Genomic DNA, 72,089 nt, shown 5'->3' with positions numbered 1-72,089 from the left:
CAAGAGTGAAAGAGGCTTGGCAACTTTCACCTAGATTTCAGAGGATGTATGGGAAAGGCTAGGTGCCCAGGCAGAAGCCTGCTACAGGGGTGAAGCCCCCACAGGGAACTTCTACTAGGTCAGTGCCAAGGGAAATGTGAGGTTGGAGCCTGCACATGGAGTCCCCGCTGGGGCACTGCCTGGTGGATCTGTGGGAACAGAGCTGCCACCCTCCAGACCTGAGATTGGTAGAGCCACCAGCAGCTTGTATCTTGAGCCTGGAAAAGCTGCAGGGACTCAGCTCCAACCCATGAGAGCAGCCATGCATGTTGGACCTTGCAAAGCCACAGGGTTGGAGCTCCCCAAGACCTTGGGAGTTCACCCATTGCACCAAATGTGCCCTGGCTGTGGAATATGAAGTCAAAGGAGATTATTTTGGAGCTTTAAGATTTAATGACTACCTTGCTGGGTTTAGGACTTGTGTGGGGTCTGTTGTCCTTTTCTTTTGGCCTGTTTCTTCAATTTGGAATGGGAATATTTACTCAATGCCTATACCATCATTGTATCTTGGAAATAAATAACTTGTATTTGACTTCACAGGCTCATAGGTGGAAGGAACTCATCTCTAGATGAGAATTTGGACTTGCGATTTTTGATTGAGTTGATGCTGGAATAAGTTAAACTTTGGGGGAACTATTGAGAAAGGATGATTATGTTTTGCAGTGTGAGAAGGACATGAGATTTGGGGGCTCAGGGGTACAATGACAGTTTGGATGTTTGTCCTCTCCAAATCTCATGCTGAAATGTAATCCCCAATGTTGGAGGTGGTGCCTAATGAGGTGTTTGGATCGTGGGGGCGGATCCCTCATGAATGGTTTAGTACCATCCCCTTGGTGATGAGTGAGTTCTTGCTCTGGCAGTTCATAAGAGATCTGGTTGTTTAAAAAAGGGTGGCACCTCCCCCACACCCACTCTCTCTCTTGCTATGTGACATTGCCTGCTCTCCCTTCATTTTCTGCTATGATTGGGAGCTTCCTGAGGCCCTCACCAGAAGCAGATGCTGGAGCAATGCTTGTATAGTCTGCAGAACCATGAGCCAATTAAACCTCTTTTTAAACATAAATTATGTCACCTCAGGTATTTCTTTATAGTGATGCAAAAATGGACTGATGCAATTAATCCTTATTAACTTACCTCTCATGAATATTTCTCAGATTTAGAACCACATATTAGCTTTTTCTTTTTAAAATCATTTTTTTAATTTAAAAATATTTAATTGACAAAGATTATATATATTCAAGGTGTACCACATGATGATTTAATTTTATGTATACATTGTGTAATGATTATCACAATAACATTAATTAACACATCCATCACCACCCATGCTATACATTAGATCCCCAGAACTTGTTCATTTTATAACTGAATGTTTGTACCCTTTGATCAACATCTCCTCATTTTCCCTACCCCCACCAGACCCTGGCAACTATTGTTCTACTCTCCATCTCTATGAGTTTAACTTTTTTAGATTCTACCTATAAATGAGATCATATAGTATTTGATACTAAACTATCATTTCTTCTCTCTGATGCCAAATATCCTGGCCCTCAACAGGATTGATATAACTACTTGTTTGCTTCATCCAAACCACACACACATGCACACACACACCAGAATGTATAGCACCAATATTATTGCTGTACTGTTATTACTGAAAACAGCTTAATACTTTATAATTGTTTTTAGTTATCTTTGTCCTTATAGTTCACAGGGATGTGTAGTCCAATTACTTTGTCTTCAAGTCACTTGAAGTTATTTCTTCCTGTTTGCTGCTAATTTGATGCAAAATTAAGTTTACTTGTTTAATTTACTTTCAATTTTTAGGTATTGCTTTTTTATTTCTGTTTTATATTTTCATAATTCATTTGTCTGGTTTCAAAGTTAAATTTATTAAATAAGGTATTTTTACCTTCGTTCCCTGTCTTCTCCTCTCTGTTTCTTCTTTCTTTTCCTTAAAATATTTTTACACTATATCCCTCAATTAAAAAAATGTGCATATATGTGTATATGTGTGCATATAAATATGTATATATCTACGTCTCTCTCTCTATATTTGCTTCTTTCTGTTACATAAATGGCAGTGTGCTGTCTATACTTTTCTCCATCTTTGTTTCTTACTTTACAATATATCTTGGATATCATCCCCTCGCAGAAGATATAGTCATAATTTCTCAATAAAGTTGCATACTCTCCCATATAGACCCCAAATTGATGGACATCTGTGTGGTTTTAAAATTTTTTATAATTACAAGTAGTGCTATAATGAGTACTTTTGTTTATTAGGTTGGCACAAAAGTAATTGTGGTTTTTGCCATTACTTTCAATGTGCCAACCTTTTGTGCCAACCTAATACGTCTTTTGTATTTTTACCAATTGTATCGGTCAGGGTTCCTCCCAAGAAGAAGCAGCAGCAGGCTATTTATTGTAAGAAATGGGCTTGTGTGATTGTTAGGGATGGCTAGACAGGTCTGAAACATGTAGGGCAGGCTATGGGAAAGGGTAGGCTAGAGCTCCCAGGCACAAGCCAAAGCTGTAGTCTACAGGTAGAATTTCTTCTTCAGGGAAATCTCAGTTCTGCTCTTAGGGCCTTTGAACTGAATAAATGAGATCCACTCAGATTATCTAGGATTATCTTTCTTACTAAAAGTAAGCTGATGATAGACATCACACTACAAAATACCTTCAAAGCAACACCAAGATTGGCATTTGATTGAATAACTGGGAACTAGAGCCTAGCCAATTTGATACCTAAAACTGACTATCACACTGATGCATCTTTTGGATAGATATTTAGATATGGAATTGCTGGGTTAAAGGATAAATGCACATATAACTTTTCATGGGATTACTAAATTCCCTTCCAGAGGATTGTATCAGTTTGCATTCCAACTATCAGTGTATGAGAATGGCTGTTTCCCGACAGCCTCAAAAAGAAAATATATTTAGAATTTTTTTCAATTGGATGAGTAAGATGTTACTTCAATGTGGTCTTATTTTGCATATCTTTAATTATGTGTAAAGCTGGATTTTGTTGCAGGTTGGATTATTTTCAATCTATCACTACTTCTTTCTGCCATATGACTGTGCAGTGCCCTAGAGTGGGTATAGCATATTTTCCTGCCCCAGTGTCTTCCTTTGCACAATGGAATGTTAGTGGATGAAGGCATTTAAAGTACAAGTCATATGCTTGCATGATATGACTTGGCCTCTTTTGCTTCTGTGGTCTGCCATGAGAAGAGCATGCAATGAGTAGTCTCTGATCCAAGGTGAACATGGAGCTACATGAACTAGAGCTGAACCTAGCCTTTAGTGTGTAGTCTGGGGCTTAGAGCCCAAAGCCCAGAGTCAGGGAACTCTGAGGTGTTGAACTTAATTTGGTCATGGGGTGGCCAAACATAGTACAGTTTATTTGTAGCCAACCTGCAGACCTACAAGTATGAAGCATATGGTTATTATTTTAAAGAACTGGGGCTATTTGTTACACAGAACTATTGCAGCCATGACTGATTAGTATAAGCCTGCTTTTATTTAAGTCTGCTTTTGAGTCTCTAAGGAGTTTATTACTTTATAAAATTTATAGTATTGTATACAATATTTAAAGGATTCTCTTACATATTTGTTTTTATAGCCTTAACATTTTAAAAAACGTTTGTTCATTCATTCTTTCATTTAAAAAATATTTATAGAGTACTCATGTGTGCCAGACAATTTTCTTGGTGCTAGGAATACATTGGCAAACAAAGCAAAATCTCTGCACTGATAGAGCTTAAATTTTGGTGATGTTTTCATTCACTGGACTTGTTTGATGTTTGGGTGTTTCGTTGGTCTTTTCTAAATAAATAGTTCTTGGATTTATTTACTAAGATTCATTCTGTCTTCCATATTTCATTACTTCCCTTTTTTAGCTCTATGCTTTGCTTACTTCTATTTGATTTTAGTTTATTTTATTGTCTTTTTTCTAGTTTCTTGAGTTTCTAATTTCTTTTTTTTTTTTCTTTTTTTTTTTCTTTTTTTTTTTGAGACGGAGTCTGGCTCTGTCTCCCAGGCTGGAGTGCAGTGGCCGGATCTCAGCTCACTGCAAGCTCCGCCTCCCGGGTTTACGCCATTCTCCTGCCTCAGCCTCCGGAGTAGCTGGGACTACAGGCGCCCGCCACCTCGCCCGGCTAGTTTTTTGTATTTTTAGTAGAGACGGGGTTTCACCGTGTTAGCCAGGATGGTCTCGATCTCCTGACCTCGTGATCCGCCCGTCTCAGCCACCCAAAGTGCTGGGATTACAGGCTTGAGCCACCGCCCCCCGCCCGAGTTTCTAATTTCTTGCTCTATTTCTTATAAATAAACTTAAAGCTGAAATACTTCTTTGAGTACTATTTTGTCTCAATTTCATTAGTTTGTATGTGTGTTGTCCTGGTTTTATTAATTTCTAATTAGCTCATAATTAAAGCTTACATTTCTTCTTATTTAAGCACTTAAAAATAACTTTTAATACTTCTAGGTGGCTGACTTTTGTGCATGGTTTGTTTTACAATAGTCTGTTCTTACATTTTTAGTTATAATTTTTTTCTCAAATCTCTCTGGGGTAAAGAACTTCCAGTTATGGAGCTGTGAAGAGTTTGGGCACTGGAAATCAACTAAAGGCAAATAACAAATTGAGAAACACTTATTCTTAAAAAACTGCTAGAACTTCAAAAGAGAGCATTAGGGGTATGGTTTTTTAAAACTTTTATTATTATTATTATTTTTTGAGTGGTACTGTGCCTACTCCCTCATCCCCAAGTTAGTTGGCAAGAATAAGAGTTTTACCAGCATTAAAATGATGTTGAAAACCAACAGCTTGCTGCCAGAGGGAGTGAATTTAATTTGGTCATAAGGTGAAAGTGACACAAGATTTTCTGGCTGGTGACACCTCTGCCCAGGCCTTTCTTGGGCCTGGACTTGCCTCAGGAGATACCCCGTCTACTCAGCCCCACTGGGCCACACCTGGATTGCACTCTGGTGCAGATCCCATGGCTGCTGTGACTGTGCCCTCAGCCCCTAGTGGAAGGGTGTGTGTGAGTGAGTGAGTGAGTGTGGGATCCGGCTGGCCATTCCAAGTACCAGCACAGGAGCAGACTCCATGTGGGGCTTGCGGCTGGACCAGGCATATCACAAGTGACTCCCATGGTGGACTCTGGTGTCCAGATGGGGGGAATGCAGTGGCACCCAGGCAGGGGTGCTTATGACCCCAAAGCCCCAGAGGGGTTGTTACAGCATGCTAACTAGCTGTTTTAGTCCTGCTGTCCGTAGCCTGATGGATAGCTGCAGCATGTTAACAGCTTTGTCAGTCTGTCACCCTGCTCTGGCCCAGGGTTCCAGGGCTGGCTTGGCCCCACCACTGCTTCCCATTGTGCCCCACCACTGCTTGTGGAGGGCAGAGGGCCACAGCATTACTGCCTTCTTTGTACCTGTGTTTGAGGGGTCCCAAGTTATTCTCCTGCATCCAATAAGAATGAGGTTATGCTGACAATCAAAGGGTGAAGAGGGCAGAGAATAATTTTGTTGAGTGATGAAACAGCCCTCAGTGGAGAGGGAATGTGAGGGTGCTCCCCCAGCCAAAGGAGGGTGGTCTCTCTCTGTATGGTTGGGTCTAGGGCTTTTATGGACTCAGAATTGGGAGTGCATGCTGAGTGGTTTGTGAGTATGCAAAAAAAGTTAAAGGTATCACTCAAAGGTAGGCAAGACAGTGTAAAAAACCAATTAGGGAAGGGTAGTTATATGCAAACAGGTGAAGGGTAGGGATCAATCAGAGGAAAGCATGCCGAACAGGAAGACAAGTTCTCAATCCAGTCCATGGATTTATCCAGGACTTGTAGCTAGAATTTAAACTGTCTTTGGTTTGAAGGCTGGGTTTCACTGGGAACCTGCCCCTGTCTGCCTAAGGATTTATCTGCCTCCTGCCTCCATCAAAAATGCTTTGCTTTGTTTAAAAGGGGTAGACATGGTTTGTACCAAATGGGGAAAAGCTATATCTTTGTAAGCCTGACAGTGATGGTGGCGAGTGGTGAATGGTGGACCAGTCAGAAAAGTTAATGGGGAGATCCTGGAAGTGAGAAATCCATAGAAAAGCTGAGATAATCTCTTCATACAGTCTCAGCTGACTAGAAATCTATACATACTTGGAAGAGGCCTGAGAGAGCCTGGTGAAATGTGAAAGCCAAGAGAGACTTGAGAATATTGAATGCATTTTGCAACAACATAAAAATCAATGGACAGAGGTGACAGCCTTATAGACATGAGGTATTTGAGTTCAACCTGTGCCCACAGCATTGACTTACCACTAAGTTATGTACATAAGGGAAGAAACCTTTAGGAAAATAGCCTAAAAGCAAAAATAATTAAAAAACAGCAGAGATATTAGTGATTTCACAGTTTAAGTTTAGGTAGGTTATTATTAAAAAGAGTTTTTAAAAATACAATCCTAAGAAAATAAAACGGAATCCAGAGTTGCTACAATATAGTATTTAAAAATTTGAAAAACAAAATTTTCAAGATATGCAGAGAAATAGGAAAATATGTTCTATACTCAGTTAATTAAAATGCAAGCAGTCAAAAATAGAAACTGCTCTGAGTGAACCCAGATGATTTGGGTTATAGATGAAGACTCCCAAGCAAGTTATGTACAAAACTTCCGAGTTTTATATATATGTCCAAAGACTTAAAAGGAAATTATGTTCAAATAATGAAAGGAAAATATGATGATGATGAATTAACATATAGGAAATATAGAAAGGGAACCAGAAAGTATAAAAAAAGTAAATTCCAGAGTTGAAAAATAAAATAACTGAAATAAAAATTTACTCGACAGCTTCAACAGCCAATTTAAGATGGCAGAGGAAAAATTAAGAGAACTTGAAGAAAGATCAGCAGAAATAATTCAATCTGAAAAATGTGGAGAAAAAAACATTAAGGAAAAAGGAAACCTTAGGGCAACGTAAAATGTACCGATAATGGGAGTTCCAGAAGGAAAGGGGAGAGAAAGAACAGGAAAAAAAATTTTTAAAAAATGACCCTAAAATGTCCCAAATTTGATGAAAAGCATTTTCTAAGACTCTAAGAATCTCAATAAATCCTAAGTAGTATAAACATAAAGAGCATCACAGATAGCTGGGCATGGTGACTCACACTTGTAATCCCAGCACTTTGGGAAGCTGAGGCAGGCAGATCACTTGAGGCCAGGAGTTTGAGACCAGCCTGACCAACATGTTGAAACCCCATCTCTACTAAAAATATAATAAAAAATTATCTGGGCATGGTGGCGCCTGCCTGTAATCCCAGCTACTCAGGAGACTGTGGTAGCACAATTGCTTGAACCTGGGAGGCGGAGGTTGCAGTGAGCGGAGATTGTGCAACTGTACTCCAGCTTGGGTGACAGAGTGAGACTACATCTCAAAAAAAAAAAAAAAAAAAAAAAAAAAAAAAAAAAAAAAAAAGAACCCACCACAGATAAATGTATCATAACCATAAAAAAGAAAGAAATCTTGAAAGCAGTGAGGGAAAAGCATCTCATCACATACAGAGGATTAGCCATATATAGTAGACAGCTGATTTCTCATCAGAAGCAATGGAGGCTGAAATACGGTGAAATGTGGTGGATGAGGCAGGGAGCTTACCTGCCCACTAAATTCTACAGCCAACCAAACTACTCCTCAAAAGTGAAGGTGAAATAGAGACATTCCCAGATAAACAAAAGCTGAGCAAATTCATTGCTAACTGTCTTTCACTACAAGAAATGTTAAAGGAAGGCCTTCAGAAAGAAAGAAAATGACATCAGGTGGTAACTCAGATTCACAGGAAAGATGAAGACCATGGGAAATGTTAACTATATAGGTACATATAAAAGACTGTGTATGTATTTTTTCCTCTTTTCTTAATTTACTTAAAAAACAGTCATTTAAAACACATTAAATTTTTTCCAGGTCATTTCAATCATATTTATGAATAACATGTTTATGTCACTGTCATGTTTTCAGATTTAGACCTTTTAGCTCACTCGCACCCCACACTTCCTCTTTTCTCTCTGCTCAGTATGGTTCTATCATCTCTTTTGATTTCTGTATTGGTTACCATTGTATCTCTTTATGACTTTTGACCTTGAAGTCATACCCACTTTGTAAGTTGAATATATTACAAGGACAAAAAGAACTTTCCTTTAGGTCTCCTCCCCTATTCACCTTTTGATATCTTTTATCTGCATGGGTTTACTTTTACACTATAATGATTGATCACATTTGCTTTCTGTTTTTCAACTATATTAAATCTTTCATGTTTGCTTATAGGATGAGTTGAAACTCAGTAAGTATTTACATTATTACTTATTGATAACGTGCACATTATTAGGGATAATAGAGTTCTGTACATTATTAGGGATAGTAGAGTTCTGTCTTTGAACAGTGTTGCCTTTACCATAGCCGTGTTTCTTCCTTGCCCTGAGCTCTTCATCACAATGTCTATTCTGTCAAGTTTTATGTTTAATGGAAACCTCTCCTCTGTCTTTCCAATCTGCTATGGACCAGTTGCCCCTGTTTGGTTGCCACCCCATCACTTTTCCCACTTTTTAAGGTTAGAGCCATTGTTTGGTGGATTACATGTCCTTTCCTTTCCAGTTTTATGCTTTCACTTTGTGCATTCTATTCTCTAATAACTTTCTAAGAGTACATGATAGGTTAATTTTTCAGTTCTTAAAAACTTGTAAATATATCTTACCGTCATGGTTGTAGGATGATTTGAAAGGTTGGGAATAATTTTCCTTCAGGGCAGGGATCAGGAGACTTCTATAGAGAACCAGATAGTAAATGTTACAGGCTTTGCCTGTCTTATGATCTCTGCCACAGCTACTCAACTGTGTAGCCTTTGTAGCATAAAAGAAGCTACAAACAATAGGTAAATGAATGAATGTGGCTGTATTCTAGTAAATCTTCATTTTCCAAAGAGGCCACAGGCTGGATTTGGTCCATGGGTTATAATTTGCCAATTCCTGCTTTAGAACTTTGAAGACATGATTTATTGTAGTCTAGTGTCTAGTGTTGCCAATGAAAAGTCTGATGCTAGACTGATCCTTGTTCCATTGCATGTGACCTTATATTTTTTTTTCTAACTGAGAATATTTAGAATTTTCTTTTTAACTATTTTGTTCTAAAATCATGCAATACAGTTGTGGGTCTTTACTCATCAATCTGTTTGGCTCATAGAGGGATATTTTAGTCTGAAAATTTGAGTCCTTCTGCTCAGGGAAAACCTCCTCTTTTAATTTGTAATTATTTCCATTTAATTTGTAATTATTTCCACTCTGTTGTCTCTAACCCTTTTCTCCTGGAAACTTGATTGGTCTGACAGTGGCTACTGGAATTAATTCTGTTTGTATCTAATCTTTTCTCTCATTTTCAGGGGACAGATATCTTTGTCTTTTAATTTTGAGACGTTTCCCGAATTTTGTCTTTTGAAACTTTTATTGATAGATGGTTTTTGGCAGTTACATATTTAAAGACCTCATTCGTGCTTTCTAAATACCCTCTTCCTTTTTTTGACTTACTAGATTTACCATGAGGCAAGTGGCCTACACTCTAGTAACAAAAGCTGCTGGAAATTGTAGAACTTCTTTTTTTTTTTTTTTTAATTTTTTTTTTTATTATACTTTAAGTTCTAGGGTACATGTGCATAACGTGCAGGTTTGTTACATATGTATACTTGTGCCATGTTGGTGTGCTGCACCCATCAACTCGTCAACACCCATCAATTCATCATTTATATCAGGTATAACTCCCAATGCAATCCCTCCTCCCTCCCCCCTACCCATGATAGGCCCCGGTGTGTGATGTTCCCCTTCCCGAGTCCAAGTGATCTCATTGTTCAGTTCCCACCTATGAGTGAGAACATGTGGTGTTTGGTTTTCTGTTCTTGTAATAGTTTGCTAAGAATGATGGTTTCCAGCTGCATCCATGTCCCTACAAAGGACGCAAACTCATCCTTTTTTATGGCTGCATAGTATTCCATGGTGTATATGTGCCACATTTTCTTAATCCAGTCTGTCACAGATGGACATTTGGGTTGATTCCAAGTCTTTGCTATTGTGAATAGGGCCGCAATAAACATACATGTGCATGTGTCTTTATAGCAGCATGATTTATAATCCTTTGGGTATATACCCAGTAGTGGGATGGCTGGGTCATATGGTACATCTAGTTCTAGATCCTTGAGGAATTGCCATACTGTTTTCCATAATGGTTGAACTAGTTTACAATCCCACCAACAGTGTAAAAGTGTTCCTATTTCTCCACATCCTCTCCAACACCTGTTGTTTCCTGACTTTTTAATGATTGCCATTCTAACTGGTGTGAGATGGTATCTCATTGTGGTTTTGATTTGCATTTCTCTGATGGCCAGTGATGATGAGCATTTCTTCATGTGTCTGTTGGCTGTATGAATGTCTTCTTTTGAGAAATGTCTGTTCATATCCTTTGCCCCCTTTTTGATGGGGTTGTTTGTTTTTTTCTTGTATATTTGTTTGAGTTCTTTGTAGATTCTGGATATTAGCCCTTTGTCAGATGAGTAGATTGCAAAAATTTTCTCCCATTCTGTAGGTTGCCTGTTCACTCTGATGGTAGTTTCTTTTGCTGTGCAGAAGCTCCTTAGTTTAATTAGATCCCATTTGTCAATTTTGGCTTTTGCTGCCATTGCTTTTGGTGTTTTAGACATGAAGTACTTGCCCATGCCCATGTCCTGAATGGTATTACCTAGGTTTTCTTCTAGGGTTTTTATGGTATTAGGTCTAACATTTAAGTCTCTAATCCATCTTGAATTAATCTTCGTATAAGGAGTAAGGAAAGGATCCAGTTTCAGCTTTCTACTTATGGCTAACCAATTTTCCCAGCACCATTTATTAAATAGGGAATCCTTTCCCCATTTCTTGTTTCTCTCAGGTTTGTCAAAGATCAATGGCTGTAGATGTGTGGTATTATTTCTGAGGACTCTGTTCTGTTTCATTGGTCTATGTCTTTGTTTTGGTACCAGTACCATGCTGTTTTGGTTACTGTAGCCTTGTAGTATAGTTTGAAGTCAGGTAGCGTGACGCCTCCAGCTTTGTCCTTTTGACTTAGGATTGTCTTGGCAATGCGGGCTCTTTTTTGGTTCCATATGAACTTTAAAGCCGTTTTTTCCAATTCTGTGAAGAAACTCATTGGTAGCTTGATGGGGATGGCATTGAATCTATAAATAACCTTGGACTGTATGGCCATTTTCACAATATTGATTCTTCCTATCCATGAGCGTGGTATGTTCTTCCATTTGTTTGTGTCCTCTTTGATTTCACTGAGCAGTGGTTTGTAGTTCTCCTTGAAGAGGTCCTTTACATCCCTTGTAAGTTGGATTCCTAGGTATTTTATTCTCTTTGAAGCAATTGTGAATGGAAGTTCATTCATGATTTGGCTCTCTGTGTATAAGAATGCTTGTGATTTTTGCACATTAATTTTGTATCCTGAGACTTTGCTGAAGTTGCTTATCAGCTTAAGGAGATTTTGGGCTGAGACAATGGGGTTTTCTAAATATACAATCATGTCATCTGCAAACAGGGACAATTTGACTTCTTCTTTTCCTAACTGAATACCCTTGATTTCTTTCTCTTGCCTGATTGCCCTAGCCAGAACTTCCAACACTGTGTTGAATAGGAGCGGTGAGAGAGGGCAACCCTGTATTGTGCCAGTTTTCAAAGGGAATTTTTCCAGTTTTTGCCCATTCAGTATGATATTGGCTGTGGGTTTGTCATAAATAGCTCTTATTATTTTGAGATACGTTCCATCAATACCGAATTTATCGAGCGTTTTTAGCATGAAGGGCTGTTGAATTTTGTCAAAAGCCTTTTCTGCATCTATTGAGATAATCATGTGGTTCTTGTCTTTGGTTCTGTTTATATGCTGGATTACGTTTATTGATTTGCGAATGTTGAACCAGCCTTGCATCCCAGGGATGAAGCCCACTTGATCATGGTGGATAAGCTTTTTGATGTGCTGCTGAATCTGGTTTGCCAGTATTTTATTGAGGATTTTTGCATCGATGTTCATCAGGGATATTGGTCTAAAATCCTCTTTTTTTGTTGTGTCTCTGCCAGGCTTTGGTATCAGGATGATGTTGGCCTCATAAAATGAGTTAGGGAGGATTCCCTCTTTTTCTATTGATTGGAATAGTTTCAGAAGGAATGGTACCAGCTCCTCCTTATACCTCTGGTAGAATTCAGCTGTGAATCCATCTGGTCCTGGACTTTTTTTGGTTGGTAGGCTATTAATTATTGCCTCAATTTCAGAGCCTGCTATTGGTCTATTCAGGGATTCAACTTCTTCCTGGTTTAGTCTTGGAAGAGTGTAAGTGTCCAGGAAATTATTCATTTCTTCTAGATTTTCTAGTTGATTTGCGTAGAGGTGTTTATAGTATTCTCTGATGGTAGTTTGTATTTCTGTGGGGTCGGTGGTGATATCCCCTTTATCATTTTTTATTGCGTCTATTTGATTCCTCTCTCTTTTCTTCTTTATTAGTCTTGCTAGTGGTCTGTCAATTTTGTTGATCTTTTCAAAAAACCAACTCCTGGATTCATTGATTTTTTGGAGGGTTTTTTGTGACTCTGTCTCCTTCAGTTCTGCTCTGATCTTAGTTATTTCTTACCTTCTGCTAGCTTTTGAATGTGTTTGCTCTTGCCTCTCTAGTTCTGTTAATTGTGATGTTAGAGTGTCAATTTTAGATCTTTCCTGCTTTCTCTTGTGGGTATTTAGTGCTATAAATTTCCCTCTACACACTGCTTTAAATGTGTCCCAGAGATTCTGGTATGTTGTATCTTTGTTCTCATTGGTTTCAAAGAACATCTTTATTTCTGCCTTCATTTCGTTATGTACCCAGTAGTCATTCAGGAGCAGGTTGTTCAGTTTCCATGTAGTTGAGTGGTTTTGATTGAGTTTCTTAGTCCTGAGTTCTAGTTTGATTGCACTGTGGTCTGAGAGACAGTTTGTTATAATTTCTGTTCTTGTACATTTGCTGAGGAGTGCTTTACTTCCAATTATGTGGTCAATTTTGGAATAAGTGCAATGTGGTGCTGAGAAGAATGTATATTCTGTTGATTTGGGGTGGAGAGTTCTATAGATGTCTATTAGGTCCGCTTGGTGCAGAGATGAGTTCAATTCCTGGATATCCTTGTTAACTTTCTGTCTCATTGATCTGTCTAATGTTGACAGTGGAGTGTTGAAGTCTCCCATTATTATTGTATGGGAGTCTAAGTCTCTTTGTAAGTCTCTAAGGACTTGCTTTATGAATCTGTGTGCTCCTGTATTGGGTGCATATATATTTAGGATAGTTAGCTCTTCCTGTTGAATTGCTCCCTTTACCATTATGTAATGGCCTTCTTTGTCTCTTTTGATCTTTGATGGTTTAAAGTCTGTTTTATCAGAGACTAGTACTGCAACCCCTGCTTTTTTTTGTTCTCCATTTGCTTGGTAGATCTTCCTCCATCCCTTTATTTTGAGCCTATGTATATCTCTGCATGTGAGATGGGTCTCCTGAATACAGCACACTGATGGGTCTTGACTTTTTATCCAGTTTGCCAGTCTGTGTCTTTCAATTGGAGCATTTAGTCCATTGACATTTAAGGTTAATATTGTTATGTGTGAACTTGATCCTGCCATTATGATATTAACTGGTTATTTTGCTCGTTAGTTGATGCAGTTTCTTCCTAGCCTCAATGGTCTTTACATTTTGGCATGTTTTTGCAATGGCTGGTACTGGTTGTTCCTTTCCATGTTTAGGGCTTCCTTCAGGGTCTCTTGTAAGGCAGGCCTGTTAGTGACAAAATCTCTAAGCATTTGCTTATCTGTAAAGGATTTTATTTCTCCTTCACTGATGAAACTTAGTTTGGCTGGATATGAAATTCTGGGTTTAAAATTCTTTTCTTTAAGAATGTTGAATATTGGCCCCCACTCTCTTCTGGCTTGTAGAGTTTCTGCCGAGAGATCTGCTGTTAGTCTGATGGGCTTCCCTTTGTGGGTAACCCGACCTTTCTCTCTGGCTGCCCTTAAGATTCTTTCCTTCATTTCAACTTTGGTGAATCTGGCAATTATGTGTCTTGGAGTTGCTCTTCTCGAGGAGTATCTTTGTGGCGTTCTCTGTATTTCCTGAATTTGAATGTTGGCCTGCCCTACTATGTTGGGGAAGTTCTCCTGGATGATATCCTGAAGAGTGTTTTCCAACTTGGTTCCATTTTCCCCCTCACTTTTAGGCACCCCAATCAGATGTAGATTTGGTCTTTTTACATAATCCCATACTTCTTGCAGGCTTTGCTCATTTCTTTTTCTTCTTTTTTCTTTTGGTTTCTCTTCTCGCTTCATTTCATTCATTTGATCCTCAATTGCTGATACTCGTTCTTCCAGTTGATCGAGTCGGTTACTGAAGTTTGTGCATTTGTCACATATTTCTCGTGTCATGGTTTTCATGTCTGTCATTTCGTTTATGACCTTCTCTTCATTAATTATTCTAGGTATCAATTCTTCCACTCTTTTCTCAAGATTTTTAGTTTCTTTGCGCTGGGTATGTAATTCCTCCTTTAGCTCTGAGAAGTTTGATGGACTGAAGCCTTCTTCTCTCATCTCGTCAAAGTCATTCTCTGACCAGCTTTGATCTGTTGCTGGCGATGGGCTGTGCTTCTTTGCAGGGGGAGATGCGCTCTTATTTTTTGAATTTCCAGCTTTTCTGCCCTGCTTTTTCCCCATCTTTGTGGTTTTATCTGCCTCTGGTCTTTGATGATGGTGACGTACTGATGGGGTTTTGGTACAGGTGTCCTTCCTGTTTGATAGTTTTCCTTCTAACAGTCAGGACCCTTAGCTGTAGGTCTGTTGGAGATTGCTTGAGGTCCACTCCAGACCCTGTTTGCCTGGGTATCAGCAGCAGAGGTTGCAGAAGATAGAATATTGCTGAGCAGCGAGTGTACCTGTCTGATTCTTACTTTGGAAGCTTCCTCTCAGGGGTGTACTCCACCCTGTGAGGTGTGGGGTGTCAGACTGCCCCTAGTGGGGGATGTCTCCCAGTTAGGCTACTCAGGGGTCAGGGACCCACTTGAGCAGGCAGTCTGTCCCTTCTCAGATCTCAACCTCGGTGTTGGGAGATCCACTGCTCTCTTCAAAGCTGTCAGACAGAGTCGTTTGCGTCTGCAGAGGTTTCTGCTGCTTTTGTTGTTGTTGTTGTTAACTGTGCCCTGTCCCCAGAGGTGGAGTCTACAGAGACAGGCAGGTTTCCTTGAGCTGCTGTGAGCTCCACCCAGTTCGAGCTTCCCAGTGGCTTTGTTTACCTACTTAAGCCTCAGCAATGGCGGGCGCCCCTCCCCCAGCCTGGCTGCTGCCTTGCGGTTAGATTGCAGACTGCTGTGTTAGCAATGAGGGAGGCTCCGTGGGCGTGGGACCCTCCCGGCCAGGTGTGGGATATATTCTCCTGGTGTGCCTGTTTGCTTAAAGCGCAGTATTGGGGTGGGAGTTACCCGATTTTCCAGGTGTTGTGTGTCTCAGTTCCCCTGGCTAGGAAAAGGGATTCCCTTCCCCCTTGCGCTTCCCAGGTGAGGCGATGCCTCGCCCTGCTTCAGCTCTCGCTGGTCGGGCTGCAGCAGCTGACCAGCACCGATTGTCCGGCACTCCCTAGTGAGATGACCCCAGTACCTCAGTTGAAAATGCAGAAATCACCAGTCTTCTGTGTCGCTCGCGCTGGGAGTTGGAGACTGGAGCTGTTCCTATTCGGCCATCTTGCTCCGCCCTGGAAATTGTAGAACTTCTAAGTAGGAAGGTAAATAATAGCTTAAAATCAAGAAGCATTTCTATGAAAGCTTTTCTGGCTAAATAAATCTCAGAAAAAAGGGACTGGAGTCCCTAAGATTCCAGTAAATTAAATTGTGACTTTTTAATATATTATTTTTGCACCTAATTTTGTGTTTTTCAAAGGGCCCCAGTACTGACTAAGCCTTGAACCATACAAAATGTAAATTGTCATTTTATTTTCTGTGACAGGACTAATTAGCATTTTTCTAAGTTTTTTTTTGTTTTTTTGAGTTTTATCTGTTTCCTTGAGGTTTTTTGTTTCAGATTAGCATATCATTTTCCCCCCACAAATATCTGGTGATCCTTGGTATTCCCTTCATATTTAAAAGTGAGAAAATAGAAAAGCTGGCTATCAGGTCTGTGAACATGGGTGGTGTATTAGTCAAAGTTTCTCAAAAAACCAGAACCAATAGGATTGTATATATGTGTATATATATAGAATTATATATATATACACATATATGATTATATATGATCATATATAGGATTCTATATATATATAGAATCCTATATACATATATAATTCTATATACATATATAATCCTATATATGTGTATAGAATCCTATATAGGATTCTATATAGGATTCTATGTACATATAGAATCCTATATATGTGTATATATATTCATTCACTCATTCATTCATTCATATATTAGAAGAATTGGCTCAGGTGATTATAAAGCCAAAGAAATCCCACTGTCTGCTTTCTGTCAGTACTGTAATTCAGTTTGGGTCTGAAGGCCTGAGAAACTGGGGGGCTCCTGGTGAAAGTCCCAGAGTCTGAAAACCTGAGACCCTGGAGCTCCAATGTCTGAGGGCAGGAGAAAATGAATGTCTCAGCTCTAGAAGAGAAAGAGCAAATTTGCCTTTTCTCTGGCATTTTTGTTCCATCTGCACTCTTAATGGTTTGGGTAATGCCTACTCACATTGGTGAGGGTGGATCTTCTTTACAGTAGTCTACCAATTCAAACACTAATCTCTTCTGGAAACATCCCCAAAGGAACACCCAGAAATAGTATTTTGCTGGTTATCTGGTCATCCCTTAGCCCAGTCACCTTGATGCACAAAAGGACCATCAAAGTGGGACTTGTCAACAGACATGCTTTGATTTAGAGGATCTGGAGAGGGAGTCTATAAGGTGCTGCTTCATTTCTCAAAAACTGACAGTTCACTCAATTGTTTTTCATTCACCACTGATCGGAATCACTCACTTTTTTTTTTAAGAGAAGAACTCCCTCATTCTTTCTTCTTTAGGAAGAAAATCTGGCTGTTGGAAGAAGTTTGACTGTTTCTTCTTTAATGTCTTGTTTTTTGGCCCTGTATTTCACTTCTGCCATCTGTCATACCAAGTCTAATATTTCTAAATTTTACCAGCTGGCAGGAGGCTTTTTCCATTGGAACAGCCCCTCTGTGTGTATTTTAGTCTGCTCCTTCCTCTGTTTTGCATCACCAATATCTATTTCTCCTTGTGCTTTGTGTCTTCCAGAAATTCACTGAAGTCCCATATTTACTGATAGCTATCTCCTATTCTCTCAGTTGTGGGTTTACTGGGCTATAACAAAGCCTCAAAAAAATAGAAGAGATAAAAGTGTACTCAACTGCATCTTAAACTCAGAGCCCTGTGGTGCTTTAACTTCCTCACCAACCAATTCATAGTCTAATAGATGGCTCCGATTTTGATGCCTATGCTTTTAGGGGTTGTCCAGGATTTCTTCTGGAAAATCTCACTTTTTTTGCTTATACGTTCGTTATGTTGAGGACATTCAGTTCTCAAGTTCAGCATCCATCTTACCCCCTTTATATCTTCAAAAAATTCTTCAATGTTTCTCTCCAAGCCTTCCTGGTTTTCCTGCATTGCCACATTCATGTTTTTATATTCTGTCATTTCTTTTTTTTTTTTTTTTTAATTATACTTTAAGTTCTAGGGTACATGTGCATAACGTGCAGGTTTGTTACATATGTATACTTATGCCATGTTGGTGTGCTGCACCCATCAACTCGTTAGCACCCATCAATTCATCATTTATATCATGTATAACTCCCCAATGCAATCCCTCCCTCCTCCCCGCTACCCATGATAGGCCCCAGTGTGTGATGTTCCCCTTCCCGAGTCCAAGTGATCTCATTGTTCAGTTCCCACCTATGAGTGAGAACATGCGGTGTTTGGTTTTCTCTTCTTGTGATAGTTTGCTAAGAATGATGGTTTCCAGCTGCATCCATGTCCCTACAAAGGACACAAACTCATCCTTTTTTATGGCTGCATAGTATTCCATGGTGTATATGTGCTACATTTTCTTAATCCAGTCTGTCACAGATGGACATTTGGGTTGATTCCAAGTCTTTGCTATTGTGAATAGTGCCGCAATAAACATACGTGTGCATGTGTCTTTGTAGTAGAATAATTTATAATCCTTTGGGTATATACCCAGTATTCTGTCATTTCAAAGGGAGTTTTGGTGGGGAGAAAAGGAAATGCATATGCTTAGTCAGTCAATCATCTTCAACCAGAAGCCAGAATTTTCAAATTCCTTTTTTTTTTTTGAGATAGAGTTTTGCTCTTGCTGCCCAGTTGGAGTGCGGTGGCGCAATGTCGGCTCACTGCAACCTCCACTGCTCAGGTTCAAGCGATTCTCCTGCCTCAGCCTCCTGAGTAGCTAGGATGGCAGGCATGTGCCACATCACCCAGCTAATTTTTGTATTTTTAGTAAAGACAGGGTTTCTCCGTATTGGTCAGGCTGGTCTCGAACTCCTGACCTCAGGTGATCCACCCACCTCGGCCTCCCAAAGTGCTGGGATTACAGGTGTGAGCCACCACGCCCAGCCTCAAATTCTTTCTTTTTTTTTTTTTTTTTTTTTTTATACTTTAAGTTCTAGGGTACATGTGCATAACGTGCAGGTTTGTTACATATGTATACTTATGCCATGTTGGTGTGCTGCACCCATCAACTCGTCAGCACCCATCAATTCATCATTTATGTCATGTATAACTCCCCAATGCAATCCCTCCCTCCTCCCCCCTCCCCCCTCCCCATGATAGGCCCCAGTGCGTGATGTTCCCCTTCCCGAGTCCAAGTGATCTCATTGTTCAGTTCCCACCTATGAGTGAGAACATGCGGTGTTTGGTTTTCTCTTCTTGTGATAGTTTGCTAAGAATGATGGTTTCCAGCTGCATCCATGTCCCTACAAAGGACGCAAACTCATCCTTTTTTATGGCTGCATAGTATTCCATGGTGTATATGTGCCACATTTTCTTAATCCAGTCTGTCACAGATGGACATTTGGGTTGATTCCAAGTCTTTGCTATTGTGAATAGTGCCGCAATAAACATACGTGTGCATGTGTCTTTGTAGTAGAATAATTTATAATCCTTTGGGTATATACCCAGTAGTGGGATGGCTGGGTCATATGGTACATCTAGTTCTAGATCCTTGAGGAATTGCCATACTGTTTTCCATAATGGTTGAACTAGTTTACAATCCCACCAACAGTGTAAAAGTGTTCCTATTTCTCCACATCCTCTCCAACACCTGTTGTTTCCTGACTTCTTAATGATTGCCATTCTAACTGGTGTGAGATGGTATCTCATTGTGGTTTTGATTTGCATTTCTCTGATGGCGAGTGACGATGAGCATTTTTTCATGTGTCTGTTGGCTGTATGAATATCTTCTTTTGAGAAATGTCTGTTCATATCCTTTCCCCACTTTTTGATGGGGTTGTTTGTTTTTTTCTCGTATATTTGTTTGAGTTCTTTGTAGATTCTGGATATTAGCCCTTTGTCAGATGAGTAGGTTGCAAAAATTTTCTCCCATTCTGTAGGTTGCCTATTCACTCTGATGGTAGTTTCTTTTGCTGTGCAAAAGCTCTTTAGTTTAATTAGATCCCATTTGTCAATTTTTGCTTTTGCTGCCGTTGCTTTTGGTGTTTTAGACATGAAGTCCTTGCCCATGCCTATGTCCTGAATGGTACTACCTAGATTTTCTTCTAGGGTTTTTATGGTATTAGGTCTAACATTTAAGTCTCTAATCCATCTTGAATTAATCTTCGTATAAGGGGTAAGGAAAGGATCCAGTTTCAGCTTTCTACTTATGGCTAGCCAATTTTCCCAGCACCATTTATTAAATAGGGAATCCTTTCCCCATTTCTTGTTTCTCTCAGGTTTGTCAAAGATCAGATGGCTGTAGATGTGCGGTATTATTTCTGAGGACTCTGTTCTGTTCCATTGGTCTATAGCTCTGTTTTGGTACCAGTACCATGCTGTTTTGGTTACTGTAGCCCTGTAGTATAGTTTGAAGTCAGGTAGTGTGACGCCTCCAGCTTTGTCCTTTTGACTTAGGATTGTCTTGGCAATGCGGGCTCTTTTTTGGTTCCATATGAACTTTAAAGCAGTTTTTTCCAATTCTGTGAAGAAACTCATTGGTAGCTTGATGGGGATGGCATTGAATCTATAAATAACCTTGGGGAGTATGGCCATTTTCACGATATTGATTCTTCCTATCCATGAGCATGGTATGTTCTTCCATTTGTTTGTGTCCTCTTTGATTTCACTGAGCAGTGGTTTGTAGTTCTCCTTGAAGAGGTCCTTTACATCCCTTGTAAGCTGGATTCCTAGGTATTGTATTCTCTTTGAAGCAATTGTGAATGGAAGTTCATTCCTGATTTGGCTCTCTGCTTGTCTGTTACTGGTGTATAAGAATGCTTGTGATTTTTGCACATTAATTTTGTATCCTGAGACTTTGCTGAAGTTGCTTATCAGCTTAAGGAGATTTTGGGCTGAGACGATGGGGTTTTCTAAATATACAATCATGTCATCTGCAAACAGGGACAATTTGACTTCTTCTTTTCCTAACTGGATACCCTTGATTTCTTTCTCTTGCCTGATTGCCCTAGCCAGAACTTCCAACACTATGTTGAATAGGAGTGGTGAGAGAGGGCATCCCTGTCTTGTGCCAGTTTTCAAAGGGAATTTTTCCAGTTTTTGCCCATTCAGTATGATATTAGCTGTGGGTTTGTCATAAATGGCTCTTATTATTTTGAGATACGTTCCATCAATACCGAATTTATTGAGCGTTTTTAGCATGAAGGGCTGTTGAATTTCGTCAAAAGCCTTTTCTGCATCTATTGAGACAATCATGTGGTTCTTGTCTTTGGTTCTGTTTATATGCTGGATTACGTTTATTGATTTGCGAATGTTGAACCAGCCTTGCATCCCAGGGATGAAGCCCACTTGATCATGGTGGATAAGCTTTTTGATGTGCTGCTGAATCCGGTTTGCCAGTATTTTATTGAGAATTTTTGCATCAATGTTCATCAGGGATATTGGTCTAAAATTCTCTTTTTTTGTTGTGTCTCTGCCAGGCTTTGGTATCAGGATGATGTTGGCCTCATAAAATGAGTTAGGGAGGATTCCCTCTTTTTCTATTGATTGGAATAGTTTCAGAAGGAATGGTACCAGCTCCTCCTTGTACCTCTGGTAGAATTCAGCTGTGAATCCATCTGGTCCTGGACTTTTTTTGGTGGGTAGGCTATTAATTGTTGCCTCAATTTCAGAGCCTGCTATTGGTCTATTCAGGGATTCAACTTCTTCCTGGTTTAGCCTTGGGAGAGTGTAAGTGTCCAGGAAATTATCCATTTCTTCTAGATTTTCTAGTTGATTTGCGTAGAGGCGTTTATAGTATTCTCTGATGGTAGTTTGTATTTCTGTGGGGTCAGTGGTGATATCCCCTTTATCATTTTTTATTGCATCTATTTGATTCCTCTCTCTTTTCTTCTTTATTATTCTTGCTAGCGGTCTGTCAATTTTGTTGATCTTTTCAAAAAACCAACTCCTGGATTCATTGATTTTTTGGAGGGTTTTTTGTGTCTCTATCTCTTTCAGTTCTGCTCTGATCTTAGTTATTTCTTGCCTTCTGCTAGCTTTTGAATGTGTTTGCTCTTGCCTCTCTAGTTCTTTTAATTGTGATGTTAGAGTGTCAATTTTAGATCTTTCCTGCTTTCTCTTGTGGGCATTTAGTGCTATAAATTTCCCTCTACACACTGCTTTAAATGTGTCCCAGAGATTCTGGTATGTTGTATCTTTGTTCTCATTGGTTTCAAAGAACATCTTTTTTTCCGCTTTCATTTCGTCATGTACCCAGTAGTCATTCAGGAGCAGGTTGTTCAGTTTCCATGTAGTTGAGCGGTTTTGATTGATTTTCTTAGTCCTGAGTTCTAGTTTGATTGCACTGTGGTCTGAGAGACAGTTTGTTATAATTTCTGTTCTTTTACATTTGCTGAGGAGTGCTTTACTTCCAATTATGTGGTCAATTTTGGAATAAGTGCGATGTGGTGCTGAGAAGAATGTATATTCTGTTGATTTGGGGTGGAGAGTTCTATAGATGTCTATTAGGTCCGCTTGGTGCAGAGATGAGTTCAATTCCTGGATATCCTTGTTAACTTTCTGTCTCGTTGATCTGTCTAATGTTGACAGCGGAGTGTTGAAGTCTCCCATTATTATTGTATGGGAGTCTAAGTCTCTTTGTAAGTCTCTAAGGACTTGCTTTATGAATCTGGGTGCTCCTGTATTTGGTGCATATATATTTAGGAGAGTTAGCTCTTCCTGTTGAATTGATCCCTTTACCATTATGTAATGGCCTTCTTTGTCTCTTTTGATCTTTGATGGTTTAAAGTCTGTTTTATCAGAGACTAGTACTGCAACCCCTGCTTTTTTTTGTTCTCCATTTGCTTGGTAGATCTTCCTCCATCCCTTTATTTTGAGCCTATGTATGTCTCTGCATGTGAGATGGGTCTCCTGAATACAGCAGACTGATGGGTCTTGACTCTTTATCCAGTTTGCCAGTCTGTGTCTTTTAATTGGAGCATTTAGTCCATTAACATTTAAGGTTAATATTGTTATGTGTGAACTTGATCCTGCCATTATGATATTAACTGGTTATTTTGCTCGTTAGTTGATGCAGTTTCTTCCTAGCCTCGATGGTCTTTACATTTTGGCATGTTTTTGCAATGGCTGGTACTGGTTGTTCCTTTCCATGTTTAGGGCTTCCTTCAGGGTCTCTTGTAAGGCAGGCCTGGTGGTGACAAAATCTCTAAGCATTTGCTTATCTGTAAAGGATTTTATTTCTCCTTCACTGATGAAACTTAGTTTGGCTGGATATGAAATTCTGGGTTTAAAATTCTTTTCTTTAAGAACGTTGAATATTGGCCCCCACTCTCTTCTGGCTTGTAGAGTTTCTGCCGAGAGATCTGCTGTTAGTCTGATGGGCTTCCCTTTGTGGGTAACCCGACCTTTCTCTCTGGCTGCCCTTAAGATTCTTTCCTTCATTTCAACTTTGGTGAATCTGGCAATTATGTGTCTTGGAGTTGCTCTTCTCGAGGAGTATCTTTGTGGCGTTCTCTGTATTTCCTGAATTTGAATGTTGGCCTGCCCTACTAGGTTGGGGAAGTTCTCCTGGATGATATCCTGAAGAGTGTTTTCCAACTTGGTTCCATTTTCCCCCTCACTTTCAGGTACCCCAATCAGGCGTAGATTTGGTCTTTTTACGTAATCCCATACTTCTTGCAGGCTTTGCTCATTTCTTTTTCTTCTTTTTTCTTTTGGTTTCTCTTCTCGCTTCATTTCATTCATCTGATCCTCAATCACTGATACTCTTTCTTCCAGTTGATCGAGTCGGTTACTGAAGCTTGTGCATTTGTCACGTATTTCTCGTGTCATGGTTTTCATCTCTGTCATTTCGTTTATGATCTTCTCTGCATTAATTAGTCTAGCTGTCAATTCTTCCACTCTTTTTTCAAGATTTTTAGTTTCTTTGCGCTGGGTACGTAATTCCTCCTTTAGCTCTGATAAGTTTGATGGACTGAAGCCTTCTTCTCTCCTCTCGTCCAAGTCATTCTCTGACCAGCTTTGATCCGTTGCTGGCGATGGGCTGCGCTCCTTTGCAGGGGGAGATGCGCTCTTATTTTTTGAATTTCCAGCTTTTCTGCCCTGCTTCTTCCCCATCTTTGTGGTTTTATCTGTCTCTGGTCTTTGATGGTGGTGACGTACTGATGGGGTTTTGGTATAGGTGTCCTTCCTGTTTGATAGTTTTCCTTCTGACAGTCAGAAGGACTGTCTGTTGGTCTGTTGGAGATTGCTTGAGGTCCACTCCAGACCCTGTTTGCCTGGGTATCAGCAGCAGAGGTTGCCGAAGATAGAATATTGCTGAACAGCGAGTGTACCTGTCTGATTCTTCCTTTGGAAGTTTCCTCTCAGGGGTGTACTCCACCCTGTGAGGTGTGGGGTGTCAGACTGCCCCTATTGGGGGATTTCTCCCAGCTAGGCTACTCAGGGGTCAGGGACACACCTGAGCAGGCAGTCTGTCCGTTCTCAGATCTCAACCTCCGCGTTGGGAGATCCACGGCTCTCCCCAAAGCTGTCAGACAGAGTCGTTCGCGTCTGCACCGGCTCCCGCTACTTCCCCTGTTGGTCTTCAGCTGTGCGCTGTCCCCAGAGGTGGAGACTACAGAGACAGGCAGGCTTCCTTGAGCTGCTGTGAGCTCCACCCAGTTCGAGCTTCCCAGAGGCTTTGTTTACCTACTTAAGCCTCAGGAATGGCGGGCGCCCCTCCCCCAGCCTCGCTGCTGCCTTGCGGATAGATCGCGGCAGACTGCTGTGTTAGCAGTGAGGGAGGCTTCGTGGGCGTGGGACCCTCCCGGCCAGGTGTGGGATATATTCTCCTGGTGTGCCTGTATGCTTACAGCGCAGTATTGGGGTGGGAGTTACCCGATTTTCCAGGTGTTGTGTGTCTCAGTTCCCCTGGCTAGGAAAACGGATCCCCTTCCCCCTTGCGCTTCCAGGTGAGGCGATGCCTCGCCCTGCTTCAGCTCTCGCTGGTCAGGCTGCAGCAGCTGACCAGCACCGATTGTCCGGCACTCCCTAGTGAGATGACCCCAGTACCTCAGTTGAAAATGCAGAAATCACCGGTCTTCTGTGTCGCTCGCGCTGGGAGTTGGAGACTGGAGCTGTTCCTATTCGGCCATCTTGCTCCGCCCCCCTCAAATTCTTTAATGATATAATTCAATGGCTTTTTCTCTTTTAATAAAAACATCATAGCCTGTAAATCAGAAAACTTTCAGAAGAAAGAAGCCTACAAATAAAATTATGCACACACATTTATAGAAGCTTTAAATTAACTTATGTTTTGATATATTTGATCCTGAAGGCATAATCTAAAACTTATCAATTACATCCCAGTTTTGACATTTTCTTTTCAGAAGACATTCAGCACTTTGGGAGGCCGAGATGGGCGGATCAAGAGGTCAGGAGCTCAAAGCAGCCTGACCAACATAGTGAAACCCCGTCTCCATTAAAAATACAAAAATTAGCCGGGTGTGGTGGCGGGTGCCTATAGTCTCAGCTACTAGGGAGGCTGAGGCAAGAGAATGGTGTGAACCTGGGAGGCGGAAGCTGCAGTGAGCCAAGTTGCACCACTGCACTCCACTCCAGCCTGGTAGCCTGGGCGACAGAACGAGACTCCATCTCAAAAAAAAAAAAAAAAAAAAAAAAAGAAGACATTCTTATCTATCCTTTTATCTTTTTCATTGGATGTTTAACTCCTTGATATCTACATGATTGAGAACTTTACCCTGTTTCTTTGACATTTTACTGTACTTTGAATTTGTTTTCATGTAAGACTCTTCTGCCAAAGACTGCTGATATCTTAGGTGAACCAGGATCCATTGGAAATAAGAAATAGTATGTTTACTCTGTTATTTAAATTGGAAGGAAAATATAGTGTTTTGTTGAGTACACCTCCATGAACTAATCCAACAAGAGATTTTCTGAGTACATCCCATGTATTCAGAAAACATAGTTTTAGGCAGTATGGATACACTAGTTACCAAGACAGACAAAAGTTTCCTGTCCTTTTCAGGACATATGAATGGGCAAAGACTTTATGACTAAAATATCAAAAGCAATGGCAACAAAAGCCAACATTGACAAGTGGATCTAATTAAACAAAAGAGCTTCTGCACAGCAAAAGAAACTATCATCAGAGTTGTGGGCAAAAGATTACCTAAGTGCTGAGGCAAGAGACTGAAGGCACAAACTGTTTTAGAATAATAAAAAATAGTTAGAATAAGAATAGTCGGCCGGGCGCGGTGGCTCAAGCCTGTAATCCCAGCACTTTGGGAGGCCGAGACGGGCGGATCACGAGGTCAGGAGATCGAGACCATCCTGGCTAACACGGTGAAACTCCGTCTCTACTAAAAATACAAAAAAACTAGCCGGGCGAGGTGGCGGGCGCCTGTAGTCCCAGCTACTTGGGAGGCTGAGGCAGGAGAATGGCGTAAACCCGGGAGGCGGAGCTTGCAGTGAGCTGAGATCTGGCCACTGCACTCCAGTCCGGGCGACAAAGCGAGACTCTGCCTCAAAAAAAAAAAAAAAAAAAAAGAATAGTCATAATACAAATTAAATATAGAGATGATCATAGACAATTATCAATCATTATAAACATTATTAATCATTAGCTTTTAATATTACTCTTTGTTGCATTACAGATATAACCTAGGAATAACTGACGGGTATAGGTTCAGGTGCTGAAGGGACATTGTGAGAAGTGACTTAAAAGGCAAGAGGTGAGCCTTCTGTCACGCCCACATAAGGGCCACTGAGGGCTCCTTAGTCAAGTGGTAATGCCAGTGTCTGAAAAAACACCCATTACTTAGCAGACCGTGAAAGGAAGTCTCCTTTCCTTGGAGGAGTCAGGGAACACTCTGCTCCACCAGCTTCTTGTGAAAGGCTGGATATTATCCAGGCCTGCCCGCAGTCATCTGGAGGCCTAAACCCCTCCCTGTGGTGCGGTGCTTCAGTGGTCACGCTCCTTCTCCACTTTCATGCTCCTCCTGTACTCTTGGTTCCTCTTTGAAGTTCGTAGTAGATAGCGTAGAAGAAATAGTGAAAGTCGTCAAGTCTTTGATCTTTCTTATAAGTACAGAGAAGAAAATGCTGACGTATGCTGCCTTCTCTCTCTCTGCTTCGGCTACCTAAGAGGGAAGGGTCCCCTGTCCTGTGATCACGTGACTTGCTTCTCCTTGTCAATCACTGAGAAGATTCACCTTCCTTACCCTGCCCCCTTGTCTTGTATGCAATAAATATCAGTGCGCCCAGCCATTAAGGGCCACTACCGGTCTCCGCATCTTGATGGTAGTGGTCCCCGGGGCCCAGCTGTTTTCTCTTTATCTCTTTGTCTTGTGTCTTTATTTATTACAATCTCTCGTCTCTGCATATGGAGAGAACACCACTAAGCCCCGTAGGGCTGGACCCTACAAGAGTGAACAGGCAACCTACAGAATGGGAGAGAATTTTTGCAATCTATCCATCTGACAAAGGGCTAATATCCAGAATCTACAAGGAGATTAAACAAATTTACAAGAAAAAAACAAATGACCCCATCAAAAAGTGGGGAAAGGATATGGACAGACACTTCTCAAAAGAAGACATTTATGTGGCCAACAAACATATGAAAAAAAGCTCACCATCACTGGTCATTAGAGAAATGCAAATCAAAACCACAATGAGATACCATCTCACACCAGTTAGAATGGCAATCATTAAAAAGTCAGGAAACAACAGATGCTGGAAAGGATGTGGAGAAATAGGAACGCTTTTACGCCTTTGGTGGGAATGTAAATTAGTTCAACCATTATGGAAGACAATGTGGCGATTCCTCAAGGATCTAGAACCAGAAGTTCCATTTGACACAGCAATCCCATTACTGGGTGTATACCCAAAGATTATAAATCATTCTACTATAAAGACACATGCACATTGTATGTTTATTGCAGCACTATTCACAATAGCAAAGACTTGGAACCAACCCAACTGCCCATCAGTGATAGGCTGGATAAAGAAAATGTGGCACATATACACTGTGGAATACTATGCAGCCATAAAAAAGGATGAGTTCATGTCCTTTGCAGGGACATGGATGAAGCTGGAAACCATCATTCTCAGCAAACTAACACAGAACAGAAAACCAAACACGGCATGTTCTCACTCATAAGTGGGAGTTGAACAATGAGAACACATGGACACAGGGAGGGGAACATCACACACCAGGGCCTGTTGGGGCTGAGGGTTTAGGAGATGGATAGCATTAGGAGAAATACTCAATTGAGATGATGGGTTGATAGGTGCAGCAAACCACCATGGCACATGTATACCTATGTAACAAACCTGCATGTTCTGCATGTGTATCCCAGAACTTAAAGTATAATTAAAACAAAAAAAAGTTCCCTGTCTTCATGAAGTTTACATTCTAGTGGGATACAGACAATAAATAAGTTAAATAGATAAAAGATACATGTGTTAGGATTCTCCAGAGAAACAAAACCAATAGGCTGTTCATATATAAGATTTATTATAAGAAATTGGCTCATGTAATTATGGAGGTTAAGAACTCCTAAGATCTGCAGGGTGAGTGGGCATATTAAAGACCCAGGAGAGCTCATGGTTTAGTTCCAGTGTGAGTCCAAAGGCCTGAGAACCAGAACAGCCAAAGATGTAGTTCCAGTCTAAAGGTTGACAGGCTTTAGACCCAGGAAGAGCCTATGTTTCATTTTGAGTCCAAAAACACAGTAACAAGCTGAGGTCCCAGTTTGAAGGTCACTGGGCAGGAAGAATTCTCTGTTACTCAGGAGAGGGTCAGCCTTTTGTGCTAATCAACCCTTCCACTGATTGGATGATGCCCACTTGCATTAGGGAGGGGCAATCTGCTTTACTCTACTGATTTAAATGTCGGTTTCACTCCCAAACCCCCTCACAAACACACCAGCAAAATGTTTGGTTAAATGTCTGGGCACCTTGTAGCTCAGTCAAGTTGACATAAAATTAACCATTTCAATGTGGTAAATTAGATGGAGTGTCATGTTAAGGGAACACCAAGGAAGTTGGTGGGGCAGAAGTGGAGTGAACGTGGGGGAAAGAAGGAGGTGATGATGCCAGAGAGGTAACTGGGGGCCACATATGCTCAAACTTGGTAAACCATTTAGCTGTTAATTGGAGTAGGTGCTAATAGGAGGTTTTGAACAGAAAAGCAACTTGATCTTAATTATGAAGAGATGTTTAATTTTATCAAATGTTTCTTCAGCATCATTTGAAATGGTCATATGGGTTTTGTCCTTTATTCTGTTGATATGATGTATCACATTGATTGATTTGCATATGTTGAACCATCCTTTTATTCCAGGGATAAATCCCACTTGGTCATGATGAATGACATTTTTAATGTATTGTTAAATTTGGTTTGCTAATATTTTGTTGAGGAGTTTTGCATCTATGTTCATCTGCGATATTAGCCTGTAGTTTTCTTTTTCTGATGTGATTTTGTCTGGCTTTGGTATCAGTGTAATACTGGTCTCATATTAGGTTGGTGCAAAGGCAATTGTGGTTTTTGCCATTGTGGTTTTTGCCATTACTTTCAATGGCAAAAACTGCAATTGCATTTGCACCAGCCTAATAGAATGAGTTCGGAAATATTCTCTTCTCCTCTATTTTTTGGAATAGTTTGAGTTGGATTGGTATTAGTTTTTCTTTAAATATTTGGTAGAATTCAACAGGGAAGCCACTGGGTCCAGGGCTTTTCTTTGTTGGGAGGCTTTTTATTACGGCTAAATCTTGTTTCTCATTTTTGGTCTATTCAGGTATTGGATTTCTTCATGGCTCAATTTTGATTGGTTGTATGTGTCTAGAAATTTATCCGTTTATTCTAGGTTTTCCAATTTATTGACATACAGTTTCTCATAGTAGTCTCTGATGATCCATTGAATTTCTGTGACATCAGTTGTAATGTCTCTTTTTTCATCTCTGATTTTATTTATTTGGGTTTCTTTCTCTTCTTTTTTTTAGTCTTGCTAAAGGTTTTCCAATTTTATTTATCTTTTCAAGAAAACCAACTTTTCATTTTGTTGATCTTTTGTATTGTTTTCTTCATTTCAATTTCATTATCTTCTCTGGTCTTTATTATATTTTTCTTCTACTAATTTTGGGTTTGGTGTACTCCTGATTTTTTAAGTTCTTAAAGACACATTTTTGGGTTTTTTATTTCAAGTTTTTATGCCTTTTTGATGTAGGCACTTACAGCTATAAACTTGCCTCTTATGACTGCTTTTACTGGATCCTGTAGGTTTTGGTGTGTTGTGTTTCCATTATCATTTATTTCAAGAAATTTTTAATTTTCTTTTTAATTTCTTCATTAGCTGACTGCCATTCAGGAGCATATTGTTTAATTTTCATGTGTTTGTGTAGTTTCCAAAATTCCTTTTGTTATTGATTTCTAGATTTATTCCATTGTGGTCAGATATAATATTTGATGTAATTTCTTTTTTTAAAAAAATATATTTAAAGTCTTGTTTTGTGTCCTAACATAGTCCATAATTGAGAATAATCCATGCCCTGAGGAGAAGAATGTGCATTGTACAGCTGTTGAATGAAATGTTCTGTAAATGTCAATTAGGTCCATTTGGTCTGTAGTGCAGATTAAGTCTGGTATTTCTTTCTTCATTTTCTGTCTGGATGATCTGTCCAATACTGAAAGTGAGATGTTGAAGTATCTAGCTATTATTGTATTGGGGTCTATCTCTCTCGAGGTCTAATAATATTTGCTTTATACATTTGGGTACTCCAGTGTTGGGTGCATATATGCTTAGAATTGTTACATCCTCTTGATGATTGACCCCTTTATCATATTATAAGGACCTTGTCTCTTTTTATAGCTTTTGTCCTTAAATCTATTGTTTATGTTTTAAGTATAGCTACTCTTGCACTGTTTTGGTTTTCATTTCCATGGAGTATTTTTTTCCATATCTTTATTTTCAGTCTATGTCTGTCTTTATAGCTGAAGTATGTTTCTTGAAGGCAACAGATTGTTGGATCTTGTTTTTTCATCCATTCAGCCACTCTGTGTCTTTTGCTTAGAGAGTTTAGTCCATTTAGGCTCAATGTTATTATTGTTAAGTAAGGACTTACTTCTACCATTTTGTTATTTGTTTTCCGGTTGTTTGGATGTCTTCCTCTGCTTCTTTTCTTCCTTAAAATGAAGGTGACTTTTTTCTGGAGATATTTTTTAATTTATTGCTTTATATTTTTTGCCTACCTGTTGTATGTTTTTTGATTCTGAGGTTACCATGAGACTTGCAAATAAAATTTTATTACCTATTTGACAACTGAACACTGATTCCATAAACAAACTAAAAAGCAAGCAAAGAGAAAACTAGTAACAACTGCACACTTTAAATTTGTCTTCTACTTCTTAACTTTTTGTTGTTTTTATATATATCTACATATTACCGTCTGTGTTTTGAAAAGTTATAGTTATTATTTTTTATTGGCTTACCTTTTAGTTTTTCTACTCAAGATATGAGTGGTTTGCACATCACAATTACAGTGTTATTCTGTTTTGTATTTTTTCTGTGTACTTACTATTACCCATGAGATTTGTACCTTCAGATGATTTCTTATTGCTCATTAATGTTCTTTTCCTTCAGCTTGAATAACTCTCTTTAGCATTTCTTGTAGGACAGGTCTGGTGTTGATAAATTCCCTCAACTTTTGTTCGTCTTGGAAAGTCTTCATTTCTCCTTCATGTTTGAAGGCTATTTCCTCCAGATATACTATTCTAGGATAAAAGTGTTTTTCCTTCAGCCCTTTAGATATGTCATACATCTCTTTCCTGGGCTCTACAGCTTCCCCTGAATAGTTTGCTCCCATATGTACTGGAGCTCCATTGTGTGTTATTTGTTTCTTTTCTCCTGCTGTTTTTAGAATTCTTTATCCTTAACCTTTAGTGGTTTGATTATTAAATGTCTTTAGGTGATCTTACTTGGGTTAAATCTGCTTGGTGTTCTACACTTTCTTATACTTGAATACTGATATTTTCCTCTAGGTTTGTGAAGTTCTCTGTTATCATTTTGAATAAACTTTCTACCCCTATTTCTCCTCCTCTCCTTCCCCTTTAAGGCCAATAGCTCTTAGATTTTTCCTTTTGAGGCTATTTTTTAGATCTTTTTGGCATGCTTTCTTCTTTTACATTCATTTTTCTTTTGTCTCCTCTGTGTATTTTCAAATAGCCTGTCTTCAAGCTCACTAATTATTTCTCCTGCTTGATCAGTTCTGGTAAGGGACTCAAATTTATTTGATAGGATTATAAACTCCTTCTCTGTGTTATCTTGAATTTTGTTGAGTTTCCTCAAAACAGCTATTTTAAATTCTCTGTCTAAAAGATCATATATCTCTGTTTCTTCAGAATTGTTCCCTGATGCCTTATTTAGTTAATTTGGTGAGATTATATCTTCCTGGATAGTCTTGATGTTTGTGGATGTTCATCAGTGTCTGGGCATTGAAGAGTTAGGTATTTATTGTAGTCTTCACAGTCTGAGCTTGTTTGTACCCATCTTTCTTAGGAAGACTTTCCAGGTATTCTGGAAAAGGATAGGCGGTGGAGTTAAGAGCAATGTTTTGGGATTGGGGTGGATCTCACAAAGTACATTCTCAAGGGTAGGGAGAATTATAAAGAAGAACCTTCTTAAGGGTGGGGGAGATTACGCAGAACCTTCTTAAGGGTTGGGGAGATAGCAAAGTACGTTGGTCAGGTAGGGTGGGGCAGAAACAAATCACAATGGTGGAATGTCATCAGTTAAGGCTATTTTCACTTCTTTTGTGGATCTTCAGTTGCTTCAGGCCATCTGGATGTATGTGTGCAGGTCACTGGGGATATGATGCCTTAGCTTGGGCTCAGAGGCCTGACAGCCACTGCCTGGCTACTGCCTATATTTGTTCAAAGTCCTAGGGGTCTACATTCAGCAGGCAGCAAAGCAAGCTAGGCTTGTGTTCTTCCTTTCAGGGTCGTGAGTTTCCCAAGTGCTAGTGGGTCCAGAGATGCTTCCAGGAGACAGGGCCTGGAAAGCCTTAAGAGTCTCCCCAGTGCTCTATTCTACTGTGACTGAGCTGGTTCCCAAGCCACAGGATGAAGTCCTTCTCACTATTCCCTTCCCTTTCCACAAGCAGAGGAGTTTTCCTTGTGTCCACCACCACCGAAGGCTCAGGGGGAGTACTGCCTGGCTACTGCCAGTGTTCACTCAAGGCTGAAGTGCCCTTCAGTCAGCTTGAGGTGAGTGCTGCCAGGCCTGAGACTCTCCCTTCATGGCAGTGGGTTTCTCTCTGGCCCAGGGCAGATTTGGAAATGCTGTCCAAGAGCCAAGGCCTGGAATTAGGAACCCTAAGGGCCCACTTGGTGTTTTACTCCACTGTGGTGGAACTGGTACCTAAGCTGCAACACAAAGTCCCTTTTATTCTTCTCTCTCCCTTTCTCAAGAAGGAGGATTTCCCCATATCTCCCACAACTTGGAATGTGCTGGATCATACCTGAATCCAGCATGTCTCTGAGTCTCACCCAAAGCCTGTGGTGAGTTCTATCTGGGTACCTCTGCTGACTATTCAGGGCCCAAAGGTCTTTTAGTCAGCTCTTGATAATTCTTGCCAGGACCAGATCCTTCCCTTCAAAACAGCAAGTTCCCTTCTGCCCCAGAGTGGGCCTAGAAATGTCCAGAAGCTAGGTCTTGGAATGGAGGCCTCATGACCCTGCCCAGTGCCCTATCCTCCTGTGGTGGAACTGGTATCCAAGTTGCAAGACAAAGTTCTTTTTACTCTTCCCTCTCCTCTCATTAAGCAGAAAGAAATCTCTCCTGGAGCTGCAAGCTGCGCTGCCGGGGGTTGGAGAGGGGTGATGCAAGCTTTCCCTTGACCACCCCGGCTGGTGTCTCACAAGGTTGCATGCCACCAACATCCACTGGCTTTGAATCCAACACAACACCAGGACTTGCCCAGGAATTGCAGTCCCTGTTGCCTTACTGCCTTTGAAGTTTATTTAGGACTTCAGAGTACTTTAACCCACAATGATGAGGCTTGCTGGAACTCAGGTTCCAACCACCGGGTTGGGCAATTCCCCTCTGGCTAGGGCTGGTCTAAATTCTCCCTCTATGGGTGCTGGCTGAGTTCTGCCCAGTATTACTTTCTGCTGTGACAGGCAGCACTGAGTTCCAATGCAAAATTCCACAGTCACTGTGCTCCCCCTCCCCCAACACACAGATTCTTTCTCCACCACATGGCTGCTGCTGGGGGATGGGGCAGAAGTGGTGTGGGCAATTCAAGACTGTCTTTTCTATCCTCTTCAGCACCTCTTTCACTGATACGAAGTTAAAACCAAGTACTGTGATCACTCATCTGATTTTTGGTTCTTATGAAGGTGCTTCTTTTGTGTGGATAATTGTTCTCTTTGGTGTTCCTGCAGGGAGGATGATTGTTGAAGGCTTCTGTTTGGTCATCTTGCTCTGTCTTTATAGCCAATTTATATTGATAAGCGGTAAAATTCATATTTTGCCATCCTTTAAAAACCTATCTATACCAGTTTATATATGTGTGTATTTAGTGAGTTATTGCTGATGTTTTGAAGCATATTCCAGACTATTGTTTTACTAATAAACACTTAATAATATCAATATCAGTAGTAATTTTTATATACAGAATATGTTCACATAATATTAAAACATGATCACATATTGGAATACAAACTCTGTATGTTACATAAAAAGCACAAGATTTACAGGACAAAACTCTAAACAGTGTAGGAAAGATAGAAATTAACAATGTAAGTTTGATTTAAAAACCAATCACTTGGAAATTAAAAAATCAATTATACTAAGTATCTTTAACATGTACACAAAGAACAAAATTGCGATTATGGAATATTTTGAATAGTATGACAACCAGAATAGTAAGGTTGTAACTCAAGAGTATAATTTAGAATTTTAAATATGTTATTTATTAAATAAAAAATAAATATGAAACAGGCTGAATGTTAATATAAGTAGTTAAAAAAAGGCAATATAAGTAATTTAAGAATGCCAGTTGGATAGAGCAAATAAAGACTAATGCAGAAATTGTTTAAAAACAAGTTCTAGTGTATACATCCAAAATACAGCTTATTGAAAAAAAATTGCCAGACAAACCTCAAATAACAACAAAAAGAACAGCAATGAAGAGAGATACAAATTATAAGTGAGAATGGTCATAACCACTAATACATGAAAATTCATAATTTTGGAGATAATAATTCTTCCCCAAGTCACAATATAATGCATCTCAATAAAAGTCATAAAATTTTGTTGGGGGCAGATTTGACAAAAATGATTCTGAAGTCATTTATAAAAGTAATGTTTTATAAAGATAAAAACAAGTAAAATAAACATTTGATTAAACATGCTGATATGTAAAAAATTATTTTAAAAAGGAAGGAAATGATAAACACAAAATTGAAGACAGTGGTTCCTTCTAGGTGTGTGTGTGTGTGTGTGTGTGAGAGAGAGAGAGAGAGACAGGAGAATAAAAATGGGGAGGATATGTAAATTTGTGTTTGTATTTTCAGTCTTGGGTTGGTGGTATATTAATGGGTATTTGTTCAATATCATTATTTTTAAATTATTATTTTAAAATAAATACTATGAAGTATACATTTAAGGTATACACCATATTTTGATATACATATATGTAGTAAAATGATTACTATAGTAAAACAAATTTACATATCCATCACCTTCCATGGTTACTTTTTAAATAGTTTTAGTTTTATTTATTCATTAACACTAAATAAATAAGGTAAAATAGTTCTATTCCAATAATTATTGACTGAGGATTATGATTAATTCAATTGATTATGATTAGTTCAATTAATAAAGAGTAATGTGTGTGTTTGTGTGTGTGGAATGAAAGGTGTTTAGAAATAGGACTTACATTACTTACCTCCTCTCTCTCTCTGTTTCTCCTGCTCTGGCCATATGAAAATGCCTGCTCTGGCTTTGCCTTCTGCCATGAGTAAACGCTCCCTGAGGTCTCCTCAGCCATGCTTCCCGTACAGCCTGTGGAATCAGAAGCCTATTAGATTCCACAGCTCAGCAGAGCAGGTTTGGTCCAATTAAACCAGCAAGAGTGGGTTTGTATCGATATGAACACAAAATGGTCTTGATTCTTCTTCTTTGCCATCTTTATTGGGTAAATAAGTATATGAAATAAGTACAGTCTATGCCCTTTTTGAGTAACACTAGTTAATTAATTTTGTTATTTTCAAATGTATGTGCTTTAATTCACATGGCATTAAGAGAATCGGTAGTATAGTTTCACTTAGCCAGATGAATCCAGAAATCTCTTGCTCATTGAATCTTCAGAAATGAGAGTGACAGCATTCCATGGATCTAGAATCAAAACACATTAGTACAAATAAAGATCATTAAAAATAAATATGTATGTGTGTGATGATTATGTTTATGTGTCAACTTGACTAGACCACAGGGTGCCCAGATATTTGGTTAAACATTATTTCTGTGTGTGTCTATGAGGGTGTCTCTGGAAGAGATTAGCATTTGAATAGGTAGACTGAGTAAAGAAGATTTCTTTCTCCGATATGGGTGGACTCATTCAATCTGTTGAGGGTCTGCATAGAACAAAAAGTGCAGGAAGGGAACATTCATCCCTTTCCTGCCTGCCTGTTTGTGTTGGGACATCTGTCTTCTCACGCTTGAACTGGGACGTACATCTTTGGTGCTCCTGGTTCCCAGGCTTTTGGACTTGAACTGTAACTTACACTATTGTCTCTCTGGTTTTCAGACTTTTGAGCTTTGATGAGAACTTACACCATTGGTGCTCCCTGTTCTCAGGCCTTCAGACTCAGACTGGAACGACACCATTGGTTTTCCTGAGTGTTTGTCTGATAGATGGCAAATTGTGGGACTTCTCAGCTTCCATAGTCATGTAAACCAATTCGTGGTATTTTATCTGTCTCCATCCGTCCGTCCGTCCATCCATCCATCCATCCATCCATCCATCCATCCATCCATCTATCCATCCATCCATCCATCCATCCATCCACCCATCCACCCATCCATCCATCCTATTGGTTCTGTTTCTTTGGAGAACATTGACTGATATAGTGTGTGTGTATTTTTATTTATATGCACATGCATATATGACATAATGTATCGTTTATCTATGTTTTAAGCTAAAAACATAGGTCAGAAAATATTTTTAATCTTTTTGCTGGGAAAAAAAGTATAAGAGCCAGTATAATTTAATTTTTAAGGAGAATATACATGGTAGCCCAAAACACTCATTTGTGACAAAAATGAAAATTGTAATACAATAACGAATTTTTGAAAAGACCTAGATTTTATTGTTTTGGCCTTTCAATTTTTTCATGCCACAAAAATTTGTCAGAACACTTATCTTGTGCCAGACAAAGCACTAGAATTGAGAAGTTAATGTTGAGTAAGGTAGACATTATTCCTGCCCTTTGGATGCATTTGTGACAGCTCAGCAGAGCAGGTTTGGTCCAATTAAACCAGCAAGAGTGGGTTTGTATTGATATGAACACAAAATGGTCTTGATGCTTCTCTGTACTGTTGGGCTATGCCAGCATCCCCACTTTAGGGTTTACTGGCAAATCCCAGTTGTGAAACAAATGCCCTAAGGTGGCGTATACAAGCATTGATAGGAATATGCAATAGGGGATTGATATGATTTTGATCTGTGTCACCAGCCAAATCTCATGTCGACTTACAACCTCCAGTGTTGGAGGTGGGCCTGGTGGGAGGTGATTAGATCATGGGGGTTGTTTCTGATGGTTTAACACCATCCCCCAGGTGCTGTTTTCGTGATAGTGGGTGAGTTCTCATGAGAGTTGATTGTTTAAAAGTGTGTAACACCTCCTCCCTCTCTCTGTTTCTCCTGCTCTGGCCATATGAAAATGCCTGCTCTGGCTTTGCCTTCTGCCATGAGTAAATGCTCCCTGAGGTCTCCTCAGCCATGCTTCCCGTACAGCCTGTGGAATCAGGAGCCTATTAGATTTCTTTTCTTTATAAATTATCTGGTCTCAGGTATTTCTTTACAGCAGGGTGAGAACAGACTGATAAAGGGACTGAACTCAATCAGTAGCCAAATGAAGGTTACTTTGAGGAAAGCTGTAAAGTAAATGATACTTAGGAGCTAACCAGGAGACAAGGGAGGCAGTAGTAGGCTTGAGGACCTATGAGACGTGAAGAGCATGGTGCAGTCGGGTGACTGACGTTTTGTATGGTGGGAGAAGCAGAGTGGAATGAGATTGCATTAATTCCTTGTTGAAAGGTCAGCAGCTTTAAGGTACAACCATTTTCTCAATCTTGACTAACTGTCATAACTTGGGGGATTGGGAAATAAGCCTGATTTTTATTCATTATTTTAAAATTAATATTTAAATATTACAATTTTTTCTTACTAATTATTGCTCATACTTGAGTAGACGTGGTTTGTCGGCATTCAATAGAATGGAATAGTTCAGGGCAGATGGCTGCTAAGATGAGTCTCTAGATCACTTGTCATCATTATGTTGTGTGGCTGATAAACACTTTATCTTTAACACATCTCAAAATGTAGTTGCTGACTTCCCTGTATTTCTTTATTCACTATTTTTTCATTATTTCCATGTTTATCAAATGCCCTGGTTGTTCCTCTCTATTTGTTCTCAGTTCCTGAGCCCAGATCTATGCTTTCTACTGCTGCCAAGTCAAATTGCCGTGCACTTAGTAGCTTAAAACAACAAGAATTTATTATTATTTTGCACTTCTGTAGGTCAGAAGGTCGATACAGGTCTCATTGAGCTAAAGTCAGGGTGTTGACAGGCTGCATATTTTTCTTGAGGTTCTGGGAGATAAACCATTTCCTTGATTTTTCTGGCTTCTAGAGGCTGCCCACATGCTTTTTGGCTCATGATCCCCTTCCTCATCTTCAAGGCCAACAACATAGACTCTCCCTGGCACTGGTCCCTTTTCACTTCTCTTTCTTCGGCTCCCCTCTTGTGTTTCCCTCTTCCACTTTTAAGAACCCTTGTGATGACACTGGGTCCACCCAGATAATCCAGGAAATCTCCCTATAAAAAGGCCAGCTTAATTCCACCTGCAACTCTAATTCCCTTTGTTACATAGCATAACATATTGACAGGTTCTCAGGACATCTTTTGCAGGGGCCATTATTCTGCCCATCACATGATCTCTATGAATCTCCTTCTTGTTTTTTTTTTTTTAATTGGGTGACATGAAACTCTGATTTCTTTTTTTTTTTTTTCTCTAGGCAGTTGTCTGTCAAGAGGATTTGATCTCTTGCCTGTGACCTGCCCCACATGTTTCTTCTGCACATCCTGACTCCCAGGCCTGCACAGGGGACTTCTGCACAGGCCTGACTCCCAGGGCCTGTTATTTTCTGAGTCTGTCTTCTCCATGGTCTGTTGTCAACTGCAGTTTTGAATTCTAGGCTCTCTTATTCTTTATCTCTAAGCAAGTCAATATGTTAGCTTCTTCCTAATGTTGAGAATTATGTGGTGAAAATGTAGAGAGTTAATCATAGTGAGTGATTGTATTAAGCCCTTCTATGGTTTCCAGCAGTCAGAAAGGATAGATGTTGTTCTTCTGCTTGGTGTTATGCAGTAATAGCCACTGCTTTTACAATTTCAATGCTAGCTCACTCAGTGTTTTGTTTTTCAGTGAACTGTACCACAGTCAGAAGAATTTAGAGATGGATAATGAGGAAAGAGTCATAGAGTAGGGAGTGTGAGAAACTGTGCCCATTATCACTTTAAATTTTTATGAAGTGTGCAAAGTAACTAGAATCAAGGAGGCCATTCCTGTTTGCAAGTTTTCTCTCTCTCTCTCTCTCTCTGTCTCTCTGTCTCTCTGTCTCTCTCTCTCTCTCTCTCTCTCTCTATATATATATATATATATTTTTTTTTTTTTTTTTTTGAGACAGGGTCTCACTCTGTCACCCAGGCTGGAGTGCAGTGGCATGATCATGCCTCACTGCAACCTTGACCTCTCAGGCTCAGGTGATTCTCCCACCTCATCCTCCCAAGTAGTTGGGACTACAGATGTGCACCACTGCACCTGGCTAATTTTTCAATTATTTGTAGAGACAAGGTCTCCCTATGTTGCCCAGGCTGGTCTTGAACTCCTGGGCTCAAGCAATCCACCCATCTTGGTCTCCCAAAGCGCTGGGATTACAGGTGTGAGCCACTGCACCAGCCTAGGGGAATTTAAAAAAAAATTTTTTTAAAGAGAAAATGTCTGTCAAATAAGCCATTGGGCATGTGGAAACATTGAAGAAACTTTCAGCTTACACTTGCATACATAAAATATTAGGTAAAACATTTCACAAAAGTTACAAAAATCTATTGAATTCATAGCTAAGGAGTTTCAGTGGCACGGGAATATTTTATTGTGCAATTTAAGTACTTTAATATCATTAGCAATCATAAATTTATAATAAATGGAAAAAATGGCCCAAGAGCACACTGATGATACAACCTTTCTGAAGTGCTAAAATGAACCATTTGATTCTATTCTATTTTAATAACATAATACCCAATTTTTTTACTCTTTAATTCAATAGTCAAAGCAATGCTCATTCCTATTAGTTACATTTTTAAACTTTAAATTTGTTGTAGACAACAATTAAACATCTAGAAATATGTAAATTCTCTTACTGCAACAAATCAGCTTCAAGGTTCTCTAAAATATGACTATCTACCTCTAAGACTCCAAGGCCAGATTTCATGGCCAGGAAGTAGAAAGGTATAAAATCTTCAACGGACTTTCAGTTCGTTTTGCCAGTGAAACAGTATTCAGGAAAGAGTTAAACTTTGAAAATGAAAATAAGTGTTGAAACATGATCTCTTCGAAACCCACCCACTTGGCCGTGTTCCTTCAATAAACAGATTCTGTTTGGTGGTGGTGAGGTGGCATTTGATAGTAGTGAAAATTTGAAATCTTGAGATTTAGGGAATAGAGAATAGTTGGAACAATCTGTGTTATTTTTGTTTTTTATGCTAAGAATCAAAACTGTAACTACAGATTTATGATCAACTCTCTTAGGCATTCAGGTGAATTTGATTTTCTTGTTCAGTTTCGTGGATAGAACTGCACTGTGATAATACAACGCAGTTTAAGAATATTTGAATCAATAAGTTACTTTAGCAATTCAGCTCCTGAAATTCCAGATCAGCCATTTGTAAAGTAATTCGCTTATAACATTGACAGCAAATTTAATTAGTAAATATTTATTTAACAGATCTAATGTGCTTCTTTACAAGTGCATTGTATTAGAAAGAGAAAGATTTTTTTTAGAGTCTTCTCTACCAATTGAAAACATGCTGTAAAGATGAGTCCAGGTGATACATTCAGTGGCTGCAAATGCTTAGATTGGTTACTGAATGTATTACTTGGACTCATCTCACGGATTCTAGAATTATCAGAAATCTGGGAGCAGAGAAAAAATAAGACATGATGTGAAATATAAAGAAATGTGAATGGAAAAGGCAATCCATTATTTCATAAAATATTAAAAGGATCTCTAAAGAGTTGATATTTAAGAGGGAACATGAGCAGTAGAGACAGGAGATTTTTATTTTATTTTTTTATTTTTGCCATGTTGCAGTAACCAGAAGAATCTAAATCACTTTCCTGTAATGTTTGAAGATTCAGTGTCATATATTTGACTTTAAAGAAAGCACATGTTGCAAAAAAGAAACCAACATATATTATTTGCTAAGGAATGGAAGGGTTGGTTGGGGCTTTAAGATATGCTTCAGAGAACGTTGTGGGTGGGGAGTTTTTAAATGAAGTATCCAACTTGCAAGGCATTCAGAAAATTTTTATCATGACAGTCCCTTGATTTTAGTAACACATGGGATTTTACACTTTCTCGGAGCAATTCAAGTTTCCTTCTCAGAATCTTTTAACTGTTCAACCTAAATTGTATCATGTCATAAACTGACAATTTTATGGGCTTAAATATAAAATGCTTCCTAAAATACAGTAGAAATATTATTTTAGGAATGAAAATTTTTAGTAAGATTTGAAAATTATTATTTAATGTTGTACTTTAGCAAAAGACTTTCTAGGTAGGTAAAACAGATTCCAGTGTGGAATGCATCACTTTTTCCTCTGTATTTGGTAGTGTGTGTTAAAGCCTTTCTATAGTAGAGATTGAATTTTGAAATTAATTAATCAAAATACCTTCTTTTTATGTAATTAAAAATTCAAGTATAGTAAATTGTATTTACTTTTGTAGGTATTTAGAGAAAAACAAAGGACACAAAAATAATTGTTTAAAAACGCATTTTAAAAATCTATACAAAAGTAAAAATTATAGAATTTAAGGGATCTATTCTGGGAAACCTATCATAGCTGGCCATATTAAAGGATAAGATTATGTACTGATTCTCTTCTAAGTAAGATTTTAAAACATACTTAGTATAAACCAGAGTTTTGTTAGATAAAAACCCAGGTTAGTTTAAGAAACTTATAGTGTAACTGAGGTAATTGGACATTTTGGATAATTTTGTTTCCACAGACCTTTATCTTCCTAAAATTTCACTGAAATGAAAATGCTCTTTTCACTTTTTCAATTTTTTTCAAATGTAAATACATTCTTAAATATTAACTTTAGAAAAGACTATCTGAATTTTATTCATAAATGGAGTTTTGAAAGAACATGATCTTACAACCATTGGGCATGAGTCAATACGAATTTTTGATAGATAAATTCCATTAAATGAATTGACTTTTTAAAAGCTGAAATAATCATTATCATAAATGCACCCCTCTTCCCACTTTGAGAAAATTGAAAAAAAAAAACCCTGTCTAGACAGAGTTGCTTATATAGTTACGGTTTGATTTTATAATTCCTGGAATATAGTACAAACACCTACTATTTGCTGGGCAGCTATTTTATGTCAGACACTTTTTCAGAAACTTTTCATGGTTTCTCATTTATTTCTCCGTCAAAGTAATGGGGGCAATTATATTTCAGATAGCGAAAATGAGATCTCAGAGAGGGTAAGTGACTTGTCCCAGATTGTATTGTGAGTGGCAAAGGCAGAATTGGGATATAAATCTGTCTTTCTGAGGCCTCTGTTCTTTGCCTCAACCCCCAGCTGCTTCGCCCACAGCCAAAACAGCACTGGCTCTAGGATGACGAACTGTTCCAGTTTTCCCAGGAAAGAGAGGTTTCTGGAATGTGGGGCTTTCAGTGTTAAGCCTGAGAAAGTCTCCAGCAAACCCAGAAGAGCTGATCGTTTTATCTGGAGGCATTTATCTCATGGCTACTGCATAGTCAGCAAGACCATGCAGCTCTTTCAGAAGCTTCTTATTCCTGTGACATTGTCTGCACAGTGAGACAATTGCTTAGATCAGCTGGGTCAAACTCAGAGAGCTGCCTCCTGGAATAGCTGAATAGCTGTGCTGGTCAGCGCATCACATGGGAGGAATTGAGCCTGTTATTTATCAATCAATCCCAGTCTTTCATGCAACTTCAGAACTCTCAGATACAATGTTTGAAACATTTTATCACAGCCCAGAACTCCTATTAATTAAAGAGAATATTAATCAAAGGCATTATTTGCATCATTTGTCTCTAATGCAAACAGAATTGGGGTGTTCTCTGATCACAATGCTTTTCTTATTAATATAGTGTGTCACTTAGCATTTCTTTACTTTTCCTTAATCTAATCTATTACCTTGCTAATATTCCCACATCTCTTTCATCTGAAAGGTTTTTTTCCAGTGGAATTTTTAAGTTTCTTGATAATTGAGCATATTCCTTTAGGTCAGCATATTATATAATATCACAGATTCTGAGGACATACTGCTAATTTCTAGCTGTTTGCCCTGAGCAGAGTTACTTAACTTCTCTTTACCCGGCTTCCTCATCATAAAATAGGGACAATAGTAGTTCTTACCATACAGGGTTATTTGTGGGGATTAGGTGAGTCGGTTTATGTAAAGCATTTATAATAATACCTGGCACAAAGAAAGTGCTATATAAGTGCTAGCCACATTAACAATGTGTGCTTTTACTGGTCTTGGATGATACCATGTTGTTCTTTGCATGGGGGCACTCAATGTTGCAATTGATGACTTGGCCATTGGATGATACCATGTTGTTCTTTGCACGGGGCGGGGGGCATTCAATGTTGCAATTGATGACTTGGCCGTAGTTGGGAGTATTTGGCATCTGGCATGTGTGCTGAAGGTTTTACAGCTACCTTTTCAAAGAGTTAGAAACTTGTTAGTGCTCTGTTTTCAATGTTCTAATCAATCTTATGATGGAACTAAGAGTATAGTCAATAGTCCTGCAGTAGGACTAGAGTTCCTACTGGAATTCAGAAAGGTAGTAGTCTTGAATTTGAGGCTAAGAATGGTCTTACCTTTATATAATCTGAGAGAAAGCTCTCTGGTAATACTTTTTCTCCTGTAAATTAAAAATGATTTATCAATGTTGAAACTAGTTCTAAAGAGAAAATACTTCCCCATCATTTAAAATAGACTGTGGAGGCTTAACATTTATGAGCACAATTTTAATGTAGTGGACTAGGATCTCTAAAACAGTATGAGATTGCAAAGCAATGAGTCTTGGCAGTGGCCTGAAAAGATTTGCCTATTAATACATGAAAGTGCTTTCGTTAAAATATGTATTTCAAGTGAGGAAAACGAAATCGTTGTAATTTTGTTATCCCGAGACTGACATGCACTTTAGGATATATGCCTTTTTAAACTGCCATATGAGGTTTAAATATGTTCAGCAGCTGTCTGCCACATCCACTATATTGTTCTGTGGTTCAGAATATTTATTGACATAGTGAATCATTCTACCATTGGTTAATCAAGAGAAGCTGCAATTGATTTAAGGAGGAGCGGCATGGTATATATACAGAAAGCAGCTGGTTTTTAGTAACAATTGAAGTGTGTAGGCATAAAAACAATAAACTGAGGTACAGATTTGAAGGAATATGTATGGATTCCAATAGCATGGCTTCTTTCCTGTTTATAAAGTGAAGTTATCTGGCTTACAACATTAACAATTGTTTATTAAATTTAATAAGTATTAAGCATTATGTTAAATTGATTCATAACTCAAAGGTTGTGATTAGGCATATGAAGTATGACTGAAAATGTAAAATACTGACAGAAATGATCCAAAAGTATTTATTTAGGTTGAATGCTTATTTGATATGTTCTGGATTCAGTAGAACAACCATTCTAAGAAACACTAAGGCAATATGATATAAAGATTTATAATGGGAAGATCAACATATATTTACTTACAAAATAGAGCATCACCTTTTCTAAAGGGCTTCTGGTCCTCTAACTAATTTCCAAATATCTTTTAGGTCATTATATTAAGAGTAATGCAATGATCTTTGAAAACAGAGGAAGTCTTTTTGCAGTGCTGACCTCGGAATATTTCAGGTCAGTGTCACTGAACTGTCCAGCTTAGTATCTAAGTATTGAGGCTGCTCCTAGGAGAGAAATACTGAAGGAAGGCTGAGATGTCTGGGAAGTGTATCACAAGTTAGAGATGATTCAACAGCGAAGGTCTATCTTTCTCCCCTGGTTGTCTTACATTTCTCTCTGAATACTGATTTTGTGGTTGTTGTTGTTGTTCTTGGATAGTCTTTTACTCCTTGAGTGATAGGAAGCAACTACCTAGAGAGCTGATTATAAGGTCACCGAATTGCCATTGGAATTTTGGTGCCAGTTAACTCAAACGTCTGCAGACCACATCCCAAGTAGTTAGTAGTATGTAATAATTGGTAATGTATGAATTTGTATATCTTCCCAGGAACTGGGGGAGAGCTTCCTCTATTCAACAACACCTGTCTGGAACATGGATATGATGCTTAGCGGGGTGAGGCAGCTGTTTGTGACCATATGATGTTAGAAATTTTGAGATAAAAATTATACAAATATACATATATTATGTATTTTTCAAATTTCTGTTTAGAATTTTGGTGATGTGTAAGTGCAGATTATACAAGGTAACTATAGGTGGTGTCACCAGCTCTAAGACCAGCCACTTGATAGTTGTCTGGAGCTGGCAGTTGTCAGCAGCTGAAATTCTGAAACCAGATAAAATGGCATGCAAAATATTAATGTCTGTGTGTTCCTTGACTTTCATTTGCTTCTATCTGCTAAGAAGATTCTGGTTTCTCTGGTCCATCATGTTCTCTCTGCATCCTTTGAAGGAGGCTGCTGTCATAGAAGAATTTGCGTTTTGGCTTTTGTGATGCAGAATCAGAAGTCAAGGATGATGGCAGAAAGGAAAATAATCTTGCAATTGGGTCGGGGAAAAGGTTTTTTTCTCTCTTTTTAGAAAATGTGTTGAAAGACATATGAGAGCAGTGGTGGCATAGGAGGAAAATGGATATGAGGTTGAAGAAAAGCAAATGCGACAGGCGTTGAGGGTGAGCCATCTGACACTCCGACTAGCTCCTTCATTCCTTGCCTTTCTCTATCTTAAGACTGGAAAACAAAATGCTTAATATCTCCAGCTCCCTTGCAGGTAGGGGTGGCCATGGGCATGATTTTGGGCAGTAAAGTATGGGCTAAAGTATATTGGGGGAAAGGCAGCAGTGGTTAAAATTACATTTTATTGTTGTTGCTGTTTTTAGAGACAGGGTCTCACTCTGTTGCCCAGGCTGGAGTGCAGTGGTGCTGTTATAAGTCACTGCAGCCTCAATCTCCTGGACTCAAATGATCTTCCTGCCTTAGCCTCCTGAGTACCTGGGACTGCAGGCGCATGCCACCACACTCAGCTGATTTTTTTATTTTTATTTTTAGTAGAGAAGTGTCTCACCGTGTTGCCCAGGCTGGTCTTGAACTCCTGAGCTCAAGTGATCCTCCCACCTCAGCCACCCAAGGTGGTGGCATAAAATTACGTTTCTGAGTAACACCTTGTAGGAGAAAGCTCTCAGTCTCTTTTCATTGTATTCTTCCAGAACATGGAGTATCCTGGAAGTATGATAATGAAAGTCACTTGCCAAGGATGGCAAAATAGGGAGACAGAAGGAGCAACACTATGGACTTATGCACTGAACCTGCTTGCCTACTTTTGAACATTGTGAAGACAAAAGAAAAACCTTATGTATCACGTAGTGTTCTGGCAGACACATGTGAAGGACTGAAACACTTTAAAAAATAATTCAATGAAGAGACTATTTACAAAGATGGTAACAAGAATAAGGGAACTATATTTCAGGGTTCTCCAGAGAAATGGAACCAATAGAAGATTTTTTTTTTTTTTTTTTTTTTTTTTTTTTTTTTTTTTTTTTTTTGAGGCGGAGTCTCGCTCTGTCGCCCGGACTGGAGTGCGGTGGCCAGATCTCAGCTCACTGCAAGCTCCGCCTCCCGGGTTTACGCCATTCTCCTGCCTCAGCCTCCCGAGTAGCTGGGACTACAGGCGCCCGCCACCTCGCCCAGCTAGTTTTTTTGTATTTTTAGTAGAGACGGGGTTTCACCGTGTTAGCCAGGATGGTCTCGATCTCCTGACCTCGTGATTCGCCCGTCTCGGCCTCCCAAAGTGCTGGGATTACAGGCTTGAGCCACCGCGCCCGGCCAGAAGATTTTTAAAAAGAGTTTTATTATAAGGAATTGCTCACACAATTATGGAAGCTGGCAAGTCCAAAGTTTGCAGAGCCTGTGTCCCAATTCCAGTCCAAAGGCTGGATGGCTACTGTAGAGCCACAGAAGGCTGATGTTTCAGCTTGAAGGCTGTCAGGAAGGAGAATTCTCTGTTCCTTGGGAAGGGTCAGTCTTTTGTTCTATGCAGGGCTTCACATGACTGGATGAGAGCCACCCACATTATGGAGGATAATCTACTTTACACAGTTTACTGATTTAAATGTTGATTTCATCCAGAAACACCTTCACAGAAAACCTGGAATAAACTTTGACCAAATACCTGGGCATCCCATGGCCCAGCCAAATTGATACATAAAATTAACCATTATGGGAACTAACAAGAGATGCTACAACACCCAGGGACTAGAAATGCTGCTAAGTGAGAAGGATTAAGGAGGGAAACAGTGTTCACTGGAGCCAGCAAGAACTTGAGTCAGAGAAGACGAGCTGCCTCATGTAACTTGTGGCTATAAAAGAAAGTAATTGCCAGAATTATAGCTGTGCCAATAAGAGCAGGAGGCATGGGAGTAGTGGGGAAGACACTATGGGAGACCAATATATGATCATTTCTCTTCCTACGTCTATTAGCCCGTTCTCACACTGCTATAAAGGTACTACCTGAGACTGGGTAATTTATAACGGTAAAAGGTTTAATTGAGTTGCAGTTCCACATGGCTGAGGAGGCCTTGGGAAACTTACAATTATGGCTGAAGGCAAAGGGAAAGCAAGGACCTTCTTCACATGGTGGCAGGAGAGAGACAAGTGAGCGAAGGAGGAACTTGCCAAACACTATAGCCATCGATATGTCATGAGAATTTACTCACTATTATGAGAACAGCATGAAGGAAACCACTCTATAATCCCATCATTTCTCACCAGGTCACTCCCTGAATACCTGGGGATTACAATTCACGATGAGATTTGGGTAGGGACACAAAGCCTAAACATTTCACCACCTAAGCCAGAGGGCAGAAGATCTTGAGTAAAGCTGCCATGAAGGTCAGCCTCTGGGGACACAGGGCAGGGCAGAGATTTTAGTACAAGTCAGTGGGAGATCAGGATTAATCATAATACTTTAATAATTTAAGCCACTCTGTACATAGTCTCTTTGTAATTTTAAAAAAGCCACCAAAGTATAATTAAGCCACTCAATCAAATGCAATCCTAACTGATACAGCAGGTGACAAACGAGTTATTTCAGTTGTTGGACTTAACTCCTTGATTGAACCTCTACTATGAATGATGGCTTTACACGTGTTGCCCAATTAAGGCACACTGTAGTGCAGTTTACCAGGAACATGTGGTTTACTTTATTTACGTAGCAAATGGTTTCATATATTTTACAAATAAATTTTCTCACTTAAATAAAACACACTATATATATGTTTTATATAATTTTTGAGAATGGAAATTTAATATCTCCATATTCCTGCTAAGGGAATGTTGAACAAATGTTTAAATAAAATTTATTTGAAGAGGAACCAAATTAGTAGCCTTATTCTGGTACCGTGTCTAAGGTTCTGGTTAAAGCCTACATTATTCATTCAGGTGTTTCTACCATTCAGAGAGATAGTTCAGTTTGTAGTTGGAGTACATATGATCCAGCTATTGATGGTGCTTTCCTGGAGGTGAATGGGGAAATGATTAGTTCATTTTTGCAGAAATCAGTACATGAGGCAGTGTCTGGATCTTCTAAACTCCAGACGATTCCTGTGGACCATGAAGTTTGGGTCAGGATCTAGAAACTCTGGAGTTGGGGATGCAGCCATTCTGCTCATGGAGAAGAGAGACTATGTTTTCTATAATACCACCAAGTAGTTCATCTGATGAGTGGACAAATACATTGATTCAGCCGTAAACCCACAATTTCTGCTTGAAAGAGGATGTGTGCTTACGGTTTGGCTGTGTCCCCTACCAAATCTCACCTTGAACTATAATAATTCCCGTGTGTCAAGAGCGGGGCCAGGTGGAGATCATTGAATTATGGGGCTGTTTCCCATATACTGTTCTCATGGTAGTGAACAAGTCTCATGAGATCTGATGGTTTTATAAATGGGAGTTCCCCTGCACAAGCTGTGTTGCTTGCTGCTATGTAAGATGTGACTTTGCTTACTCATTAGCCTTCCACCATGATTGTGAGGCCTCCCCAGTGATGAGGAACTCTGTGAGTCAATTAAACCTCTTTCCTTTATAAGTTACCCAGTCTTACCCAGTCTCTGGTATGTCTTTTTTTTTTTTTTTTTTTTTAAGTTATATGCAGTCTCGCTCTTTCACCCAGGCTTGGCTAATATTTTAATATTTTTAGGCTAATCTTGAACTCATGACCTCTGTTGGTCTGCCCACCTTGGCCTCCCAAAGTCCTGGGATTACAGGTGTAAGCCACCATGCCCAGCCTCTGGTATGTCTTTATTAACAGCATGAGAACAGACTGATAGAGTAAATTGGTACCAGGAATGGGGTACTACAGTAAAGATAAAGGAAAATGTGAAAGGGCCTTGGGAAGTGGGTAACAGACAGAGGTTGGAAGAGTTTGGAGTGCTCAGAAAAAGAAAAATGTAGGAAAGTTGGGAACTCCTAGAGACTTAGAGGGCTCAGAACAGGAAGATGTGGAAAAGTTTGGAACCTCCTAGAGACTTGTTGAATGGCTTTGAGCAAAATGCTGATGATGCTATGAAAGATAAAGTCCAAGCTGAGATGGTTTCAGATGGAGATGAGGAACTTGTTGGGAACTGGACTCTAGTTATGCTTTAGCAAAGGGGTTTGTGACAATTTGTCCCTACCCTAGAGATCTGTGGAACTTTGAACTTGAGAAAGACGTTTTAGGGAAATCATCTCTAGATAAATTTCTTCCATCTGGCAGATAGTCTGACAATGCAATAGAAAAGAAAAACCCATTTTCTGGGGAGAAATTCAAGCCCACTGCATAAATTTGCATAAGTAACAAGGAACCAAGTGTTAATCATCTAGACAATGGGAGAAAATATCTCCAGTGCATGTCAGAGACCTTTGTGGCAGTCCCTCCCATCATAGGCCTGGAGGCCTAAGAGGAAAAAATGGTTTTGTGGGCTGGGCTTAGGGTCCCCCAGCTGTATGCAGCCTAGGGCTCTGGTGCCCTGCATCCCAGCCGCTCCAGTCATGGCTAAAAGGGGCAAAGGAATAGCTTAGGCCATGGCTTCACAGAGTGCAAGCCCCAAGCCTTGGCAGCTTCCATGTGGTGTTGAGCCTGCAGGCATACAGAACTCAATAATTGATGTTTGGGAACCTTTACCTAGATTTCAGAGGATGTGTGGAAATACCTGGATGTCCAGGCAGAAGTTTGCTGCATGGGTGGGGCCATGATGAAGAACCTCTGCTAGGGCAGTGTGGAAGGGAAATGTGGGGTGAGAGCCCCTATACAGAATCCCCACTAGGGCACTGCCTAGTAGAGCTGTGAGAAGAGGTGATGTGGTTTGGGTGTGTCCCCACCCAAATCTCATAATTAATTCCCACATGTTGTGGGAGAAATCTGGTGGGAGGTAATTGAATTATGGGGGCGGGTCTTTCCTATGCTGTTCTCATGATAGTGAATGAGGCTCATAAGAGCTGATGGTTTTTAAAAATGGGAGTTTCCCTGCACAAATCCTCTTCTCTTGTCTATGTGAGATGTGGCTTTCACCTTCCACAATGATTGTGAGGCCTCCCCAGCCACATGGAACTGTAAGTCCACTAAACCTCTTTCTTTTGTAAATTGCCCAGTCTTGGATATATCTTTATCAGCAGTGTGAAAATGGACTAATACAGTAAATTGGTACCAATAGAGTAGGGTGCTGCTGAAAAGATACCCAAAAATGTGAAAGCGAATTTGGAACTGGGTAACAGGCAAAGGTTGGAGGGCTCAGAAGAAGACAGGAAAATGTGGGAGAGTTTGGAACTTCCTAGAGTCTTGTTGAATGGCTTTGCCCCAAATGCTGATAGTGACATGGACAATAAAGTCCAGGCTGAGGTGCTTTCAGATTGAGTTGAGGAAATTGTTGAGAACTGGAGCAAAGGTGACTCTTGTTATGTTTTAGCAAAGAGACTGGAGGCATTTTGCCCCTGCCCTAGAGATTTGTGGAACTTTGAATTTGAGAGAGATGATTTAGGGTATCTGGTGGAAGAAATTTCTAAGCAGCAAAGCATTCAGGAGGTGACTTAAGAGCTGTTAAAGGTATTCAGTTTTAAAAGGGAAACAAAAAGTTTGGAAAATTTGCAGCCTGACAATGTGATAGAAAAGAAAATCTCATTTTCTGAGAAGAAATTTAAGCCAGTTGCAGAAATTTGCTTAAGTAATGAGGAGCTGAATGTTAATCACCGAGACAATGGGGAAAATGTCTCCAAGGCATGTCAGAGAACTTTGTGGCAGCCCCTCCTATCACAGGCCTGGAAGAGGAATAGGAAGAAATGCTTTCATGGGCCGGGCCCAGGGTCCCTCTGCTGTATGCAGTGTAGAAACTTGGTTCCCTGTGTCCCAGCCACTCCAGCCATGACTAAAAGGGGCCAAGGTACAGCTCAAGATGTTGCTTCAGAGGGTGGAAGCCCCAAGCTTTGGCAGCTTTCACATGGTGTTGAGCCTGCGGGTGCACAGAAGTTAAGAAGTGAGGTTTTGGAACTTCTGCCTAGATTTCAGAGGATGTATGGAAATGCCTGGATGCCCAGGCAGAAGTTTGCTGCAGGGGCAGGGCCCTCATGGAGAACCACTGCTAGGACAGTGCAAAAGGGAAACGTGGGGCTAGAGCCCCCACATAGAGTCTATACTGGGGCACTGCCTAGTGGAGCTGTGAGAAGAGGGTCACCATCCTCCAGACCCCAGAAGGGTAGATCCACTGACAGCTTTCACCATGCACCTGGAAAAACTGAAGACACTCAATGCCAGGCTGTGAAAGATGCCAGGAAGGGGGCATACCCTGCAAAGTCATGGGGACAGAACTGCTCAAGGCTGTGGGAGTCCACCTCTTGAGACATGGAGTCAAAGGAGATCATATTGGAGCTCTAAGATTTGACTTCCTCACTGGATTTTGGATGTGCATGGGGCCTGTAGCCACTTTGTTTTGGCCAATTTCCCCTATTTGGAATGGGTGTATTTACCCAACACCTGTACCCCCATTATATCTAGGAAGTAACTAACTTGCTTTTGATTTTACAGGCTCATAGGCAGAAGGGACTTGCCTTATCTCAGATGAGATGTTGGACTGTGGTCTTTTGAGTTAATGCTGAAATGAGTTAAGACTTTGGGGACTATTGGGAAGGCATGATTGGTTTTGAAATGTGAGGTCATGAGATTTGGGATGGGCCAGGGGTGGAAGGATGTGGTTTGGCTGTGTCCCCACCCAAATCTCCATGCTGTTCTCATGATAGTGGGTTCTCACAAGATCTGATGGTTTTATAAAGGGCTTCCCCAGCTTCACTCTGCATTTCTCCTTTCTGTTACCATGTAAAGAAGGACATGTTTGCTTCCCTTTCTGCCATGATATAAGTTTTCTGAGGACTCTCCAGCCATGAGGAACTGTGAATCAATTAAACCTCTTTCCTTTATAAATTACCCAGTCTTGGGTATGTCTTTATTAACAGCATGAAAATGGACTAATACAGTGTGGCTAAGTGCTTATCTGGCTCTGCTATGACTAAAGTTAACTATCTTTAAACTGTGTAGGTGGGATAGTCTAGGATGCAAATATGCCGAAGATCTGCATTGCATATAGAAAGTAACAACCCCACTCATCCAAACTTGGCAGCATTGTACATTGTTGTTAAAGAGAACTGACTCCCAGTAGCTGTGGGTATTTCCAAGCCAAAATGATTGGTTAGAGAGGAAGGAATCCCACAGTGTATGATGGTCATCTCAACTAGAATGGGATGGCTTTCTGAGTGCTTTAAACCTCTCTCAAGCATGTTAACATGTGGTTCTTTGAGAGACTGACATGCTGAGGAGCCCAGGTTTTGTTAACAGATCTTTATAGTAGGTCTGGATGCTGAACCTGGGTGTTCTGTTAAGGATAGTACACCATTTGGAGATCCTTAGTTTCCACATGGTTTACAGTTAAAGGGTTGGTGGGTAGTGGTTTTTGGAGAGAAATATGGAGCTAGCCATGGAATTTTGACAATTTTTAGTTATTTCAAATTTTATGAGTCATTGGAGATTTTTCCCCAAGGTATATTTTCTTTTTAACTTTGCTGTGTTTTTTTAAAAAATTCTTTTGAATGTTAGCATGAAAATCTAGATTTTACTGCATGAGAATGAAAAGCATGATTTCTGTGCAAATTATTTCAGAACTTCCAGTTGGCATTACATGTATATTCTATAAGAAACCTATGTGTCTTTATCCACTTCATCTCAATGGTAAGCTGATGTGCAGAAATAATGGAAAAGAAAATTAATTTTCTTATAATCTCTTGAGAACACACAATAAGGAGAATATATCCATAATGCCCAGTGAAATGTCTTAAAATCCTCTTCCCCATCTTTTCATCTTATCTGTTGCTATGTAGCAAACCACCCTCGAATCAGTGACTGAAAATATCAATCACTGGCTAGTATCTATTGCAATTCTGTGGGTTGATGAGATCAATTGGGTGGTTTCAGTTCTTGTGCTGTTGGCTGGGGCTGTAGTCTTTTGGAGGCTCATTTGGGCTGGAACACCCAAGATGGCTCATTCCCATGGTTGGCAGTTGGCAGCTGGGAGCACAACTGAGATGGTCCATCAGAATGTCTCAGTTTTCCTTACTATGGCTACTCAACGAGGCTTGGGCTTCTCCCAGCATGGGAGCTCAGTTCTAAGAGGGAGTCCTCCAAGTACATGAAAAAGGCACCTTCACATCTCTTTAGGCCCACTTCAAGAAGTTACATAGCATCACTTCCCTCACGTTCTATTGGCCAAAGCAAGTCTCCAAGCTATCTCAGAGTTAAAGGAGTTGAAGGATACTCTTTGCTATGGTCTGAATGTGTCCCTCCAAAATTCAAGTGGGAATCTGAGAACCAATGTGACAGTATTAAGAGGTAGGCCCTTCTGGAAAATGATTGTTATGAAGGTGGCACTTTGTGGGATTAGTTCTCTTATAAAATAGGTTGAAGGGAAAGCCATGGTCCCTTTTTTCCACCTTTCCTCATGTGAGGACACAGCATTTGTCCCTTCCTTCCCATGAAAAGAAGACACTGTCTATAAGAAATGGGCCTTTGCCAAACATTAAATCTGCCAGCATCTTGATCTTGGACTTTCTCCAGTTTTTAGAACTGTGAGAAATAAATTTCTATTGTGTATAAACTACTCAGTCTAAAGTACTTTGTTATAGCAGCAGGAATGGACTGACACTCTCCCTCTTGGTAGATGTAGTAGCAATCTTTATGGCCATCTTTAATCCACTACAGCATGTCTTTCTCAATAGTTCATACACGTGGCAGCTGCTCCCAAATCTCCCTCCTCTCTCACTCCCAACTCTGCCCAGACCCCATCACCAAATTCTGGCTCTGAAGTTATGTTTCTCATATTCCCCTGCTTCCTTTCCAATTCATTATTTCATGTCTCTACTCTTTCTAGTGTAAACCCACTCAGCTAACCTTTTTAGTATTTCTTTCTTTCTTGTTACCTTGAGCTTCATAATAAACTGGGAGTTTATTAGGATTTTAAATAGCATAATGCTCCTCCATGGGAGTGAGCAGGAGTGGAAAGTGGACATGATTATTCATTTTATTCCTGTCAATCTATGTTTGTGTGGTGCACAGCACAATGGGAATTTACTTTATTCAATTGCATTTGGTATCAGTGAAGTCTTAGAATGTGACACAAGGGTTGGGATAGCAGAGAATGTGGCCGATTCAGAATTGAGTACTGGAGATTGCCTGAGGCACATCACATATCAGGATTGATGGAAATGGTGCTTATTGGGCATCATGGTATTTTTTTTAATCCTGTTACTTTTATATTTTTATTTTATTTTTTAAAAATTGAAGTTCAGGGGTATATGTGCAGGATGTGCAGGTTTGTTACGTAAGTAAACGTGTGCCATGGTGGTTTCCATCCCCTGGGTATGAAGCCCAGCACCCATTGGCTATTCTCCTTGATGCCCTCCCTTGTCCCACCCCCTACCTCTGACAGGCCCCAGTGTATGTTGTTCCCTTCCATGTGTCCATTTATTCTCATTATTTAGCTCCCACTTGTAAGTGAGAACATGCAGTATTTGGTTTTCTATTCCTGCATTAATTTGCTAAGGATAATGGCCTCCAGATCCATCCATGTTCCTGCAAAGGACATGATGTCATTCCTTTTTATGGCTGCATAGTATTCCATGGCATATACGTACCACATTTTCTTAATCCCATTCCTTTTTTCTCCACAACTTCACCAGCATCTGTTGTTTTTTGACTTTTAATGATAGCCATTCTGATTGGTGTGACATAGTATCTCATTGTGGTTTTTTTTCATATGTTTGTTGGCTGCATGTGTGTGTTCTTTTGAGAAGTGTCCATTATGCTATTTTGAAGAGCAATGTTGTTGGCCCTAGGTTTAAAGAGTTTTATTGCGAACTTGAGACTGCTTAGAAATAGATCCCCTGCAGAAGTTGGTTTCTGAAGAAAAAATAACATTAAACAAATATACATTTCAGCAGTTCTGGCCCAATATTGTCTTCGGAACAAGAGTACATGTTGAGGCCCACAAATCATATATTTAAATATTTTAAAATTGTAACTCAAACTAGTAATCTGTTAAATAAAATCTGTTCTGTTCTCTTATCTTGACAAATATACGTTTATATTGACCTGGGAGGCTATGTGCAAATTTATGACTCTCAAGCTTCTCAGAGTTCTCTGATAAAATGTGGCAGCTTGGGGAAAACGGAGCCCGGACCCTGCCTTCTCCCCTTTCTCCCCACCACTAGGCTCCTCTTGTACTGAGAGAGGTCACCCTCTCTCTATGTGTATGGACACTCCAGGTCATACTCCAGAGCTGTGTCCGTAGTCCTTAAATACAGCAGTTCCTTAGCCACTCCTCTGGCCCGGGATGGGCAGATGGCCAGTGTCATCCACTTTTAGGAGGCACACCTGGTGAAACATTCCATTCCAGCCTCGGAAGCGGGTTCAACGATGCCTGGGCAGTGAAATCCAGGGTCCAGATTCCCAGAGCAGGGTCTACGAGAGGAGGCACAGCTTCCACATGAGCAAGTTTGACTCCATAGGCTTCTTGCTTTCTGGTGAGGAGTGTAGCAGGAAGGGTGCTAGAGTGAGCACAGGGCACAGAACAGGGGGACCTCTTGTCCAGGTCATGGGCAGTACTGCCTTGAGCCATGGGTGTGCAGGAATTCAATTCGATTTTTTCTTTTCTGCACAGGTTCAGCAGCCAGAGTCCTATCCTGTACTTCTCTTCACGTTGCAGACATCCACAAAAGAGTGAGACCGTTTTGGGCTGGATGGAAGAGCAAATGTGTGGGAGGCACGGAGGTTTGTGTATAAATGTGGTGAGTGAGGCCAAGGAGGACTTATGGACTTCTGCCAGGAGGAATTAGGAGGCTGAGCAAGACAGACTGCCTAGTCAGTGTGCAGGCATTGGACTGTGCTATGTGAGACTGATAACATTTGGCTCTTGTCTAATGAGCCCACCTGGCCACAATTGAATCTAGTCTAATCTAGTGATTAGCGGGTACCCATGTGTAGGTTATCCATAAGAATTCTCAAATACTGAAGAAGCTTAAAAAGTGTGTTAAACAATCCTTTCTGCCCAGAGATCAAAGGAAGGAGAAAGATCTATATTGGATGTCCTGATCTATCCTTCAGTCTCAATGGATTCAGCTCCCTTGGAAATGCTTTTTTGTGCATGAGCAATCACTTGTATGTGAGACTTTCTGAGTCATTGATTAGTGCAGGTTTGCATCATCAGATACAGCTTGAAACCAATCTTTAGAATGTTTCTCAGTCATCTTTTTGTGATTTTATTATGGCAAGAATTTACATTCCTTCCCCGCCCCATGACTGGTATGTGTGTTCTAGGAAAAGTTGGCATTGGTTCTATCTGGATGTATTGATGTTGCCATTTTGGGGGAATATCCAGTGCCAGAAAATGCCTGGAACACCCTGATCCAGTGGGAGGGTGTTAAACCCTAATGGGTCTATGCCATTGTCAGTGTTCAGCAGGCCAGATGCCTTTGGAGGAAGAAGGTCAGGGATTTGGACCCTTGGGGTTAACTACCACTCAATAATTTCCTACAGAGACTCACTTCTGTCTACTGATTACATTCCCACTGCCACTTTGCACTAAAGTACAAGTGCAGATTAAGTGAGTCATTCAGATGGTTGCAACAGCGTACTACTGCAGGGGTAGCTGGTCTTCTGAACTGAGCTTGGGATATTACTTTACTTACTTTTTTTTTTTTTTTTTTTTGAAACAGGGTCTCACTCTATCACCTAGGCTGCAGTGCAGTGGTACAATCACAATTCACTGCAGCCTTGACCTCTTGGGCTCAAGCAGTCCTCCTACCTCAGCCTCCTGAGTAGCTGGGACTACAGGTGTGAGCCACCAGCCTGGCTACTTTTAAATTTTTTGTAGAGACAGGATCTCACTATGTTTCCCAAGCTGGTCTTGAACTTCTGGCCTCAAGCAATTCTCTTGCCTTGGCTTCCCCAAATTCTGGAATTACAGGCATCAGCCACCAGAAATGGCCCACTTTATTTACTTCTGTGATGCCTATACATTGTGTTATCAATGAAACTTGACATTCTATAACTGAGACTGGTCTCTGTTTTTAATTAATTTCTTTTTTTGTAATTCCAGGGCTGCCACTAAGATTCAGATTCTGCATTTTGGGCATCAGAACTAGTTTTTTTTTTTTTTTGAGGAAATATGCTATATATGCTGGCATAGGGATGGCAATGCAGCCTATGCATGTGTGTTCATGGGAGTGTGCACACTTGTGTACATATTTGCATGTGTACCATGTGGTTGCCCCTGGAATCAATAAGGGAAATTCAAGGTGGGGTTGGGGAAGGAAGTATCTCAATGGCTTACAGAGTATTGGGAAATATAGAGTTTTTCAAAATAGAGGAGGATGGCTTGCACATAGCAGCTTCCTGGCCATTCCCAGGGGAAATTAAAATCCAACAGAAGAATCATAACATATTCCTTCTTTTAGTTCTCCATTTTTTCCCTTTATTTGGACATGAAAGAGTAGAAAAGAGAATTATTTTCTATTTTGCAATTTACAGCTCCTAAATATTCAGAGTAGAGTGGGCAGTCATATAATTGTTGTGACTGAGAATGACAATATTTTTCTGATTGAAAACATCTCTCAGTTGGCAAATATAGTGCTGGAAGTTTATACCACTGTGCCACTTCTGAACTGAATTCTGCTTAAAGCAGAATTCAGAAGGCTCTGTTAAAATCAGAAATGTTATCTGAAAATATTCACTCATTATTACCTATTAGAGAGGATTACACTTTTTTTTTTCACATTAAGTGAAATGAAACATAGCACAAGTAAATTTTGTAAAGATTCAAAGGAGAGGATCTATGATGGGGAGAAGCCTGGATGGAGTATTTTTCAGGGAGGGCTTTGAATTACCAGGGGCTAAGTTGTGTGCATTCGAGTCCTGGGGAGAAAGAGGTGGATGCACTTTGAAGAAAATTGAGGAAAAATTGAACAGAATTTCAATTTTTTTGTCCAGAGTAAACCTCGGATATTTAACTTATTGTATTTTATTGCTAGCTATTAATGCTTTCTATATGCTAAGCATTCAAAGTCCTTTACTTAAAATCTTCAATTACAAGGTGGGTACTATTAAAATCATCCTTATCATACCAGTGAGAAAACAGGAAGGAAGAAGTGATTTTCCCAGGTGCTGTAGGTAGCCATGATTTGAATCTAGGCATTCTGCCTCTAAGTCAGCAGTCAAAGCTACACCTGACGTCTGTGACGCATGTGAAAATACACAGGTGTTGGCCAGGCGCGGTGGCTCACGCCTGTAATCCCAGCACTTTGGGAGGCTGAGGCAGGCAGATCACAAGGTCAGGAGATTGAAACCATCCTGGCTAACACAGTGAAACCTCGCCTTTACTAAAAATACAAAAAAATTAGCTGGGCTTGGTGGCGGGCACCTGTAACCCCAGCTACTTGGGAGGTTGAGGCAGGAGAATGGCATGAACCCTGGAGGCAGAGCTTGCAGTGAGCTGAGATCGCGCCACTGCATTCCAGCCAGGGCGACAGAGTGAGACTCCATTGGAAAACAACAACAACAACAACAACAGAAATGCACAGGTGTCACAAATGTCAGGATTCAGAGAGGAGCATAATTGCGCTTATTCCTTTATCTTGATCTTTTTTTTTCCAGAAAACCTTATGCTGATGACCAAGATGTGTATTTTGGTTGTTTTAAATTTGTCTGCATGCATTCTTACCATTATCTAATCACCATCTTCACTTGCTAGGATGACATTCTTCTCTAGTGCAAAATTCATACATTCATTCCTGTGGGGAACATGATATGCTGCTCTCTTTTATTTAGTTTCTAATATATGAACATGAAAGAGCTTGTGGACTATTTTGCAATGCTTCTGTTTACAAATGATGCATATTTCTAGACAAAATAAGACAGAAACTATAATTTAGTAAAGATTTATTGAGCATCTACTATGTTTTAGGCATTATAGTAAGCACTTTGTAAGTATTTTCATGTTTAATCCTTGCCACTAACCCATGAAGTAGCTACTATTATCGCCTTCATTTTATAAAAAGTAAACTGAGAAATAACAAAGTGAAAACAAAAGAAAAAAACCCAGAAAAAAACAAAAACAAAAACAAAATACCTAGAAATGAACTGAGCCAGCCTTTAAACCAATAGTCTGCTTCAGAGAACAGCATCAGATTGTCTGTACTAGAATTTTGGGTTCCATTACTATAGATTAAATGAGTTAGCACGTACAAATTACATGGATAAATATCACCTGGTAAAAAGCAAGTACTTAATAAAGGTTAACTATTAGTTTGTTACCTGAGTATATTGTATGATGCTGAGATTTGGGGTACAAATCATCTCATCACTGAGGTACTGAGAATAGTACTCAACAGATTTTCGACCTTTTCTTCCCTCCCTCCCACATCATGTAATTCCTGGTGTCTATTGTTGCCATCTTTATGTCCATGAGTGCCCAAAGTTTGGCTCCCACTTACAAGTGAGAACATGTGGTATTTGGTTTTCTGTTCCTGTGTTAGTTTGCTTAGAATAATGGCCTCTAGATGCATTTGTGTTGCTGCAAAGGACATGATTTTTCTTTTTTATGGGTGCATAGTATTCCATGGTGTATATGTACCACATTTTCTTCATCCAAGCCACTGTTGGTGGGCACCTAGGTTGATTCCATGTCTTTGTTATTGTGAATTGTGCTGTGATGAACATATGAGTGCATGTGTCTTTTTGGTAGAATGATGTTTTCCATTGGATATATACCCAGTAATAGGATTGTTGGCTTGAGTGGTGGTTCTGTTTTAAGTTATTTGAAAAATCTCCAAACAACTTTCCACAGTGGCTGAACTAACTTACATTCCCACAAACAGTATATAAGCATTCCCTTTTTTCCATAACTTCACCAACATCTGTTGTTTTTTGACTTTTCTTTTTTGAGATAGAGTTTCACTCTTGTTGCCCAGTCTGGAGTGCAATGACACGATCTCGGCTCACGGCAACCTCTGCCTCCTGGGTTCAAGCATTTCTCCTGCCTCAGCCTCCCAAGTAGCTGGTATTACAGGCATGCACCACCATGCCTGGCTAATTTTGTAGTTTTAGTAGAGACAGGGGTTTCTCCATGTTGGTCAGGCTGGTCTCGAACGCCCGACCTCAGGTGATCTGCCTGCCTCTGCCTCCCAAAGTGCTGGGATTATAGGCGTGAGCTACTGCGCCCGGCCCTTGACTTTTTAATAATAGCCATTCTGTCTGGTGTGAGATGATATCTCATTGTGATTTTCATTTGCATTTCTCTGATGATTAGTGATGATGGGAATTTTTGTCTTATTTTGTTTTTATTTAGTTTATTAAACTTTTAAAATTAAAGCCTAAAATGTATACAGAAAATGTACATTTCCTAAAGTGTAGAATTCACTGAGTTTCGCAAACTGATTACTGTCATGTAATCAGCATTCAGATGAAGAACAGAACATGTCCAGTACCCAGAGACCACTTTTGTTCCTTCTGGGTGCTATCCCCAAACCTCAGGAGTAACCACCATCCTGACTCCCAACAGCATTGATTTGCCTTCACTTTTTTGGAGGGGGTGTGGGCGGGGCACAGAGTTTCACTCTTTTTGCCCAGGCTGGAGTGCAGTGGCACAATCTTGGCTCACTGCAATCTCTGCCTACTGGGTTCAAGTGATTCTCCTGCCTCAGCCTCCTGAGTAGCTGGGATTACAGGCGTGTGCCACCATGCCTGACTAATTTTGTATTTTTAGTAGAGATGGGGTTTCTCCATGTTGGTCAGGCTGGTCTTGAACTCCTGACCTCAGGTCATCTGCCCGCCTTGGCCTCCCAAAGTGCTGGGATTACAGGTGTGCCCAGCCTCTTGTTTTATCTTTTATAGAAATGGAAGCAGGGAGTTTTATTCTTTTGTGTCAGGCCTCTTTCACTCCAATTATGTCTGTGAGATTCATCCTTATTGTTGCATGTACTTAAGCTTGTTCATTCTTATTATATTACATTGTATGAATATACCACAATCTATTTATCCTATTGCATTGTTGACAGGCATTTGAGTAGTTTCCAGTTTGGAGCACTTATGAGTAGTGCTGTGTTAAATGTTCTAGTACATGTGTTTGGTAAACATGTATTAGCTATTTTTACTGACCATTATGTACATTAGAGAAAATTTGGCATGATTTAGTCAGAAGGAAATAAAAAACAAGAAGATCCTGTTATTAGTGTATTAAATATTAATGTCAATTGAAAAAATACTGCAAAACAAAAGAAAACATGATTTTGAAATTTGTGGCACACCAAGGTGTCCATAAGTCAATAAGAATGTCTTACATATTAGAAAATGAGAGAGCAAGTTTCAAATATCTCATCATGAAGAATGATAGGTGGTGAAATGATGGATATGGTAATTAGCTTGATTTAATTATTCCACATGCTATACACATATCAAAACATCACATTATACCCCATAAATGTATACAACTATGATTTGTCAATTAAAGAAAGTTATTATTAGATTAAAAAACCAATCAGAACTCAGTAGAGCTATCCATCAGTTCCCTGGTTCATCTCATGTATGTGAATCTGTACCTTCATAAAGTAAGATACACTTTGTAGCTCACAAATAAAAAGAAGGACCAATGGATATTGGACTGGAGGAGGAGTATGCTACAGTTTCCGGGAGGTCAAGAATTGTGATGGCAGCTCTGAAGGTGAGGGTTATGGATGGCCCATAGACTCAAGGTGGTCATTCATGAGATGTGCTGATTTTTCATGGTCATGTCTAAATTGGGATGGAGAGTCTGCTAAAACTCATCAACCCACTTCGTCATATAACAAAAAGTCGAGCGAAGAACTTGAATAATATTGAAAAAAACAATTGGGTAGGAGTATGTGACTAGGGTTCCAAATAATTATAGTTGGACAAAGTCAGCATGTATCTCACATGAAAACAAATAACAGTAACAGGAAGTAAAGTGCAATGTGCATCTGGTGACTTTGAAGTCTGGGGTGGGAAACTAAATGTAGCGTGTTAATAGATTCTTCTAATTGAAGGTTGTACTTGGAAGAGAAAGAGGAGCTAGAGAGAGAATAGTTGAAGCTTCAGTATTTCAAAAATATAGGATTTGATTTAAGAGTCATCAGTTTCTGACAAGAGACAAATTTGAAGTGACGAATATTGAGGAAAATATTGTAGCTCAGAATTGTGGATTAAATTAACTTTACATTCATTTTAAGAGGGTGGCAAACACTCAACGATAATCATCAAGCTAAACAGTGTGCTGTCCATGAATGACTCGCAAAAGTAAATAGCGTAGAGGAGGTGCTTCATCTTTCCACAGAGGAATAACAGAGAAATGGAGATAATTTTGTCAAAATCAGAGCCTGAAGATGAGCATTTCATCTTTGAAAAGACAGAAAAGGTAATGGCAGTAAATGTCAGGGAAATTCAGGGTTGGAAGATGTCTGTCCAACCTGTGTATTTTATAGATGAGTAAAATGGAAAACTGGTGAAGGATGAGTCAGGTTCTTGAGTCAGGCTCTCTGGGTTTAAATCCTAGTGCTCAGACTGACTCTCTTTGCCCTGTTTTTCTTTTGTAAAATGAGGTAATAATTGTATCTAAATCAGAATTGTTTTGAAGGTAAGTGAAATAATGTACATAGTGCTGAACAAGTGCCTGATATGGAACACATGTTAGTTATTGATTTTGAGTGACTGCCCTGAAGTTTTACAGCTAGTTAACAATAGAGTTGCAACTAGATCTCAAGTTTACCAGGCCCTCAAACTTCCAATTTAGTGTCTTCCAAACATATCACATTGTGTCTTACAGGGATTTCGGAAACTCCTTTTCTTTGCTCTGAATGCAGAACCAGTTTTGGTGTAGACATGAGAGTCAGGGAGATGGGACCAAAATATATTTTTTTCATTCATAAAAGCTGGATTAAAGGTTATGACTTAGATCGAGGACAGCTAGATAAACTTTCCTTTGGTATAGACTGGGGCAAGGATTCCCCAGTTGGGAATCCCAATTCACCTGCCCGCTCCCTTGCCACAATCTATACCAAAGGAAACTTTATCTGCAGATAAGACTGCTGTCTTGCTTTAGTGGGTAAAGGGAGGAAGGGGTATGAGAGAGGAGAAGAAAGGGCAGAAAGATCCCAAATCTCTCTTGTGTAGAAGTTGTGAGCTATATTAGCTCTACTCGGTAGATAAATATGCACTAATGACTGTCATCCACCAACTAGGTGATGTAGTCTACCATATCAGATCCCAAGTCCGTCTTGTGTAGAAGATGTGAAATATTAGCTTTGCTCAGTCGACAAATAGGCACTAGTGGCTATCACCCACCAACTAGGTGATGTAGTTTACTTTCCGAGGTAGATTACTTAGTAGACCTCTTTGGGGGATTGCCAAAATTGGGCAGAAAAAGGAGAGAAAGGATCTTTTGTGCAGAGGGAATAGTGTATGAATAGGCTATACTTGAATATCAAAACCATGAAGTGAGTGCAGACTCCTGGAGGAGGAATGCCAGCAAATCAGGACTAGGGAATCAGCTTTCCTCCTCCAGTTTGTCTCAATGCTGACACAGCAATTCCAGATTTTAAAATTAAAACAAAGAACTTGCTGATGATATAGAAATAAAGAGAACACAATTTATTAACTCATTTAACAAATGTGGAACAATTTTTTTTTCCATTTTCAACCCTATTAACTGAAGAACAAGTTTGTTTTTAAATATCAGCTAGATTGCTTCACTATTTTTAAGGCCCTCTAGTGATTTGCAATTGCAGTAGAATACAATCCAAGCTCCTTACTACGACATTCAAGACTTTACCTGTCAGTTCCAACTCTTTGTTCCTTACTTGCTAAGATTCATCCGCATAGCCTCTTTCTATTCCTTGGTCATGCCAAGCTTGCTCCAACTGCTATAGGGCCTATGGACTCAAGGTCCAGATCTTAATGCTGGTTTTTCATGTTATTCAGTTGCAGCTCAAATATTGCCATGTAGAGAGGCTTTGTCTCACCACCCTATCTCTAGTGCCCTTCCCATCACACTAATACATGACCTGTCTTATATGTTGTATTGATTGCAATTTACATCTGAAACAATCTTGCTCATTTATTTGTTTATTTGCTCTTTGTCAGGCCTTATTCTACTACAATTAAAAGCTTCAAAAGAGCAGGGATCTTGATCTGTCATTCACTGATGATCTTTGCAGGCCGAAAGAGTGCTGGTATATAGTGGGCTCTTGAAAAATATTGTTAAAAGAATGATTAAATAAGTAAACAAATGGATGAATGAATACAGCTTATAAGACTCTGGGGACTTCAAGGCCAATAGAGATTCTTTCAAGAACTCACAGTCTAGTTAATTAACTTTAGTGAAACGTATTAAGTGCTATAGTAAAGGCACATATAAAGTGTGTTGCAAGAACAGAGATGGAGAACTGGAAGGAAGGCTCCAGTGTAATCACTTTTTCTATGAGAAAGTAATTCTATGAGAAAAAGTGATTACACAGTAGGTCTCCTTGGGGTATGATGGAGAGTTGGCTAGAAAAATAAGAGGAGGAAGGACATTCTATGTAGAGGTAACAGTATATGAATAGCTTATTTTTGGACATCAAAACAATGAAGAGTGAGCAGACTCCAGGTACTCAGAAATGTCATTCTGAGTCTTTCATGAAGCAAATTTTAAAAATAACAGAAAAAAGCATAGTATGATTCTGTGTTAGGGATCCTAGCTCATAGATGACATGGTTCACGAGGAATTAGAAGAATTCTCCTTAACAATAACTACGAATTACCAACAAGAAAGGAGGAGGATCTAAGAGGCTGTTGGATATATTTAGATTTTAGGTAGAAAAATAAACAATGTACATAGAGGAGACCATGCTTTTGGAGAAGCAGAATAAGGGAGATGAACCTTAAGAATTATGTGAGACCAGAAGAAACGATGGCTTAGAAAAATTCTAATAGCTAAAAATGACTTTTAGACCCTCAGTTGGAAAAAGCAATATAATCCCTCATGAAAGAGGCAACTGCTTTACTTTCAGAAGTTAGCATAATACAGTAGTTGAGAGAAACAAGGCAAACCTTATTCTCTATCATTTTATTTCTAGCTTTTTCAGTCAGTGAAATAAATTTCAGATTGGAAAGGTTACAGGCAGCAGCAAGTGCACGGAATGAAGATCTAGGTAGATGAATTTCATTTTATATGAATTTATGTTTCCAGACTAAAAATACATTAAAATTAATAAACAATTGAATGATTTGCTAGTGGAGAGACTTGTTCATGTGTTTGAAGTATGAAAAATGAGAGAAGGGAGTATCAGAAGAAGTAAGGGCAAGTATAGAAGAAAAAGGTTGTTGCTCCATTTAGGTATGACCTGTAGGCTGTTGTAAGCTAATTTTGGTTTAAGCACACACAGAAATTACCTATACTCTCCAACAAATACCTTTTTGAATTATAATAACTGTGTCTAAATCTAGATATTTCTGGCTTAGCTTAGTTGTGAAGATTTGGGTTTAGCTATTTTTCAGTATCTATCTATCTATCTATCTATCTATCTATCTATCTATCTATCTATCTATCTATCTATCTATCTATCTATCTTTTTCCCTAAAACTTTTCTGGATCTCAGACATTGCTCCCAAATGTGCCCTTTGGCTGACCAGTGCAATGGAGAAAATCTCTCAGAACCATAATACTTTGGTTTGGGACACCGATCCCTTAATTAATATTTAGGAATTATTGTGAAATAATATTGTGTTTTAAGAGAATTGTTAACTATATGAGAAAACTATTATTCAGCTCACAAAGACATGCTCTTCCACTCTTATTTAGCAGGAAATGTATGTTCTGAATGTATCTGGCACATATGTGTATTCATGACACATAACTGGATTTTTTGAGGTCTTTAAAGGGTAAAAGGGAGAAACGATTAAAGCATCCATGGGGAAATGTGGCAAACTCTTTGAGTCACAAAATTACCCCCAAATAGAGCATGTTCAAAGGGACTTTTTGTCTGCATAGTGATTAAATTATTTTTTTTTTCATTCGAACTACATACACTTTTGCAACTTAGGATTTAGCAACTCATCTAAACCACTGAACGTTAGGAAGTATTCCTGCCCAGTTTCTTAGAACTTTCACTGTTCCCTTTTCTTCTGAAGGCTGTTGTTATGAACATATGTGTCAAAAATGATTTATGTGCTTCAAGATAAGTCTTGGTCCATGTTGTTAGTCAAAATCTTACTGTGCTGATTCAGGACTGTAAAGAAAACAAATTTATGAATTGACATAGTCAAGCTGTGAAACACTGACATTAAAGTTTTAGATTGTTTCAGTTAGATTGTCTCGCTGAGTTCCACACCTTTTTGTTAAAATGATTTTGACTTTTAATTGTACATTGCATTAAGTCAATACATTTAAAGGTGTTTATTCTTGGTATTTATAAATCTAAAATTACAAACAGAGGCCGGGCGCGGTGGCTCACGCCTGTAATCTCAGCACTTTGGGAGGCCAAGGCGGGCGGATCATGAGGTCAGGAGATCCAGACCATCCTGGCTAACATGGTGAAACCCCGTCTCTACTAAAAATACAAAAAATTAGCCGGGCGTAATGGCAGGCACCTATAGTCCCAGCTACTCAGGAGGCTGAGGCAGGAGAATGGTGTGAAAAAAAAATTACAAACAGAACAGGTTTTTTTTTTTGTTTTTTTGTTTTTTTGTTTTTTTTTTTGCTGTAATGAGAGTAGATAGTAATAACAATTTTAGCAGTACTAATTGTATTTCAGATGATTGATGTAATTTTTGTCTCAAAGAAGATTTTAAAATTTAGCAGGCTTTTAAGTTGCAAATTCTAAGATGCACATTCCCCAGTCATAAGAGCAGACATTCAAGAGATATTGAAAACTGAGTTTTTCTGTTAAGTCCAAGAGCCTCCAGATAAGAGTCTACACATCTTGGAAGAATTTGTGAACATTCTTTAACCTTTTCCTTCCAATGCTCCAGTGAGAAGAGAAAACTTTACAATATATTAAAGCAATCTTAGAAATAAATATGAAGTATTTCCTTAAAAATGTTCAAGGAAATAAAGATTATCTGAGGGAAAATATGAAATATAAAGAGAAGGAAACTGTATTGAAGTTGGTTAAAATCAATATAAGATTTATGGTATGAAAAAGATACTTATGCACCTCTAAAGTGGTTCTCTAAAACCGATCTTTTGCTGTAGGGTAGATCGGGGTTGTTACTCAAAAGGAACAGATTGCTTTCAATATAGAAGGAGGGCAAAATAATTACCTACATTCACTTCCTCCCTCCCTCCTCTCTCCTTTCCTCTCTCCTTTCTTCCCTACTCTCTCTCTTCTTTGAACACTTACTATGTGCTCCCACTGCGGTTAAGTTATATTGGTCATACTATGATAGGAAGAGAGACTCCCAGCTCTTATAAAGCTTGGAGGCTAGTGGGAAACTGTCATATACAGACATTAAAACGAGGGCATTGAGGGAATATCCCTGAATTCTGTACCGTTGTAGATTCTCCATGTGCACGTGGTTGATATTTTCTCCTGCTTGTCTCACTTCCTTCTCCTTCTCCTCCTCCTCCTCCTCCTCCTCCTCCTCCTCCTCCTCCTCCTTCTTCTTCTTCTTTTTTGGCTATTTAATCAAATTGTTTTTTTAAAATAAAGCTATTCTAGTTATTTGTAATTTTTTGTCTTTTTGGTAATAGCCATCCTAGAACTCATTATGGTTTTGGTTTGCATTTCCCTGATGTTTAGAGCATTTTTTTCATGTATTTTTTTTTTTTTGACCATTTGATACATGTCTTCTTCTGAGTACTGTCTGCTCAGATCATTTGCCCATTAAAAAAAATTTTTTTGTCATGGTTAAGATGTTTGAGTTTCTTGTGTATCCTGAATATGAATTCCTTGTCAGTGAATGGTTTGCGAATATTTTCTCCCATTCGTTGGGTTGTCTTTTCACTCTGTTGTTTGTTTCCTTTGCTCTGCAGAAGCTTTTTAGTTTGATATAATCCCATTTGTTTTTGCTTCTGTTGCATGTGCTTTGGAGGTCTTATTCATAAAATATTTTCCCTTTGTTTTCTTCTAACAGTTTTATAGTTTTAGATAGTACATTTATGTCTTTGATCCATTTTGAGTTGATTTTTGTATAGGATGAGATATTGGGGTCTAGTTAAATTCTTCTGTATATGGATATCCATTTTCCCCAGAACCATGTATTGAAGAGACTGCCCTTTCACCAATGAGTGTTTTTGGCACCTTTGTAAAAAATCAGTTGGCTATAGATACATGGATGAATTTCTGGGTTCTCTATCCTGTTCTGTTGGTCTAGATGTCTATTTTTATTCCAATGTCATTCTATTTTGGTTACTACAGCTTTGTAGTATATTTTGAAGTCAGTTAGTGTGATGCCTTCAGCTTTGTTCTTTTTGCTCAGGATTGCTTTGGCTATTAGGAATCTTTTGTGGTTCCATACAGATTTTAAGACTTTTTTCCTATTTCTGTGAAGACTGTCATTAATATTTTAATAAGGATTGCATTGTATATGTAGATTGCTCAGTGTGGTCATCTTAATACTATTAATTCTTCTGATCTATGAGCATGAGGTGTCTTTCTATTTGTATACTATTCACTTACTTCCATCAGTGTTTTGTTTTCCTTGTAGAGTTCTTTCACATCCTTGGTTAAATTTATTCCTAGGTATTTTTTTTTGTGTTGCTATTGTAAATGAGATTGCCTTCTTGGTTGCTTTTTCAGCTAATTTGTTGTTTGTGCATAGAAATGATACTGGTTTTTGCATATGAATTTTGCATCTTGCAACTTTACTGAATTTATTAGTTCTAAGAGTTTTTAGGTAGAGTTTTTAGGTTTTTCTATATATAAGATCATGTCATCTGAAAACAGACTATTTGATTTCCCCGTTTTCAATTTAGTGCACTTTAGTTCATTCTCTTGTTTAATTGTTCTGGCAAGGACTTCTAGTACTATGTTAGATAGGAATGGTGAGACTGGGCATCCTTGTCTTATTCTAGTTCTTAGTAAAAACGTTTTCAGCCCTTTCCCATTTAGTATGATGTTAGCTGTAGGTTTGTAATATATTGCCTTTATTGTGTTGAAGTACTCTCCTTCCATCCCTAATTTATTATGAGTTTCTATAATGAAGGGATGTTGAATTTTATCAAATGCTTTTTCTGCATCTATTGAGATGATCATATGGTTTTGATTCTTCATTCTGTTAATGTGGTACATCATGTTTATTGATGTATCATGTTTATTGATTTGCATATGTTCAACCATCCTTGCATTCTTGGGATAAATCCCGGTCGACAATGACTTCTTCTTTTTCTTCTTCTTTTGGCTATTATCTTCTTGGTGTATTGTTGGATTTGGTTTGCTAGTATTTTGTTTAGGTTTTTTTGTGTCTGTGTTGATCAGGAATATTGGCCTGTAGTTTTCTTTTTATGTTGTGTCCTTGTCTGGTTTTGGTATCAGGGTTATGCTGGCTTCATCAAATGAGTTACGAAGAGTTTCTTCCACTTCAAATTTTTTGAAATAATTTGAGAAGAATTGATGTTAATTCTTTAAAATTTTGGTAGAATTTAGCAGAAAAGTCATTCTGTGCTGGAAGACTTTCTATTATGGATTCAGTCTCACTGCTTGTTGTTGGTCTGTTCAGGTTTTCCATTTATTCTTTCTTTAATTTTAGTATGTTGTATGTGTTGAGGAACTTGTTCATTTTGTCTCAGTTTTTAAATTTATAGGTGTATAGTTGTTCATAATAGCTTTAATAATCCATTGTATTTCTGTGGTATATGTTGTGACATCATTTCTGTTTCTGATTTTTTTTTTTTAATTTAGATCTTCTTTCTTTTTTCTTAGGTCTAGCTAATGGTTTGTCACTTTTGTTTATCTTTTCACAAGCCAATTTTTTGTTTTGTTGATCTTTTGTATTTTTTATCTCAATTTTATTTCTGCTCTGATCTTTATTTTTTTTCCTTCTACTAATTGTGGTTTGTTTATTCTTGCTTTTATAGTTCTTCAAGATGCAACATTAAGTTGTTTATTTGAAATCTTTCTAGTTTTTTCAGTGTAGACGTTTATCACTATTACTGCCTCTTTTTTCTCTTTTTCTTTTTCTTTTTCTTTTTTTTTTTTTTTTGAGACAGAGTCTCACTCTGTCACCCAGGCTGGAGTGTAGTGGCATGATCATGGCTCATTGCTACCTCTGCCTCCTGGGTTCAAGCAATTCTCATGCCTCAGACTCCCAAGTAGCTGAGATTACAGGCACATGCCACCATGTCCGGCTGATTTTCATATATTTAGTAGAAACGAGGTTTCACCATATTGGCCAGGCCACCATGTAAGATGTGACTTTGCTCCTTATTTGCTTTCTGCCATGATTGTGAGGCCTCCTGAGACATGTGGAACTGTGAGTCAACTAAACCTCTTTCCTTTATAAATTACCCAGTCTCTGGTATTTTTTTTTTTTTTTTTTTTTTTTTTTTTTTTTTTTTTTAGACAGAGTCTTGCTTTGTCATCTAGGCTGGGCTAATATTTGTATTTTTTTTTTTTTTTGGTAGACATGGGGTTTCACCATGTTGGCCAGGCTGGTCTTGAACTCCCAACCTCATATGATCCACCAGCTTTGGCCTCCCAAAGTGCTGGGGTTACAGGCATGAGCCACCATGCCCAGCCTAAGCTTGCCTCTTAATAATACTTTTGCTATCTCACATAGGTGTTGGTATGTTTGGGTTCTATTTGCATTTGTTTCAAGGAATTTTATAATTTCACCCTGAATTTCCTCATTCACCTATTGTTCATGCAGAAGCCTGTTGCTTAATTGCCTTGTATTTGTATAGTTTTGAATGAGCCTCATTATTGATTTCTAGTTTTATTCTGTTGTGATTAGAT

This window comes from Rhinopithecus roxellana, chromosome 13 (assembly GCF_007565055.1).
Source record: "Rhinopithecus roxellana isolate Shanxi Qingling chromosome 13, ASM756505v1, whole genome shotgun sequence".
Lineage (NCBI taxonomy): Eukaryota > Metazoa > Chordata > Mammalia > Primates > Cercopithecidae > Rhinopithecus > Rhinopithecus roxellana.
This window is presented reverse-complemented; position numbering follows the sequence as displayed.